Source organism: Caretta caretta, chromosome 3 (assembly GCF_965140235.1).
Source record: "Caretta caretta isolate rCarCar2 chromosome 3, rCarCar1.hap1, whole genome shotgun sequence".
Taxonomy (NCBI): Eukaryota; Metazoa; Chordata; order Testudines; family Cheloniidae; genus Caretta; species Caretta caretta.
In genome coordinates, this window is record NC_134208.1 from 34890616 (window position 1) to 34962704 (window position 72089).

The following is a 72089-nucleotide window of genomic DNA, read 5'->3' on the forward strand; positions in this document are numbered from 1 at the left end:
GACAAAGTCACGAAGTTCAGCCACCAGGTTTGCCTGACATTATCGGGGATACTGTTCCTAATGGCTTGTAGTCCATCTTTGTGTGGAATGTTGGTGTAGAGGGCTTCTACATCCATAGTGGCCAGGATGGTGTTTTCTGGAAGATCACCAATGGTTTGTAGTTTCCTCAAGAAGTCAGTGGTGTCTCAAACATAGCTAGGAGTGCTGGTGGCATAGGGCCTGAGGAGAGAGTTCATGGCAGACCTGGTGGCTGAACTTTGTGACTTTGTCCTCACCCACACAACAAAAACACTAACCCAGGAACCTATCCTTGCAACAAAGCCTATTGCCAACTGTGTCTACATATCTATTCAAGGGACACCATCACAGGAACTAATCACATCAGCCACACCATAAGAGGCTCGTTCACCTGCACATCTACCAATGTGATATATGCCATCATGTGCCAACAGTGCCTCTCTGCCTTGTACATTGGCCAAACCGGACAATCTCTACACAAAATCAGACACAAATCAGACATCAAGAATTATAACATTCAAAAACCAGTCAGACAACACTTCAACCTCCCTGGTCACTTAATTTCAGACCTAAAAGTTGCAATTCTCCAACAAAAAAACTTCAAAAACAGACTCCAACAAGAAACTGCAGAATTGGGATTAATTTGCAAACTGGACATCATTAAATTAGGCTTGAATAAAGACTGGGAGTGGATGGGTCATTACGTAAAGTAAAAATTATTTCCCCATACTAATTTTTCCCCACTACTGTTACTCACACCTTCTTGTCAACTGTTTGAAATGGGCCAACCTGATTATCACTACAAAGTTTTTTTTTTCTCCTGCTGATAATAGCCCACCTTAATTAATTGGTCTCGTTACAGTTGGTATGGCAACACCCATTTTTTCATGTTCTCTGTGTGTATATATATCTTGCTACTGTATTTTCCACTGCATGCATCTGATGAAGTGGGTTTTAGCCCACAAAAGCTTGTGCCCAGATAAATTTGTTAGTCTTTAAGGTGCCACAAGTACTCCTCTTTTTTTTTTGCTGATACAGACTAACACGGCTACCACTCTGAAACCTGTATATAATTGATTGTTTTCTATTATGTCTGCATTCCATGCATAGTCAGGCAACATTGACTCAACAGCTGAAGTTCTATCCTGGCATACAGTGGGTTCAATGAAAGACCTGGGATGGATTTGGAGTGGGGGGCAGTCCCTTCTTTGGTTGGAATCTGAAGGAAACTTACACAGGACATTACAGATGCCTGATGGTTTTGGGTGGACATCTGGTCTCAGAATGCACGTGTACCATCCTTAGAACTGCTCATTACTGCTGTTGCCTCTGCCTCCCCTCTTCCTTGTCTGGATATCCAGTCAGACCTCTACATCTTTGCAACTATTCTGGTCATATCCATAACTGTCAACCTGTTGCCTCCCTCCCCTCTATTTATTTCATTCATGATCTAATCAACTTGACGGCCTTTTAAAAAAAATTGATAATTCCTAAACAGATCATAGAAATGAACTGAAAGATAAATTTGAACTAAGTTAAACATAAGCTCATAGAAAGGAGTATCTGAATATTTGGCAACACTGGATTTGGCAGCTCTGGTGAGATCTGTTAGACAAAGGAAGGCCCATCATCCGTTACCTAAAACATGACTAGTGCTGAGTGAATAACTGATATTTTTAGTTTGGTGGCTGAATCAAAAAATAAAATCCTGAAAAATCCACTTTGCTGGAACAAAACAAAACAAACAAACAAAAAATTGTTTCAGGTCAAAAAAACATTTTGTTTGACCTGAAATGCAATCTTTTAAAAAATAAATCTGGCTAAATTTTGAAACAAAATGTTGTCTCAAAATGAAGGGCCAAAATGTTTCATCTGGAAAATGTTGTAACAAATCATTTCAACTAGGGCTGTCAAGTGATTAAAAAAATAATCACGATTAATCACACAATTTAAAAAATTAATTGTGATTAATCATGCTATTAATTGCACTGTTAAACTATAATAGAATACCATTTATTTAAATATTTTTGGATGTTTTCTACATTTTCAAGTATATTGATTTCAATTATAACACAGAATACAAAGTGTACAGTGCTCACTTTATATTTATTTTTGATTACAAGTGTTTGCACTGTAAAAAGACAAAATAGTATTTTTCAATTCACCTAATACAAGTGCTGTAGTGCAATCTCTTTATCATGAAAGTTGAACTTACGAATATAGAATTATGTACAAAAATACTGCATTCAAAAATCAAACAATGTAAAATGTTAGAGCTTGCAAGTCCACTCAGTACTACTTCTTGTTCAGCCAATCGCTCAGACAAACAAGTTTGTTTACATTTGCGGAGATAATGTTGCCCATTTCGTGTTTACAGTGTTACCAGAAAGTGAGAACAGGTGTTCTCATGGCTTTCTCTTGTAGCCGGCATTGCAAGATATTTACGTGCCAGATACGCATGCTTCAACCACCATTCCAGAGGACATGCATCCATGTTGATGATGGGTTCTGCTTGAAAACCATCCAAAGCAGTGCAGAATGACGTGTGTTCGTTTTCATTATCTGAGTCAGATGCCACCAGAAGAAGATTGATTTTCTTTTTTGGTGGTTCGTGTTCTGTAGTTTCTGCATCAGAGTGTTGCTCTTTTAAGACTTCTGAAAGCATGCTCCCTACCACATCCCCCTCAGATTTTGGAAGGCACTTCAGATTCTTAAATCTTGGGTCTAGTGTTGTAGCTATCTTTAGAAATCTCACATTGGTACCCTCTTTGTGTTTTGTCAAATCTGCAGTGCATGTGTTCTTAAAATGAACAACATGTTCTGGGTCATCATCCAAGACTGCTATAACATGAAATACATGGCAGAATGTGGGTAAAACAGAGCAGAGGACATACAGTTCTCTCCCAAGGAGTTAAGTCACAAATTAAATTAACACATTATTTTTTTAATGAGTGTCATCAGCATGGAAGCATGTCCTCTGGAATGGTGGTCAAAGCATGAAGGGGCATAGAAAAGTTTAGCATATCTGGCATGTAAATACCTTGCAATGCTGGCTACAAAAGTGCCATGCAAATGCCTGCTCTCACTTTCTGGTGACATTATAAATAAGAAGAGGGCAGCATTATCCCCTGTAAATGTAAACAAACTTGTTTGTCTTAGCAATTGGCTGAATAAGAAGTAGGACTGAGTGGACTTGTAGCCTCTGAAGTTTTACATTGTTTTGTTTTTGAGTATGGTTATGTAACAAAAGAAATCTACGTTTGTAAATTTCACTTTCAGGACAAAGAGATTGCACTACAGTACTTGTATGAGGTGAATTGAAAAATACTATTTTTTCTGTTTATCATTTTTACAGTGCAAATATTTGTAATCAAAATATACACTTTCATTTCAATTACAACACAGAATACAAGATATATACGAAAATGTAGAAAAACATCCAAAACATTTAATAAATTTCAATTGGTAGTCTCTTCTTTAACAGTGCGATTAAAACTGTGATTAACTGCGATTAATATTTTTAATAGCAATTAATTTTTTGAGGTTATTGTATGAGTTAACTGCAATTAATTGACAGCCCTAATTTCATCTCTTTTGAAAAAAAAATCCTTTTTTATTTTTGGCTGAAACTATTCACCAAATTCATCTCAAACTTCTACTAGTTTCAATCAACCTGAAACCTCAATCAATCTGAAAATTTTCAGCCAGCTCTAACCAAGACAAAGTACTGTATCCTTTTCAAGGAAGTGATACTATTGACAGAGAAAATAATCAGAGCTACATTGTGGATGACCCTGCACCTATGCACGAGTGCATGGGAAAATGGCACAAAAACCTTTCTTCGCTTGTTTCTTTGTGCAGTGGCAAGCCACAGTGTTGCTGGGCACTGTCACTGGTCCCTGAAATCACTAGCTGGGGTGCCCCACAAAAGTACTGAATCAGGATATGTCAAAGCCACATCTTCTTTGCCACAGCCAGCTGAGTTGGCTGTGTACAGTGGAGAGTGCACTGAGGACCCACTTAAGCTGCCATCCTTAGCTTGAAGTAAAGCATTTTGGCAGGAAGCCAAAATTCCTCCTGGAGCTTCTGCAGCAGCATGGATCCCTCTCAAAGAAGAGCCATGACATTAAGATACAGACTAGCCCTTAATATCGGCAAAGCTTTGAAAGTGAAATCACAATACACATACTGAATACTATTAGTACTGAGCCAAATTTTCAAAATGTCTGTTATGTTTGGCATACACACAATCACTGTACAGCCCTTGAAGAGAAAGTGAATTTGGCAAAATGGGGCAAACTTTCAATCATGCTTAGTTTATAAGAACACGTTGTTACCTTTTATGGACTCACCAGTTGGAACTTGGAACTCAAATGGATATTCCATTCTTTATGAATCATTTACACCTATTGGATAGTTTGTATATCTTGCACTTTTCTTTCCCACTGCACCATTGATATTTACCACTGAGTTCAAACTTTCCAGGCCAGTGATGTTGAATCATTCTCATATAACTTTTCTGCTTGTCATTTAGTAATCAGGTGCTTGCATCAGAAAGCAAAAACACCTTTAGAATTAAAATTTTAAGCAAGTTGTATGTAACTTTAAAAAAATGGTGATAATCTGAATTTAGCTTTAAAATGCAGGAACATATGCAAATATTTCTCCAAGCGCCATCCCTGCCTTGAATTTTGCTGGCATCAAATTACAGTGACCAGATTATCATGACTGATACTTCAAATGATGAGCTCCAGAATTCTGTAGTCAGTGACTTTGAAACTGGCATCCCATGCTATTTGCCTCTGAAATGTGGAATGGTTTTCTGTTTCTAAATATTGATTCAAAGTACAGTACTCAGATTTCTTTGGTTTTAAACACTTGGGCCGTAACTACTTTGAAAAGTAGCTAGTGAACAGCACACAAATGTCTGTCATAATAATTGTGCATTCACATCTATTACATCCTCAGATACAAAATCACTAAGGAAAATAATTGGGATGGGGAGGAAGTAAACATTCTTTAAAGACAAGACTTGCCGAAGAGCAGTGTTTCTTTCCCTCTTATCCTTGGTTATCTCTCTTCCATCTCACCCTATCCCATGCTCTCTGGTGGTTTTTCACTGTTATTTGTCTAAATTGGAGTGTCACCTCTTTGGAAAAGGGATTGTATGCAATTTATATGTATTATCAAGTATATAGCACAAATATGGGTGATGTTAAATAAATAAATAATGATCTAGGGTACAATTTTTAAAAACATCCATGGGTATTTCTACACTGCAATCACAGGGTGTGACTGCAGTTTGTTTAGATAGACTCTAGCTAGCTTGGGTTACAGAGCAGTGGAGCTGTGGCAACATGCAAGAAATTACCTAGGGTTCTGGGTGGGCTAGTAAAGCCTGTGTTGAAGCACAAGCTGTTGTGGCTTCACTGGTCCAGTACCCTTGTCAGCTAGATTAAAGCTAGCTTAGGTATGTCTACATGAGTGGCAATTAGGCTGACCAGACAGCAAATGTGAAAAATCAGGACGGGGGAGGGGGGTAATAGGAGCCTATGTAAGAAAAAGACCCCAAAATTGGGACTGTCCCTACAAAATCAGGACATCTGGTCACCCTAGCTGCAGTCATACCCTGTGATTGCAGTGCAGACTTATCCACGGGAACTTAATTCCCAGTTTTTCACGAGTGATTTTAGCACTTAGGAGCCTAAATCTTGTTGACAATCAATGGGACTTTCTGAAGAGTCTGAAGTCATTTAGGTGCTTTTGAAAACTTTACCCCTAGACTGCAAAATCAAGAGCAAGAACATTGTCTCTTTGCATATCTGGAAAGCACCATGTTCACCAATGGCCCTATCAACATGATATTAATACTTTCTTTAAAAAAATACTATAAAAGGGTTTTTATTTTTCACAAAGCCAGCTGTGAATTTAAAGGAAACATGATAAACATGTATCATAATTTTTAGATGACTATTTTTATTGTATTTACCTGAGAGATTGGAAAGACTCTGAAGGAGCTGATCTAGATTATTGGGTAAATAATAGACTCATAGACTTTAAGGTCAGAAGGGACCATTACGATCATCTAGTCTGACTTCCTGCACAACGCAAGCCACAGAATCTCACCCACCCGCTCCTGCAATAAACCTCTCACCTATGTCTGAGCTATTGAAGTCCTCAAATCATAGTTTAAAGACTTCAAGGTGCAGAGACTCCTCCAGCAAGTGACTCGTGCCCCACGTTGCAGGGGAAGGCGAAAAACCCCCAGGGCCTCTGCCAATTTACCCTGGAGGAAAATTCCTTCCCGACCCCAAATATGGAAATCAGCTGAACCCCGAGCATGTGGGCAAGACTCGCGAGCCAGATACCCTGGAAAGAATTCTCTGTAGTAACTCAGATCCCACCCCATCTAACATCCCATCACAGGCCATTGGCCCTATTTACCATGAATAGTTAAAGATCAATTAATTGCCAAAATCATGTTATCCCATCATACAATCTCCTCCATAAACTTATCGAGCTTCATCTTGAAGCCAGATAGGTCCCTTGCCCCCACTGCTTCCCTTGGAAGGCTGTTCCAGAACTTTACTCCTCTGATGGTTAGAAACCTTCGTCTAATTTCAAGTCTAAAACTTCCCGATGGCCAGTTTATATCCATTTGTTCTTGTGTCCACATTGGTACTGAGCTTAAATAATTCCTCTCCCTCTCCGGTATTTATCCCTCTGATATATTTATAGAGAGCCATCATATCTCCCCTCAGCCTTTTTTTGGTTAGGCTAAACAAGCCAAGCTCTTTGAGTCTCCTTTCATAAGACAGGTTTTCCATTCCTCGGATCATCCTAGTAGCCCTTCTCTCTACCTGTTCCAGTTTGAATTCATCCTTTTTAAACATGGGAGACCAGAACTGCACACAGTATTCCAGATGGGATCTCACCAGTGCCTTGTATAAAGGTACTAACACCTCCTTATGTTTACCGGAAATACCTCACCTGATGCATCCCAAGACCACATTAGCTTTTTTCACAGCCATATCACATTGGCGGCTCATAGTCATCCTGTGGTCAACCAATACTCCAGGGTCCTTCTCCTCCTCTGTTACTTCCAATTGATGCGTCCCCAGCTTATAACTAAAATTCTTGTTATTAATCCCTAAATGTGTGACCTTACACTTCTCACATTAAATTTCATCCTATTACTCCAGTTTACAAGGTCATCCAGATCTTCCTGTATGATATCTTGGTCCTTCTCTGAATTAGCAATACCTCCCAGCTTTGTGTCATCCGCAAACTTTATTAGCACACTCCCACTTTTTGTGTTGAGGTTAGTAATAAAAAGATTAAATAAGATTGGTCCCAAAACCGATCGCTGAGGAACTCCACTGGTAACCTCCCTCCAGCCTGCCAGTTCACCTTTCAGTATGATCCGCTGTAGTCTCCCCTTTAACCAATTCCTTATCCACCTTCAATTTTCATATTGATCCCCATCTTTTCCAATTTAACTAATAATTCCCCATGTGGCACCGTATCAAATGCCTTACTAAAATCGAGGTAAATTAGATCCACTGCGTTTCCTTTGTCTAAAAAAATCTGTTACTTTCTCAAAGAAGGATATCAGGTTGGTTTGGCACGATCTGCCTTTTGTAAAACCATGATGTATTTTGTCCCAATTACCATTGACCTCAATGTCCTTAACTCCTTTCTCCTTCAAAATTTTTTACAAGACCTTGCATACTGCAGATGTCCAACTAACATGCCTGTAGTTACCAGGATCACCTGTTTTTCCCTTTCTTAAAAATAGGAACTATGTTAGCAATTCTCCAGTCCTACGGTACAACCCCTGAGTTTACAGATTCATTAAAATTCTTGCTAATGGGCTTGCAATTTCATGTGCCAGTTCCTTTAATACGGATGAACATTATCCGGGCCCCCCGATTTAGTCCCATTAAGCTGTTTGAGTTTGGCTTCTACCTTGGATTTGGTAATATCTACCTCCATATCCTCATTCCCATTTGTCATGCTACCATTATCTCTAAGCTCCTCATTAAAGACTGAGACAAAGTATTTGTTTAGATATTGGGCCATGTCTAGATTATCCTTAACCTGCACTCCATCCTCAGTGTTTAGCAGTCCCACCTCTTCTTTCCTTTTTTTCTTCTTATTTATATGGCTATAGAACCTTTTACTATTGGTTTTAATTCCCTCTGCAAGGTTCAACTCTACATGACTTTTAGCCTTTCTCACTTTATCTCTACATGTTCTGACCTCAATAAGGTAGCTTTCCTTGCTGATCCCTCCCATCTTTCTCTCCTTGTATGCTTCCTGCTTTTTCTTAATCACCTCTCTGAGATGCTTGCTCATCCAGCTTGGTCTACAACTCCTGCCTATGAATTTTTTCCCCTTTCTTGGGATGCAGGCTTCCGATAGCTTCTGCAACTTTGACTTGAATTAATCCCAGGCCTCCTCCGCCTTTAGATCCATAAGTGCTTCAGTCCAATCCAATTCCCTAACCAATTTCCTTAATTTTTTAAAGTCAGTCCTTTTGAAATAAAAAACCCTAGTCACAGATTTATTTTTGTGTATCCTTCCATTCAGTTTGAACTGAATTAGCTCATGATCACTTGAACTAAGGTTGTCCCCTACAACCATTTCTTCTATGAGATCCTCACTACTCACCAAAACCAAATCTCAAATGGCATCCCCTCTTGTTGGCTCAGCAACTACTTGATGAAGGAATCCATCAGCTATCGCATCTAGGAAAATCTGAACCCTATTATTATTACTAGCACTCGTCCTCCAGTCTATATCTGGGAAGTTAAAGTCTCCCATGATCACGCAGTTCCCATTAGTATTTACTTCATTCAAAACATTAAAGAGGTCTCTATCCATATTCAAATTAGATCCTGGCCGTCTATAGCATACCCCAAGCACTATCCCAGGGGAGGATCTAGTAGCTTTCTTCCCCAATGTGATTTTTGCCCAGATAGACTCTGTTTTATCCATTCCATCACTTCTTATTTCTTTACAGTCTATCTCATCATTGATATACAATGCTATGCCACCACCTTTCTGTCTTTCTTAAACAGCACATACCCTTCAATACCTGTACTCCAGTCGTGACTGCTATTCCATCATGTTTTTGCTATCGCTATAATATCTGGTTTCACTTCTGGCACCAGTAGTTCTAGTTCCTCCATTTTGTTACCTAGGCTCCTTGCATTGGTGTACAAACATCTTCATTTTTGCTGTTTGGCCTCACTCACTTTCTTCACGTGATTAGGCACTGACATTCTACCGCCAGTATGACCTATTAGACTGGTATCCACACTGCCCTTCCTCCTTACTTGTTTAAGCACATGACTCCAATGGCCCCTGTTGCTTGTTCTTCATTTTGTTGAATGATTTATTTATGGTATGTTTGTGAATCCAGGCTCTTTGGTGGATGATGTCATCTTTCTCTTGTATTACACATGCAGTACTACTGGGGGAAAGGCAGTGTCTCACATTCTACTACTTCTCTCTGTGCTCCATTTAATTCCTTTCATCTCCACAGTTTATTTACATGGTTCACAAATGCATTTCAGCTGCTACTGTAGACAGAAGGCATCTTAAAAAAAATGTACATTTGCATGACAGTAAATGACAGACATCAATTTTAAGTCCATGTTCAGTCTATGACTTGATATTTCATGGAGAAGACAAACTATTTTATTTGGTATTATTCACTCATCCTATAGCCATATAGGCAACAGATTTCCAGAATTTTTCACGTGTAGTCATTTATGGGGATATGTTATCCCATCAGGTGCTAAATAAAGGCGACAGTATGTGATAAACCATGTTGAATAAAGAAGGTTGAAAAACAGAAGTACTTCCTTTTGTTTGTTTTAAAGTAATAGGCAGCAGGTTTAAAACAAACAAAAGGAAGTATTTCTTCACACAATGCACATTCAGCCTGTGGAACTCGTTGCCAGGGGATGTTGAAGGCCAAAACTATAACTGGTTTCAAAAAAGAATTAAATCAGTGGCAATGATCTAATGTCAATTAGCCAAGATGGTCAGGGACGCAACCTCATGCTCTGGCTGTCCATAAGCTCTGACGACCAGATGCTGGGTCTGGATGACAAGGGATGGATCACTTGGTAATTTGCCAGTTCTTTTCATTTCCTTTGAAGCATCTGGCATTGGCCACTGTCAGAAGACCGGAAACTGAGCAAGATGGACCTTTGGTATGGCCCAGTATGGCCACTATACATTCAGAAACATTTTTTTTATTGAAAAATGTTGTCCCTTTTTTCATGATAAAATTCCAACCCTACTATCAGATATGTGCATTTCACACACCTATAACTCCTATTAAAGACCAACCAGAAGGGAAACACAGCAAGATCTTTAAAGCACATCCTCCTTTCAGGAAGCCTGCTTTCCACTTGTCTGGGTAAGAAAGATGTCACGTGCATTATCCTCCCCCTTAGAACTCACCCCTGCAAGATGCTGGGAACCCTCAGCTCTCACTGACTTCAGTTAGAGAGGTGGGTAGGTGCTCAGTACCTCACAGAATCAGGTCATTACTCTCTCAACAGCAGATACTTAATTTTTAGCCTCCCAACATTTGCCTTACTTCTTCTCTCCTGAGGCTTGATAAAATTCAAATAGGAGCCAACCTTTTTGAATGTTTGCTCCTGCAAGTTATAGTGTTTTCAGGGGCAGCATTTCTGCAGATGGGACTAAACCTCTAGTGCTGCCTTAGATACCATCCACAGGGACTTGGCAGTCTCTTTAATAGTACATGAATCTTTCCGATAAACGGCATTGTTAACCTCAATGCTTCTTTCACATTTATCATGCATGTATATTTTGAGGAAGAAATAATTTATCTCCTTCTGTTGTTTGAGCAAGAATCCCTTTTAAATCCTCCCTGATGCATATCAACTCCAATATCCCAGTTTTCTTACATGTTGAATTCCCGCTGCTATGAATGGAAGATATATACAGAAATAAGAAAATCAGATTCAGGATCCATTAGTAAGATCCAAGAGGAGAATTTCACCCTGTAACAGGAACCAGAATTTTTTCAATTAATAAATCTTTGACCAAACATGAAATACACAACATAGAGTCATAGGGTTTTAATACGATGTCCTAAACAAAAGGCCATTGGGCTAGACAATTAATTTTCCTTTCATATGCTTATTGAGAAAGGAATATTTGAGGTAAGATTTGTGATTTTTTTCTCCTTTCATCTTCACAACTTTATAGACTTTACTCTGATTTTAAAAGGTAGGAATACATTTTAGAGAAAATTGTAAATAGACACCACAGAGGAGAATAGCCTAGCTAAGCTTCAGATCAATGTATAACTTTATCTATGGGAAGCCTGAATCCATTAGTGAACTCAACTAATAGGTCAAGAAAAGTAATAGCCAAATAAATATTTTATTAGCATTTTGTGAAACTTGGTAATGGGTAAAGCCTACTAATCCAACAGAAGTGGGAGTCTTCTTTCGATAGCAGGTCATTACTCAATAGATATTGTCTCCAGTTTCATACCAAGTGATTTTCTCAGGGATAACTGGACAAAGATATTTTTACATTAATTTAATTTGTTACTCTAGGATATGGTGGGCTAAATTCTCTGCTGGTGTAAACTGATATCTCTCCATTGACCAGACTGAGACAAATGGAGCTGCTCCAGTTTACATTAGCAGAAAATCTGGCCCTTTTTTTCTAGAAAAACTCCTTTTTCATCATTCCTATATTGAGGTAGAAATGATTGAATAAGCAAAAAATAGTGAATAATTATTTGATTCTAAAAAAATTGTCAAAACTCGCAACTATGGGGCTTCAATCACCACTGCCTGACTCTCTCTTTGCAGTGGTGTAACTCCATTGAAGTCAGTAGTGTTTCACCAAACTGAGTAACTTGTGATGAATCAAGTCAGATCTAATTTTCCACACTATTTCCTCATCACTCACATCTGAAGACGACATTAATGCTTTTTAAAAAAATTGAAAATGAAATATGTAGCAGACTGAGTTGTATGTTTCCAATAAAATTTACAACGATGAAGATGCTTTGTCTAATAAAATGTCAGAGCATATTTTAAATATTGTTGTGCCTCTCACCCCACAGGATCCATAAGCACTTTACAAATACTGTTGGCCAATGTTGCACTCCTCATTCAGGTAGAATATCCATTGTAGTCAATTGCAGGGTCATTATTCTTGTAGCCCCTCCAGATATAGTGCTCCCATTCACTTTCCCTGTGCTGAGCAGCTGCAGAATTGGAGACTTGACATTGATATTTAAATTATACATGGGGAACATTTCCCACACTGAGAGAAATGCAAAGGCTTTTTTGTGTAGGTTCTTCTAGAACTTTCCCTCTCTAGTTCAGACAATATGGGCTAGATTTACAAAGGAACAGCCTCTCTAGGTGCCGAAGTACAATGTTTAGGTGTCACTGGCATTCACAAAGTCCTTGCCCAGCTGCCGCCTAACTCTTTAGGTGTTTCTGCCCGTAGGAGTGTGGAAGACTTCGTAAACCCTGATGACACTGAGCTGCTCAATGTCTATGTGCCAGTGGGAGTCTCAAATTAGGTGTTCCCCTGCCTATCTTGCCTGAAGGGACCAATGTAGTAAGTATGAACTGTGTACACTTAACTGGTACAAAAAACAGCTAGGGGTAAGCTCTGTGCATTTTGTTACCAGTAATTTGAGTATTCATCAAGGAGGCAAGATCCTTAGATTTGAATCCCTGGTCTGCTTTATTTAGAAATAGGAGATGAATCCAGCTTCCAGGATTGGGCTCTAACCACCAAACTATCGGATATACTAGGTGCATGGGGCTGTCTCTCTCCTGTTGACATTGTTCCATTTTATATAGATACTTGACTATTCACTATGCATCCGATGAAGTGAGTTGTAGCTCACGAAAGCTTATGCTCAAATAAATTGGTTAGTCTCTAAGGTGCCACAAGTACTCCTTTTCTTTTTGCGAATACAGACTAACACGGCTGTTACTCTGAAACCTGTTAAATATTCACTGGGGCAGGGACTTGAACCTGATGCTTCTATATCCCGGGCAACTGTGTTACCCACTAGGCTACAGATTCACTCATACTTTTCTGTCCCAGTGGAAATGTAATGATTTACTCCAAGTGGAACAGCTTCAACAGGAGAGACAGAGAGCCCCCCCACAACCACTACTGAATACCCAATATTCAGTTAGTGGTTAGGGCACTTACCTGGGAAAGCAGGGTTCAAGTCAGGCAAAGCTGGGATTTGAAAACAACTCTCCCATATGGGTGCACTAACCCTTGGGCTATTGGCTATAATGGGATGGGGGTGTTTCTCTCTCTCTCCTTTTTCATGAGAAAGAGCTGGCTTAGGTGCCTAACTCCAGGAGAAGTTTCACAGCTGAGAATCCTGATCATAAGGAAGCACCTCCCTGCAAACTGTCAGTTAGGTGCCTATATACCTTGATAGAGCTGGGCCCTAAACCCTGCCTCTGCATTGCACTCCTGGCTAGCTTAGGCAGCTCCTCACTCAGCTTGCTGGCTTCCGTGAATCCTGTTCTTAGGCACCTAATTTTAGCCATACAATGCATGGGGATCCTGGGCAGCTAACAAGGGCTGTGAATTCCTCTGGGTGGCAGGGCACCTAGGAGACAGGTGTTTCTGTGCATAGGTCTCCTTTCTGAATCTAGCCCTATTATCATAAACTGCACTCTTAGGAAAAGAAATCAATCCATCTGGCCTAGATAAAAAGGAATCATTAAGTATTTTTCCTACTTAAGTATTAACTTAATTTAGTAACATTGATTTAATGTCCTGAAAATGGAATACTCCCTTGATCAGTATATTGTGGTGTAAATGTCAGTGATTAGTGAGATCACAAAGTAGCCATGCTTTAGATACAGGTGGTAAAAGTGGTTGTCTGTATAACAATTTTGAAGTAAATTTAAAAATGCTAAATTTAAAAATGAGATGGCAAAGTAGCCAACAATAATAAAAGTAGCAAAAGCAAAGTAGCAAACAATAATAAAAAAGACAGGAATGTGCAAAGGACTTATTTGTGTTTCTATTCTGTAACTGTGCATGATTTTTATTATTGAATCTGAAAAAAACAACCCAACCCTTATCTAAATAAATTGCACTGATTTGGATGTATATATGTGCATATTACTTTATTAACTTTAGGAAAAATAAATAACTTTAGGAAAAAGTGTCAGTGCGGCCACCAGCAAAAGTTGGTGGCTGCACTCTGAGGCCACCCAAAAATGTGTTGTGAGTCTAGTCTAGTCATTTTTGGCTGATGATGAGCCTGCTAGTGCTGTTAGGAGCACTGGACCAGATCTGATAGCATTCCTGAAATTTATCAGGATCTTGCTTTATGAGTAATGTCATTAACTTCAGTGGAGCTGTGCGTGACATAGGATAGTATTCAGTATGAGTGAGGGGATCAGAGTCTGGTCCATTATACATGTATCATTTTGTTTTATCTGAGGAACTTTCCCAGTGAGTATGACCTTCATTATGATTATCTAGCTTTCATTTAATGCTGGGGTTCTCAAACTTCATTGCACAGTGACCCCCTTCTCACGACAAAAATTACTACACGACCCCAGGATGGGGGACCAAAGCCTGAGCCTGCCGATCCCTGCCACCCCATGTGGGGATGGGGGAGCAAAGCCAAAGTCCCACTGCCCCGGGAGGAGGGAGGCAAAGCTGAAGCTCAAGGGCTTCAGCCCCAGGCAGGGGACCTGTAATCTCAGCCCCACCACACCAAGGCTGAAGCCCTCAGGCTTCGGCCCCAGACAGTAGGGCTTGGGCTTTGGCTTTGGCCCCTGGCCCCAGCAAGGCTAAGTCAACCCTGGCAACCTCATTAAAATGGGTTTGCGACACACTTTGGGGTCCCGACCCCACTTTGAGAACTGACGGCCCGAAGTTTGGCCGGCCGTGGGAGGGGGGTGTTTGGGGCTTCTCCAGGCAGGGGGCTCCAGGTGCAGGGGGTCTTGGGGCTCCAGCTGCTGGGGATGGGGGAGTAAGGGCAGACGGGGTGGAGTCGGGGGCTAGCCTCCCCAAAGGGGGTGCTCCACCTGCTACCCATGCACCCCCGCTCACTTCCTTACCCCTCCACCCACCGCTCGCCTCCACACATACCCATGCTTGCCTCCTCACTCCCCTGTTTGCAGCCAGCCTCCCTCCCTCCTCCTCACCCTGCTGGCTCACTGCTCACCTCCTTACTCCCCCACCAGGCACCCCCAGCTCACTGCTCGCCTCGCTGCTTGCCTCCTCATCCCCCACCTGCCTGCTGCTCATTTCACCGCTCGCCTTCTCACCCCCTCCTCACCGCCGCACCTTGCTCTGTAAGCGTTGTGTGTCCCACCTGTGTCTCTAGAGAAGCGGGGCAGGCAGGAGCAATAGAATCATAGAATCATAGAATATCAGGGTTGGAAGGGACCCCAGAAGGTCATCTAGTCCAACCCCCTGCTCAAAGCAGGACCAATTCCCAGTTAAATCATCCCAGCCAGGGCTTTGTCAAGCCTGACCTTAAAAACCTCTAAGGAAGGAGATTCTACCACCTCCCTAGGTAACGCATTCCAGTGTTTCACCACCCTCTTAGTGAAAAAGTTTTTCCTAATATCCAATCTAAACCTCCCCCACTGCAACTTGAGACCATTACTCCTCGTTCTGTCATCTGCTACAATTGAGAACAGTCTAGAGCCATCCTCTTTGGAACCCCCTTTTAGGTAGTTGAAAGCAGCTATCAAATCCCCCCTCATTCTTCTCTTCTGCAGGCTAAACAATCCCAGCTCCCTCAGCCTCTCCTCATAAGTCATGTGTTCCAGTCCCCTAATCATTTTTGTTGCCCTTCGCTGGACTCTCTCCAATTTATCCACATCCTTCTTGAAGTGTGGGGCCCAAAACTGGACACAGTACTCCAGATGAGGCCTCACCAATGTCGAATAGAGGGGAACGATCACGTCCCTCGATCTGCTCGCTATGCCCCTACTTATACATCCCAAAATGCCATTGGCCTTCTTGGCAACAAGGGCACACTGCTGACTCATATCCAGCTTCTCGTCCACTGTCACCCCTAGGTCCTTTTCCGCAGAACTGCTGTCTAGCCATTCGGTCCCTAGTCTGTAGCTGTGCATTGGGTTCTTCCGTCCTAAGTGCAGGACCCTGCACTTATCCTTATTGAACCTCATCAGATTTCTTTTGGCCCAATCCTCCAATTTGTCTAGGTCTTTCTGTATCCTATCCCTCCCCTCCAGCGTATCTACCACTCCTCCCAGTTTAGTATCATCCGCAAATTTGCTGAGAGTGCAATCCACACCATCCTCCAGATCATTTATGAAGATATTGAACAAAACCGGCCCCAGGACTGACCCTTGGGGTACTCCACTTGATACCGGCTGCCAACTAGACATGGAGCCATTGATCACTACCCGTTGAGCCCTACAATCTAGCCAGCTTTCTACCCACCTTGTAGTGCATTCATTCAGCCCATACTTCCTTAACTTGCTGACAAGAAGACTGTGGGAGACCGTGTCAAAAGCTTTGCTAAAGTCAAGAAACAGGAGGAAGGGGAGTGGCTGATGCTCCCCCGACCCTGCCCAGGAAACTGCCGTGGCTACCAGGAAACCCCCTGGTGGCCACATTTGAAAAATGGTGGACTACACTGTGCCCCCAGTTACACCTGTACAGTCTCTTTGAAGTCATAGGCCTTATTCTCATTTACTCTAGTGTCTGTTTGATAGTGCTCTGGCAGCGTAAAGGAAAACCTTACTTTAATTGAGAATCAGGATCATCGGACTGAATCCCATAGTCCTTATTCTCAATGAAGGGGTAAGAGCAAAAACTGAGTGATCAGAATTATAGGCTGCAATTCACTGAGGCATGTATAGTTTCTATATATGATTCTATGTATGTTATGATTTCAATAAGCTGCCTATGTGTAACTGAAGGTACAATTCATCATTGTGTTCATTAGTTGCGGATTTTGTTGGATGGCATACAAATAATATGTGCAGTGGATGAAAGAGTAATTGTTCTCAGGCTCCAAATTCAGAGATCAAGCAGCTAGTTTCCCCTTAGGGCTCTGGGAGTAGGTGTGTTGTGAGGGGGATGAGGAGGCAGGAGCAGGTCCCACTAGGCAGTGTGGGTGAAACAGGGAGACAGGATTACATCCCCAAGTAGTGGAAGCAACAAGGATGGAGCAGGTAGAAACTAATCCCCTAACACCTCACCCCAAGCAGGGGAAGCAGGTGTTGATTAGTGGAGGAGCTAAGAGTCGATCCCCCTGCACCCATCAAAGGCAATCATGGTTTACAGATAGTAGAGACTTCCTAGAGATTCACTGCAAAATTCCCTGAAGAATCTGTCCACTTAGGGCATGCTCCAAACTGGGGCACAGCAGGGCTTGCCTTGCAATTGTGCTCTGGCTTGTTTCAGGCTGTGCCAGGTCCAGGCACTAGAAATTGGAAAAGGGAGCCTGTCTCTCCTGTGCTTTCCCTCTGCTTAAACCAAGGCAGCATGGAAAAGGAAGCGATCTCATTCAAATGCACCGGGGACAAAAGCCAGACTGAAGGGGGAGGGGTGATGGATTGAGACAAGAAGTTGTGGTGGGGAGTGAGAAATGAGGGCCGGCAGCTGGGCCTGGGACTAGCTAGTGTGGTCTCCAGGCAGGCAGACTAATGAGCCCAGAGGGGATACAGCAGAACCACCTGATTGGTTGAACGGAGCTAAAAGGTGTGCTCTTACTTATGCCCAGTAACACTGACAAACCCGAGCCCCGGAGGTTCCTGCTTCAATGGTGTTTGGACGGAACCACCGCGCTCGGACCCCCCTCCCCCGCCTCCGACTCTTGTATCCTCTCAGCTCCTGTAGCAGCAGCAAGAAGAACAGCAGTGCCATGTCTTCATGTCTATCCCAGGTGTGCCAGAACTACAATCAGGACTGCGAGGCGGCCGTCAACCGCCAGATCAACCTGGAGCTCTACGCCTCCTATGTGTGCCTCAGCATGTCTTTCCATTTTGACTGGGATGATGTGTCTCTAAAGAATTTTGCCAAGTATTTCCTGCACCAGTCCCACAAGGAGCGTGAAGCATGCTGAAAAACTCATGAAGTTGCAGAACCAGAGGGGCGGTCGCATCTTTCTGCAGGACATCAAGAAAGCAGATCATGATGATTGGGAGAATGGGCTGAGAGCAATGGAGTGTGCCTTGCACCTGGAAAAGAATGTGAACCAGTCACTCCTTGATCTTCACAAGCTGGCAACTGGCAAGAATGACCCTCATTTGTGTGATTTCATTGAGATCCAATACCTGGATGATCAGGTGAAGGCCATCAAAGAACTGGGTGACCATGTGACCAACCTGCGCAAGATGGGGGCACCCAAATATGGGATGGTGGAGTACCTCTTTGACAAGCACACCCTGTGGGACAGCGACAGTAAGAACTAAAGCCTCAGCATAGGCCACCCATGGGTTTCAGTAGGTCTCCTAGCTTGCTGCCCAGCAGTGCATGCATCTACTGTTTAGATAATGTCATTCTGTACCAAAAATCACACCTTTGTTTCTTTGTGTTTGTAACACCTTACATCCAATAAAGTGACTTGTTTCAACAACAACAACAAAACACTGAGGAAGCTGCTAGCTAACTGTTCAGTGCTTATGCCCACAGCTGTGATTGGTCCTGTGCCTACCTTGTTCCCAGTCCTTTCCAGTTTGTTCCAGACCTACTCCCATGTTTGGTTCCTGTCTGGTTCCAGCTCTGACTCCTAGTTCCTGAGTCTGGCTCTGACCCTCAGAACTGTTCCTGGTCTCTGACTCTTGCTCCAATGGCTAAACCTGACTGGCTGCTGCTCTGACCACGAGGCATGAGTGTCTGCACCCTAGTGCTGATGGGGAACTGGGAGTACAGGCTGGTACAGGGTAGTTAAGCAGAGGGACAGATTGGAGTGGTTGGGCAAATAAACTGAAGCTGGGAGAAGAGGCAAAAAAAGGACCCTGGTGGCTCCAGTCAGCACTTCTGTCCAGGCTGTTAAATGATCAGTCAGTGGTGCGAGGGACTAAGGCAGGCTCCTTGCCTTCCCTGCCTTCTGGAAGCAGCTGGTACATCTCTGCAGGTCCTAGGCGTAGGGGTGGCCAGGGAAGCTCCACGCACTGCCCCTGCCTGGAGTGCCGGCTCCGCAGCTCCAATTGGCCTGGAACCGCATCCAATGGGAGCTGCGGGAGCAGTGCCTGCAGGCGGGGACAGCACACAGAGCTGCCTAGCTGCCCCTCCGCCTAAGAACTGCAGAGACACCTGGCTGTTTCCGGGGAGCCGCCTGAGGTAAGTGCAGACCAGAGCCTGAACCCCTCACCCCTCCAGCACCTGAACCCCCGTGCCTATCCTGAGCCCCATCCCATACCCAAATTCCCTCCCAGATAAGGATTCTGTGAATATGAGTGTGGAGGGAGAGAGAATGGGCATGTGTGGTGGGGGGAAAGGAGAACTGGGACTGAGACACGAAATCCAGAGGGCTGAGACTAGGACTGTGTGGGTAGAGAGACTGGGCTGGGTTAAGAAGCCTGAGGGGTAGAAACTGGGACTGGGTAGGTGAGGAGAATGGGACTGGAATGAGGAGTGGGGTGGGGAAGAGATAAGACTGGGGACAGTGACAAGTTGGAGGGGACGGAGCAGAAGGGGTCAAGTCTAAGATGGGGGAATAGTCAGAAGAGTCAGGGGTGCCATTTCAGATTGGGGGTGGCAATTTTAACCATGGGTCTAGGGGTTACTTAGGCACCTGAAAACTCTGGGGTTTTGTTTTTGTTGTTGTTTTGCAGATAATAACTTAGAAATTAGATGACAAGAGCACTGTATCTAAATCCTAAAGAAAGAAAGAAAGAAAGAAAGAAAGAAAGAAAGAAAGAAAGAAAGAATATATATATATACTGTATACACACACACACACACACACCAATTAAAACCATATTTTAAGTTTATATGTAAGTTTGGAACAATCAGATGATAATACAGCAAGATATTCCAAATCCCAAGTCTTCAGGTATCTGTTTTGGAGTCTTAACACATGTCAGAAATACAAGTTTGATATTTTGAACACTATCTTTAGAAAAGATAAATAAAAATAAAATAAAATCTGCTTAAAATCTGCTTACTTTCTCTGACAGACACACTCTGTGTTACTGTCATTATCTACTCTATTTTAGTCAATTGTTTTTCACTCCACTGAAAACGTATTTACTTAATTTTAACATAGGTGATTACATTTATTTTCTCTTTTTATTAAGAACAGGAATTTATTTTTCTAAGTATTTTGGCATTTATGTTTACCGATCAAAAGCATGTACATTTGAGTCCATCATTACTATTAGCATTAGACATGGAATTACATTTATTTTCATATGAATTTTAAGTTATTTACAGATATAATTTAAAATACAATTTGAAAATAAGCAACCTTCATCTGTGCAAAGTTATGTGTTTAGCTAATGTTTGTTTGTTTTTTTGAAACTGGCACTGCTAAGGTGAATGCAAGCTAAATTTACATTCTAGAAGGATACTAGTATTTGATTGAACCACTTTAAATAATGAATGACAAAGCACAATCTGATAATAAAAGTAATAATAATTACTCCAGCCAGGACCGGTTAGGCATTTTAGAACTCACTACTCATAGAATTAAATTTAAGCATGAGAGAAATAAAATTATGAAATGCACAGACCAATAAAAAACTAAAATAACAGTACTGGAATCCTTAATGAGCTTTGAAAGAATAAAATTACAGCGAATGTATGTGCATTGCACATTTCAACAGGAAGCACAAAGAAGTAACAACAACAACAATAATATAAGTATGTGTGTGTGAGAGAGTGTGTGTGTTGAAGGGGGCAGTGTGCATGGGAGACAGTGTGTTTCTCAGAGAGATAGAGTGTGTGTTGCAGGGGGGTGAGAGAGACTGTGTGTGTGTGTGTGTGTGTGTGAGAGACAGGGGGTGTGTGTTGAGGGGGACTGTGTGTTTGAGTGAGCATGCCAGCACACTGTCTCCTTAAGTCAAGCACTCAGGAGCCTGAACACTTGTTCAGTACAGCAATAGCTGCAGCTCCCACTCCTGAGCCAGAGGCACCAGCACAGACAGGGTCCCTGTCCCCCCACAGCTCAGTGGAGACCTACTTAGGCACTGCTACCTCTAGCATAAGGCAAGGCCCCCAGGCCAGCTATGGATCAGCTTCCCAAAGAAGGGAAGACTGCTGCAACAGCAGGAGTTGGGCTGCCGGAGAGCAGCAGCTGCTGGCCAGGTGTCCAGCTCTGGGAGGGGTGACTATGGGGTGCGGGGGGGCAAAAGCAAATTTTGGGGTGGCTATAGCCCCCACAAAGCCCCACCAGCACTACCCCGTTCATAAAATTATAATGTGATATGAAACTCGAGGAGGGGACGGACAAGTGCCCCCTTGCACTCCCTAAATGGTGCCCGGAGAAGAGTCTGTTTGCATCAAAGCATACTCCTCTCCAGAGCATGACTCCCCTGTCCAAGATTCCCAAGTCTCGCTGTTCCTCTGCTGTCCACAGGTGTCTCTGAAATCCACTAGCAGAGTGTTGCATCCCTCTCTAGAGCTGGTCCACATAGAGAATGACAACCTACTTCCTCAGTCAGCTACTCCATTAACTCAAGAGGTAGGGTTTTGTGCAGTGGATCAAAATGTTCTGACCCTACTGATGAACCATGTTGGAGTCAATATGATGTCACGTGATGGAGTTTATGCTTTTTCAGCTTCGTCTTTTAAAAATGTAGGAAATTACACACAAAAACTATGTTAAAAGAACATTTAAGGCTGCAAAATCAAACACTTGAAAGTTAGGAGATGTCAGAATTGGGGCTGAATGTGTGTTTGCATTATGATAGTGTTTCATTACATGATCATGTACTATTTTTTCCCACAGGACCCCTGCCTCATTCAAGATGGACCTGCTCTGGGGATGAATCAGGGCTGTGTACCTATTGTCGGTACCAGGAGACGGTGGGCCTAAGCCTGCCAATAGTTAAAGGCCCTCCCCCTTAGCTGGCAGAGAGGGGACCAGTAAATTCAGGTCATAACTGAATGCTGAGGTCCGGGGACAACAGGAACAGGAGTGAGAGTCATAGGGAAAAATCATGGGATTGAAAAGAGTTGCCAAGAAGAGAACCCACAACAGGACCCACTGCTCCTCAAAGGCATCCAAGGAGGCAGTGGACACTGCCCAATCACTTGTGTGTAGTGAAGGAAACTGTGGTCTGTAGGACCGTGCTTCACTTGTTGTAGAAGTGAAACGTGTTCTGTGAATGAGGCAAGGAAGAGAAAGGTTAAGGCAGTTTAATTTTGCCCTGGAGTACTGGATTATATTCCTGTCTCTGCCACAGAGTTCCTGTGTGATATTAGTCAAGTCACTTAAACTTTTCACAGGTGGTGACTTATGGTGTGTTCTTAATTTTGAGTCCCTAACTTGAGACCCTGGAGTCTGACTTGCAGAAGTGCTGAATTCTTACCAATGCAACTGAAGTCAATGGGAGCTGTGCTTTGAACTGTACATAATGCTATATACTCTAAAGTGTCTCAAATGGGGCACCCAAAATTCGTGGATACTTTTGACCGTAATGTCTCTGTGCCTCAGTTCCCCATCCATAAAATGGGGATAATACCCACTCACCTCACAGGTGAGGTGTTACTCAAATAAATTATTGCTTTCAAAGCCCTCAGATACTGTAGTGATGAAAACCACTAAAAAGCCCATAAGGAAATTAATTCTGTCTTCAATGCAGGGTTTTAATATTGTACAATAAATAAGGCGTGGGGCCACATACTGAACAGTGAGGAGAAATCCAAAATATTGAAGTCAAAATATTGAAGCCATTAAGGGAGCACCATCCATTCTGTGCACTGAATTAGGTCCTGTAGAAAAAATATTATGTGATCATGGAATTAAAGACTATATCATAATGCATATGCACAAGGGAGAAAAATTAAGGTTACTTAAGCAGTCTTAGTTTTGGTATGTTCTGACTTTTGAGTGCTTGACTTCACAACTTTAATAATCTTCTATTGATGTAGGGGTTTTGTGCGTAATATATATTAAGAGCTACCTTCCCAAAGCCCCAGGGAATGGCTGGAAAGAGAGCCTGTGGAGCAAGGAAGATAAGGGCTGTTAACTTTGAGTCCACAGCCTTCTTATATGACTTTATCATATGCCTTCAGCATCATTTTATTGTAAATATTTTGTATATTTTATGTAAATAATATATAAAATCACAGGTTGCAGTCTTCGATGTGTCTGAGGGTAGTATACACACTTTTTTTTGCACCCAAACACCATCTCTACTGTAAAAAGAAAAGGAGTACTTGTGGCACCTTAGAGACTAACCAATTTATTTGAGCATAAGCTTTCGTGAGCTACAGCTCACTTCATCGGATAATCCGATGAAGTGAGCGCTTTCGTGAGCTACAGCTCACTTCATCGGATAATCCGATGAAGTGAGCTGTAGCTCACGAAAGCTTATGCTCAAATAAATTGGTTAGTCTCTAAGGTGCCACAAGTACTCCTTTTCTTTTTGTGAATACAGACTAACACGGCTGTTACTCTGAAACCTGTCATCTCTACTGTATTTTCCTAACCACTGTTGTGGTATGTGGGAATATCCTGAATTACCGAATGCTACATAACTTAATTACCCACCTAGCCTGTAAGTGTGATTATTTCTGGCTTACATATGGCAAAACTGAGGCACAGGGAAATTAGGTGTCTTGCCCAACATCACACTACAAATCAATTAGATTTGAATTAGAATTGCAAATAGAGCTCAAGACTCCTGGTTTACAGTTCCCTACTCTATCCAGCAGACAATGTTGTTCTCAATGTAAAAAACACTGCAATACAAAGTATGTTGTATTTTACTCAATTATCTAAGGAGAAAATTAACAAAAGTATTAGGAGGGATATTTTTAAAGGCATGAATGGGAATTAGCTGTCCAACTCTCATTGACTTTCAGTAGAAGCTAGGTGCCTATATACCCTTTGTACCCTTGAAAATCTCTCCGTAGGGGACTTTCAAGTGAGGAGATTTGCACTGTAGTAATATCATCAGGTCAGCAACTTTGTTCTGACCTCTAAAAAGTTTGCGTACTAAAACTCAATAAGCAACCAAAGTGACAGTCAAATATGAAGGTTACATTATTTGTTTTGCAGCACATTTTGATGTGTTTTTATTACACTTGCATACAGACCACAACTGTCAAAATAGTGGGAGCGAGTATATGTAAAGCTGATTTACAGATAACTAGCCCAAAAGCAGACTGTCTTATTTTATATCAATGACTTAAAAATGTATCTGCGGCGCACAGAGGGATGTTACAGAGGGTTAATGGCATGTACACTTAGTGTCACAGAGAAAATAAATATTTATGAGTTTGAAATATATGGATGCTGCATTATTGTGAAGCTTAAGGGCACAATTGTGCTAGTATGACTAAGAGTCACACCTTTTATTCATTTTGCATTTTTGCCAGTTGTAGCAGCTTACAAAGGAGTTCTGTCTCATTCCTTATGCGCCCTCTGAAGTGCATTACATTGTAATAACTGAAAAGACTGATGTTTTCTAGTTTACACACATCTCGGTAGATTTTCAAATAACTCTCGTTTTCCAAGTAACTTCTGAATCACTGGAAAACACTGATTATATGTTAAATATTATAGAGATATCAAATCTCATCTGAAAGGGGTAAGGTACTTTATCCTACCTATGGAAAATAAAAACACTGCCATTTTTAAAAATGGAGAAACTGTTGGGGATTTTTTTTTTTTATTTTATTCTTTAACTCAGAAATGGCTATAGGAATTATGCTCAAACTTTCGTAAAAAGATCACGTTGAGATAGACTCCTAACCGGAAAGCTTTCAGTCCAAAAGGTGAAACCTTCCACAAGTTATAAGTAACTGAATTTGGGAGAAGAAAAGGAGTACTTGTGGCACCTTAGAGACTAACAAATTTATTTGAGCATAAGCTTTCGTGAGCTACAGCTCACTTCATTGGATGCTTATGCTCAAATAAATTGGTTAGTCTCTAAGGTGCCACAAGTACTCCTTTTCTTTTTGCGAATACAGACTAACACGGCTGCTACTCTGAAAGCTGAATTTGGGAGGTTATAATGGAAACTTTTTTGTGCATCAGGATAGTTACTAGAAGTAATCACTTTCCTATGTACACACATACATGCGTGTGAATAATTCTCTGAGTGGTGGTGTTATCTATGTGATATACGGCATGTATTATTGACATGTACCTTTGACTGTGTCTACCTACTGTGACTGTGTCTGCATATGCATCCATCTCTGTTGAGATAACTTCCGACATTCCAAATTTCAAAACAACATCAGTCAGTCACCAAAACCAATTTGCTGGAAGAATCTTTCTTTCTTTCATCCCAAACCCTCTTCCATCAAGTAACACTGACCCAAGGCTCTAATCAGACAATACCTCCAAAACTGACAGTTTTAAGGTCTGATGTCTTATGACCCATCAACTCTAGAAACAAATTTATACAACTGGCTAGGAGAGACTCCTAACTTTCCAGTGGGGCACACACCCCATTTGCTTCTAGCACTAATAGGATCTCATATATATCAAATCTTAAACTCGTAAGATTATGTATAAAAACCCTATTTTAGTAATTCTAGTGGTTTCTAAAATGCATAGAATTTTCTCACTCACAGGCCTGGACAGATGGAATCGGGTTAAGAGTTTTCAAAAGCACTCAGGGTCAGCTTATTTCTCCCATGGGAGACAAAGGAAGATTTACCACTGACATCAATGGAAACAGAGTGTGAAAATCCCATCAATGGTGATTAAAAACCTGGTCTTTACAGGCAGAGGAATATGAAAAATAGTACCAATAACCTCCCAGATTAATGTTTCCTCCCCCCTCCTCCCCACTATGGAAATTCCCTCCCAAAGGTACCATTGGTCTGAGACCCAAGATAGGCAATATTCAGTCCTGGCCCAGAGGTAGATTTTAAGGTCTGATATCCTGTAGACCCACAAGCTAGAAAATTGCAACTTGACCACTGGAACATGGATATTTCTAGCTTTTTAATGAGATACAGGACATTGGTTTCTAGCTCTGGAAGATCCTAACATACTGGACCATAAAATTGTGACACTTTAATATATATATATATAAGCTATTTTATGCTATTTTTAGAGATTTCTATGTTTGCCTTGCTTCTTGGTGCTGTACAGTGGGATTTAGGGTAACTAAGGCTTTATAGGCATAAGAATTCAAAAATTAGTCCTACACTATCCTACAGATAGCAAGTGTGAAAAAATCGGGATGGGGGTGGGAGGTTATGGGGGTCTCAATAAGACAAAGCCTCAAATATCGGGACTCTCCCTGTGAAATTGGGACATCTGGTCACTCTACCCAACACATTGTTTTAAAACTCTGTAAAACAATTATAAATAGCTTTTGTGTAACGTTTGCAGCATGTACAGAATCAATGATGGTGTGGTGCTGTATAAAGGGTTTATTGGCACTGGTCTGGAATGACCAACATGTGCCCATGAATGCCCCCGTCTATTCCAAATGCATACAGATGAAACCTTTATACTAGACCACACTGTCTGATAACCACATGCAGATAATAAACAGCTTATTCATGGGAAGCGTGCTTTTTTTTAAAGGAATCATATCTTAAAATGCTCTCCATACTCTTGGAAAGCTAGGTAGGCATTATTATTTCTTCAGTAAGCAGCCTTAGGAAATAAGACAGCTAACCACAGTGATTTTTTTTTTTTCTGCTCAAGATGTCCTAATGCTCCAGAATATCTAAGGAACTCTTTTACTTGATGAATCAATTGTACAGGTAAGAGTCTGTTCTCAGATTTGGAGGCCTTAACCTGCTCCCATTGGCTTTTCTACTGTTGACTTTATTAATTATTATTTGCATTATCATAGCTACTAGGAGTTCCAGTCATGGAACAGGACCCCATTGTTCTAGGTGTTATACAAAGAGAGAACAACAACAACAACAAAATAGGCACTGATCAAAGAGCTTATGATCCTTTCCTACATGCAGGAAGCTACAACCCCACCATACATCAAGATGTGGATACAACAAAGTTTTCAGGTTTATATTTACATATCCAAGTCAATCTTTGAAGATATACATATTAAACAAAAGTTAACCCAGTACAAGTCTTGTTTGTCCTTTGGTGAATGATGAAATGTGTACATGTAAGACCTTTGGAGGTTGAATTTTAGCAACAGATGGGTTGTGCTATTGTGCATTTTGAATGTTACAATATAACACAATAATTTCTATAAAACCATATTTAATATACAACAAACTCTCACCACATAAACACATTAAAACACCTTATTATAGTTCCAAGAATCAATTACAGGTTTTCATAAAAACATTTTCATATCTAGAATCTTAATACAGAATGATTTATTTCTATGCCAAAATACATTTAGACTGTAAACTGTTTGTAGAAAAAGACAAGAGAATTGGGGTTTGCTGGTATTTAATCTATCTTATTTCTTTCTTTCATGTTCTACTTTGAAACATATCTGAAATGTTTACATAAAACACTTTGTTTTTTATCCGAAGTTCAAACCAAAAAAAAAGAAAAAAAGAAAAAAGAGAGAAAGAGAGAGAGGAAGAAGAAAATTGTCTCTTCACTTCACTGTCTTTTGGATGTGCACAGAACAGCATTCACTGTCTGCACATGCTACCCTGGTCAGGACTGTGTGCCATGTTGGTTTTGAAAGAAAGACACAACATTCCCTTTTAATACAAGTATTGGGTGCTCACAGAATGAAGAATGGAGCCCCACTAATAATTGAATTGCATTTAGCAAATAAAAACTGGGGGAAAAAATCCACATAAAAACACATATGAAGATTGATCACACAATTTTATTAGAGTCTTTTGAACAATTGTATTATGTTGTTCCTTTATTTAAAAACTCTTGCAAAAAAAGACATTGGAGTGGACTGTTTTCAACCCTGAGCATTAACACTGCATATCAAGTACTGTAGTAAAGAAGCTGGTTAAGATTGTAGCACTAGCACAAAGTCACTGATATTAATCCTCTAAATGATCAGGTTTTTACAAAAAAAATACATAGTTTTCAATAAATAATGCTTAATTTTACAACTTTGATACAGCAATGTCATACACTGTTTTGACACATACTAAACTCTGCATGCTATATAGTCTACTAGAAGACAAAACTTTGCCATGCATTTTCCTTTACTAGTGCTAGAAAACACTTTGTCCTCCAGTGCATTGCCTCAAGCAGCCTTATCCTCTTCTTTCTATCTCATAGCAATAGGCCGTGCACTGGCATGCAAAACCTTAAGGAAAGGTTCCCCCCCACCATCACTCAGACTTCTAAACAAAAGTACTTTTCAGCTTTCCCCCCCCAGACCTGGAGTGTCTATGAAAATGAATTTCATGTGGCCTTTGAAAAGGCTTTGAAATTACATATTTTAAAAGTGTCATGCTGAAAAACGGCTCTAAAACATTCAGTTTTCCCCACTGTGGCCATCATGCAACATCTTTGAAATGTTGTAACCATCAAATGTCCCACATTGGAAAAATAGGCCTCCATTTTAAAACAGGCCCCCCTCCCCCCGAAAAAAGTATCACAGCATTTATTTAGAGACTCCAAAACTCCAACATATGTACAAGAGCAAAACCAGATAGAAATTGCAAATGAGCTAACAATGGCATATAACTCTTCTCCCTGGTATACCCAGGAGTTGAGGCAAGTTGGCTTTGGAGATACGCAGGAAGATGGAAACAAAATCAAATTGTGATAAATAGAAGTTCCTGGAATAGTATTTATTATTTGATCAAATTTCTTCAGATGGTAAATCACTGTTGTTTTGATTTTCTGTGAGGTGAATGTTACTATAATGTGATACCATGATAATCAAACCAGTCTTAATTTCTGGAGGTTCACAAATCTTAGTAGCTTGATTTCCTCATGTTCATTCACTCTGCAAGATTTCACTTCACAGAAAATCCAGATATAATAGCTAAGCACAAAAAAGTTTGATTAAATAATAAGCACTGGAACCTCCAATCTCACACTTCCAGGTTGTTTGTTCATCATTGAAAACCACTCACCCCTTCTTGACCATATTGCTTTAGGGGTTTACTTTCATATAGAGAAGTCATTGCTTTGAAACTGCTGTCAATCACAATCTTCTAAGAGTTTTTAAAATATTCCTATCTTTGCACTGGCATAAGTATTGGGTTTCCTAAGAGAAACTCTACCCAATGAAGGTATTACTTTTTATACATGAAACAATACAAGTTTTGTTTCCCTTTTTCGTAAGTCATTCTACACTTTCTGCACATTTGTGCTTTATATTGAATATAAAAATAGGTCTTTAAAACTCTATTTACTTTAAACTCACTAAAAAACTACTTGCTTGTGAAATTCTCTTACAAATTCACTGCATCCATGTAGAGAAGATAAAACTAATTAGGCAGTTAATTGATACAGGTAGTGTGTAAAAAAATAATAAATTTTAAAAATCACAGCCTGAAATTTGGGAAAAAAGAGAAATTGAAGGAATAAAATTGTATAGTTGAAATGTAAGGCATCTCAGTATAGGGAGTTTCTTTCTGGTCATTATCATAAGTGAAGATTAAGGGCAATTTAGAAAGAGAACTACGTTTTTCAAAAAAACAGGAAGAATTGGGACCCAATTCCGCACATCCTTCTTGAAGCAAAAAACTCTCATTAAGCTCAATGAGAATTTTTGTTAAGAAATGCAGGTATAAGCACATACCAGGGCATCAATATGAAGATGTGGCAAGGTTAGAGAGAAAATGAATGAACTATAATGGAGTATCAAATAGCTGAAAACTACATGGCCCTGATTCTTACCTCACAGGAGTTTCACACTAGAATAACTATAGAGTTGCACTTGATTTACACTTGTGTAAGTGAAGAAGCAGGACACACAGATGCAAACCACATTCAGTAGACTCTACCTTTGGGGAAGTTTACCCTGGGTGGATGTGGATGCCTACATTTTAGACCACGAGACATTTAAAAGACATTTTGAATATGTCTTCCTGTTAAATTTGAAAAATATTGTCCTTTTAAAGGAATTAAACAATTTACTGTGAGTTAGTACTTTTACAGTTGAGAGAATAAACAGAAGACAGCAACCAAAAGGGAAAATGTCAATTGAAGTTAACTTTCCAAAAACGTTCATTTTCAAAATCTAAAAAATACCACCACCTTTTTCTAGGTCTGATATTTAAGTGAGATCCTAAGTTGTTTTTTCCAGTTGGAAAAAGCTGAGTTTCTTCTTTTGTGCCCATAAGTCTGCTTACACAAAGAAAAATACTTTACGGAGACCAAATGAAAACAGGGGCAATAAGAAAGTAAATGGGAGACACTAAGCCTGGAACATAAAGATTTCTCCAAGAGGGTAGTCAACAAGAATTCATATGCATACTTAAAAGGAAAAACTGGGAATAGGATTATTCAATTTGACCAGAAACACCCCACACATAAAATATGAGGGTAACCTAGCTGATGTGATCTTTAGTGACTGTAAGACTGCTCTTACTCTCACTAAAATGAGTGGGAGTTCAGGCATTGATTTCAACAAGGAGCAAGTTCTAGCCCTAAAAGTCTCGTGGCTTAATTAGAATATTCATTCATTTTCCTTGGGCAATATGCAAAGTTAAGCTCTCAAATGAATTAAATGTCAAACTTTTTGGGAAAAAAAAATATGTACTGTCCCCCTGTACATTGCATCGTCACTCAAAATATTAATTTTACATGTTCCCTTCCAAAAGCCAAGACTCTTTTGGCAGGGTGTTTTTTTCCTTTGACTAAAGTAGACCTGTTGCTCTTTAAAATCTGCCTGACTGCGCTATACTTGGATATTTCAAATTAGTTATTCTTGATTAATATTTTGTAATGATAATTGTAAAAATTTCCTCCAAAAATTTTTGTGAGCTGAAACATATACCTTATTACAAACTGAATCCAGCTTAGATTTGACCATCATTAATACATAACTCACTGAACATTTGCAAAACACAAATGTTCAATTACACTGCCTATCATTTTAATAAACAAGGATGCATATCAGAAAGAAGGGAGTGGAAGAAATTGTCCACACCCTCTCATGATAGCTTGAAGAATTGCTAAGAGAATTTTGGCTCAGTTTTAAAGGATTGGAATATGATCATCTAATGCTATCACCCTAGCCCATGAACTGGTTTTCAACAGTAGGACAGCTAATGGCTAGAGCACTTTAGTTCTTTTTCTTTCTTTTTTTTCTTTTCTTTTTGCCTTAGAAGAGATAAATGTCATTTGTTTTCAGTCTAATTGCTAAGTAATTATATAGAGAACATACTAATCATTTGAGACCAAAAAAACTTAAAATTCAAGAAATTCTGTTTTATTGAGGACTATCCATTGCCAAGGATATTTTGTGTGTTGTACTTGTTTGTTTTAAAACAGTTTTTTTTTCATAAAGAATTATCACAATGCAAGACATAAATTTAGCTTCCCAGATACTCTACATCTCTTTTCTGATAGCAAGGATTTAGGCCAAACATCTTTTATTTAGACTCATGAGTAAGTTTTTTAAATTATTATTATTATGAGAAAGAGATCAGATTATATGAATCATTTAACTACCAGATTATTTAACTAACCTAAAGTAGCTATCTCACCACTTAAATGCCTAAGAGTTGTCTTTGATTAAACATAACATGCATGCAGGTTTAAATGTTGTGTTTTATTATGCCTTACAAATATGTATGCAGGATTTTCATTTTCAGCAAGTCTGAAAGCCTGTAGCAGTGGTTGCCACCAAAATTACCAGCACAGTGAATTGTCCTTGTAAACAGCTGGATCATTTATTAGTGGATAAAAAGATAAAAGGATCGACCAATGCCTATCAGATAAAAAGTAAACTTCTTGAGAAACACACTTCCACCTTGAGTCTGTTTATTGCCATCAGCAGTTCTTTCAAAGTGTAAAACTGAAATCTGACGGCTCCTAAGGGGGAAAAAAATGCACATTTACAAAGTCTGTTCATCTGCAGCAGCCGCTCACATCCGCACTTCCCACGCCCCAGCTCTCAGACAGGCAAAGGCAACTGCAAAGAAGAGGGAATTGGAGCAGGGATCCCCTGGGTTCTCCAGCTGCCGGCGGGGCGGAGGTTAGCGCCGTGCCACTGCCGAGGAGGGCGGCAGCACGCTCTGGGCAGGGCATCGGTAGCTACGAGCCCGCCCAGGCCGCTCAAAGGGAAGGGCGGCAGAGGCAGAGCTGGCTGGGGGCAGATCGCTCCGGCTCCGCGAGCTGGGGGCCAGCAGCGCCTGTGCGCGCCCGGCTCGGGCGGGGAGGGAAGCCCTGCACAGAAGGGACAGGGCAGAGATCAAAGCTGGCTGCACCTCCGCCCCTGCGGCAAACTGGAGGCCTCAGCCCGCCCCTTCTTGAGCAGGATCCCCCGGCTGCGGCCGGCCTCCCCGGCTTGGAAGCCCCGCACCCGGCCGCTGCTGCCTCCCTGCGACCCGCCTCGCCTGCCCCTGCGGAAGGGATGCACGGGGAGGCGGGAAGCAGCCGCCAGCCCAGCACCGTGCTGCCCCGGCCGGCGTGGGGGGCGGAAAAAGGCGGGGAGGCTCGCGCGCCCCGCCCAGGGGGAGCCAGCCGCTCTCCGGTCCCTCCCCGCCGCTGCACCCCGACTCCTTCGCCCGGTTCCCCCGTTTAAGACTGGCGGGGCTGGGGGAGGGGGAGTGGGGGGTAGGAGAGAAGCTGCTAAAAATGACCAGCGCGCCTGCCGCCGCCAGCCTTCGCTGGCCGCACATGGCCGGACACACCCCCTCCGCGCACGGCCAGCCTGGCCCGCCGCACAGCCCAGCCCACGTGGAAGGGACCCCGGGAGCCAGCGCAGCTCCCTCCCCGAGAGCCTGAGGGAGACTCCCCCAGGCCGAGCAGGGAGCGAGCTAGCACCGGCCCCCGACGCTGCCCTCCGGAGAGCCGAGCCCTGCCACTTGGGGGAGCGAAGCCAGAGCCATCCCCGCCTCCTACGCGCACGGATCGCAGCCTGAAAGGTGTCCTTACCCCGCCGCCCCGGAGATGGGGACAGGGCTAGAATCCCCCCTCGGCAAAGGGCCCCTCCGCTAGCCACACTCAGCTGGGATGCCCCCCCCCCCAACCCTTCGCCGAGGGGAGATGCAGCAACGACAGAAGGCAGGTAAACGGGCAGAGAAGCTAACACTCAAGCGTGCCTGGAATCACGTTCTCCGGGATGCTCCCCGCCATCTTTCTATGGGCTCCTGAGGGCCAGCCACCCCCGGGGTCTCCCCTTCTAGGGTAGGTGGCCGCGGAAAGCTGGATGGGGGAGCGGGGAGGGGGGTAAAAGCAGCGATTTTACACGTTTGTGGAATAAAAAGCTGTCTTAACGTTCTCCCCCCTGGCTACATGCAGACACAGCCGCCTACAGCTCCGCGGGTGGGGCGTGGGCACAGGGCATCGCCAGCGTTACTTCTACAGACACTAATAGCGATTCGAGTTTCTATCAGTTCCAGCTGATTTATTAAAATTGTCAAGATACAGACTTTCAGCATAAAAAAAAGGCAATGATGTTGACAGTGCACAAGTCTGCTTTTGCCATCATTTGCTACAAAATATGCAGATGGTCTGTACTTTAGATTATATTGCACAAAATGAGAAACTTTTTTTAACTATGTGCCTTTTTTTGCTAAAAATCGAGAATCCAGTTTCATACCTTCCATCTGGGGCCCCATCCACATATCACAGCGTATGAGATACATAAAGTCCTACTATAGTACAGTACATATACAATCTTTTAAACTAAGATAACAGCTCTGAGGTCTATATCACCATTTTCAATAAATCTTTACCTACAAATATTGAACAAATCTGAACTATAGCTGTACAAAAAAGTTTCTTTTTTTGTTTTAAACCACAAGGCCTTTAGATGCAAGGATTATTTTTAAAATGTTAATCCTTTTAAAACCAGGACGTAACGTACCAACAAACTTGCATGCTAAAAACAGAAAAGAAAAAAAATAAAAGGGAAGAAGTGCCTGAAAAGTCTTACTGAAAAAACACAGCAAGAATGTTCCCTTTTCACTGTACAAAAATACGCCTGAAAATATATTAATTTTTAAAAAAGACTGAGGTCTGTTATGTATCAAAAATGTTTCAATACCTTTTTGTACTGAGGTCTAGGCTGTCTGGTATTCAATCAAGGAGGTATAAGGGAACAAGTTACAAAAAAAAAGTTGGCAAGTAGAAATCACATTTGTAAAACCATAGACAATTTGATCTGAAAAGTAAACTCTGATCTTAAGTCAGTTCACAGTTTTTTTTTTCTTTTTGTAAGCGTTTGTACAGTCTGCATTTTTTCAAGCTCCCTGCAGCTTTGTTAAGAATCGGATGCATAGAAGACATCAGTTTTCTCCCTCCAAAAAAAGTTGCAATGGTCCCTTTCAGAAAAAAAAAATCAAATCAGAACAGTTCTTTTAAGATCTCTCGCGGGAAAAAAAAATCCACAACCCCCTTGAGTAACAGTTGTGCTGCCAAAAGACTTCTTTGCAGACCATCTTCCAGACTTCAATCACAGACCGACAAGCTTCGAATATCGACTTCTGAATCATTTTTCCCCCAGTCCCCCATGCCTTTTTGTTGTTGTTGCGATCACCAAATTAAAAAAAAAAATCATAACTCCGGGCTCGGTTTGGAACTAACTTTGAGACTTAAAAAAAAAAATAGAAAAAAAGAAAAAGAAAAGAAGACATTTTATTATTTCATTTTTTTACTCCCCCACTTCCATCACATCATCACCAGCATCATCTTTCCTCTCCGATTTCTCCGCTCGGTTGTTCTCACCAGCGACACGCCTTCCCGCGGCTCAGTAAGTGAAGACCAAGTCGGAAAAGTTCGCTTCCAGCCAGTCCCCTGCGATCATTTCGCTCAGCTCCGGGGTGCAGTAATCGGGGAACTCGAAGTGAGAGCCCAAGCTGCCCTCGCTGAACGAATCCAAATCTTTATCCACCAGGGACAGAGACAAGTTCCCCGAAGCGGAGCTCACCCCCAGCTCCGAGGCGGCGTGAGGGTGCTGGGAGAAATTCAAGCTCAGGTCGAACATCAGGTCGTCCGTCTCTTCGCTGCTGGAGGAGGAGGTGGAGATGGACCTGGAAGACGCCGGGGACAGGCTGGGCTGCTGCTGGGTGTTCTGCTTGGTGATGTTCTTGAAGTTGTAGTATAGTCTGTTGCTGCCGCTGCTGCCGTGCGAGGCGGCGCCGCCCCTCACCTCTTCGTACAGGCTGGCCCCCTCGGTGGACTCTGCCGAGGAGCTCAAGGTGGGACTGGCCGGGACTTTGGCTACATTATATCGCCTCTGCTGCTGCTGCTCGTCTTCCTCGTCCTCCTCCTCCTCCGCCTCTTGCTTGATCCTGAGCTGCAGCTCGTCCTCTTCCTCCTCCTCCTCCTCCTCCTCGTCCATGAAGACGCACTTGACGGTTTTGCTGCTCACTTTCAGGGTGCCGTAGACATAGTCCTCCCCGGCGTAGTCCCCGGGGTGGGTGGCTTTAGCCCCGGGCTTGGCGGGAGAGGAGGAGGAGGAGGACTTCAGCTTGCTACATTTCTTACTGGAGCTCTTGGCGCTTTTGCTGCTGCTGCTGGTGGGTGCGTTTTTCTCCGGGCTCTGGCTGGCACTGGGCTTGGCTGATGGGTCCATTTTGGGCTTTTTCCTGGGTCTGTATTTGTAGTCGGGGTAATCGGCCATGTGTTTGAGCCTCAGTCTCTCCGCCTCCCGGATGAAGGGGATCTTCTCGCTGTCCTTCAGCATTTTCCACCGCTTGCCCAGGCGCTTGGAGATCTCCGCGTTGTGCATGTCCGGAGACTGCTCCATGATTTTTCTCCTCTCGATTTTAGACCACACCATGAACGCATTCATCGGTCTCTTAATGTGCCCTGAAGCCGTTTTGCACCAGTCCGGGTCGCTCTCATCCAAAGCGACCGGGCTGCACGCCATAAACTCGCCCTCTTCGGTGTCCATCGCCTCCCTGGGCAGATTGCTTTCAGTCTCTGTACTTTCTGCTTGCTGCACCATGCCGGGCTTGCAGCGATTTCTTTGTGTGTGCCAGCCCTTTCTCTGCCCCGCCACACGAGCCCTCGGGAGTCACAAGGCGAAGCCCCGCGTGCGAGTTGCAAGGTCTCTCCTGCGCCTTTCCTTCCCCGCTCGCACACGGCCGTCTCTGCTCCCCTTGCACCAGGCACCCGCAGGACTGGGACGCTCTGCGGCTCGGCTCTTTCCCCTCCCCCCGGCGGCGGCGGCAGCAGCACCGGCAGCCGCCCGGACCCCGAGCTCTCACTAGATCACACGCCCCCTTCTGCAAAAGTTGCGGCCGGGTCCCCTCCGAACTAGTTATCAGGGTTTCATATGAGTGACATCACTCCCCCAGCCAGCCAATGGTGTAACTCGGGCTCCTCCCACTGGCTCCTCCCCTCTGCCTTTATTGAAGTCCCCCCCATGCGCCACCCGCCCTTCGCACCGCTTTAGTGGGGGAGGTGTGGAATTGGAAGAGGCTGGGCTGGGAGCTTAATCTTAATATACATATATGAAAAATGACTTGCATGGGTCATTTAAGATGGGTTGTATTAATGCTTTCACCATCTCCTCCTGGGCTGGCTATTAGAAAGCACAGCAATTTGTTTTGCTAGAGAGTGTGGGATAGTGGATGTGAATCTGGTGCGATTATTTCCCATTGCCTAGTGCAGTCAGGCTGGGTGAGCTCATGTCCTAGGGACTGAGGTGCATCCTCCGGGCATCTGCTCTCTGTGCTTCCAAGTAACTGACGGTGGCGCTTTAACACTACAAGCTTTTCAAAAGCATGCAGCTAGTTACTTTTTTGCCAGGCAAAGAAATCAGTTTAAAGATAAAGTGCTGATTTCTCATTCTCGTGTTTCCATAGTGTCTATTTTATCCCTTCTTTCTCTTATTCTCTTCCTCCGAACCTCCCCCACAGTCAAGGCATCACCTCTTTACTCATGGTTCTCTATCTGCCAATAGCTGGAGAAACAGTCAACGGTTTTGCTTTTGATCAGTTAAGATCAATGACACCTATTTGAGATGTGTGGATGTTTCGGACTTCAAAATCTGGTGGCTGTGACATTTACAGGCACAAATTGACCCATGGCCACCTCTGGCATTACTCACACCTGTGATCATTTTTTTTAAATCATGAAAAATATAGCATACGTTAAACAATCTAATTGCATAAAAACAGTACTTTGCCTGTCATGAATCATTTATTTTCACTTCCTAATTTCGACTAGACCATAATGCCAATAATTAGCCTTTTTTCCCCCGGGCTAGTAGTAAACCAGATTAAATAGGGCACTGTGTCACATGGTGATTTAAATCCACCCTTAACAAATCAGGGTGCATAGATGGTACTTAAAACATGTTTAAGAGGAGCAAGTTTCTCCCCCCCCCCCCCACCGCCTTTCAATTTCATGGTGCTGTAAGGCTATCTACATGTTAGCTCCAGATGCTGGGGAGATAGGAAGGTCTAAGCACCAGATACTCCCTGTAGGGAAAAAGTAGGAAGGGTGGGAAAGAGGCAGAAACATAGCTCTCCACCCTATACCTCCCCAAGCACTGTCCAGATGCAGAGAGTGGAGGGAAGAGAGAGCATAGGATGGGAAAAGGAGTCTTGCAAATTACTGCCCCCATAACAAAAAGGGGCCATGTGAGAAATGTTGTCTCTGAGGCACAATGCTTCCCAGTCCTCCCCATGACGGTGCCTAATGACCCAGTCTAACCCATAATAATGGTTATTGTTTATCATCTGGGTTGTATGAAGTAAAAAGGAAAATGTGAATGGTATGAGTCAGCCTATCATAAAATATTATGACTTATAGTAATATATTAAAATAGATCTTCCTAACAAGGGGGAGCAGACTCTTTAAAGCCTGGCCTACCTGAGGGATTGCCTATTTCCCTGTGTAATACTGCCACCACTGTGGTCATCAGAGGAGCCTGAGTAGAATTCCCTTCATTATAAAAGGGGGAGAGAGGGTTGCTGGGCATTCTCTGTGAAGGCTTCACAACTCTGGTTTCTCCCCACCTGGTCTGAAGTAGATTGAATTCCGTGTCCATATGGGCACACTGCAAATGTCATCTGTTTGATAGGGGTTTTGGAGAGGGTGAGGGTATGCGTCCCACAATGATGAAGGGGTGGAAAGGAGTCTCTGTAGATGTCTGGCTGGCTGAGTTCCTGTGAAATGACTCCTGGCTGCTGGGATTTTGTTATTAGTGATGTCACGGTGCCTAGAACCTTGGAGAAGTGTCAAAAAGGCTAACAGAATGTTAGAAACTATCAGGAAAGGGATAGAAACTAAGACAGAAAATACCAAAATGCGACTGTATAAATCCATGTGCTCCCATACCTTGAATATGGTGTCCAGTTTTGGTCACCCCATCTCAAAAAAAGATACAGTGGAACTGGAAAGTTGCAAGAAGGGCAACAAAGATGATCAAGAGAGACTACAAAGATTGAGGCTGTTAAGCTTAGAAAAGAGACGAGTAAGGGGGGTTATGACAGAAGGTTATAAAATCATGAACAGTGTGGAAAAAATGGTTAGTGACGTGTTATTTAACTTTTCCCACAATATAAAAACCAGGAGCCACATGATGCAATTAAGAGGCAGCAGATTTAATACAAACGAAGAAATACTTTTTCATGCAGCACACAATTAACCTTTGGAACTCATTGCTGTGGGATATTGTAAAGTCCAAAAGTATAACTGGGTTCCGAAAAAGAACTGGATAAGTTAATGGAGGATAGGACCATCAATGGCTGTTAGCCAAGATCAGGGATGTAACCTCTTGCTTGGGTTGATACTAAATCTCTAACTACCAGAAGACAGAGGTGGATCACTCCAACTGCCCTGTTCTGTACACTCCCTGTGAAACTCTGGTACTGGCCACTGTTGGAGACAGGATCCTGGGCTAGATGGACCATAGGTCTGACACAATATGGCCATTCTTACGTCTGGTCTTATGTTCTTTTTGTTATTTTAAATTTAAATAAATAACGTGAGTAGAGATGGTCGAAAAATGGAATTTCCATTCTGTGGGAAATTCTGAGATTTGGTCATATTCTGAATCAGAGTGAAAAGTTGAAATCTCAGAAATTTTGTGAAATATTTTTTCGACCTTATCAAAACATCTCATTTTGCTAAGGTTCAACTTTTTCATTTCAACTTTATTATTTTGACTTTTATGCTATACCATATAATTATAACATGTATTGTAATTTATAAGAACATAAAAGTTGAAATGATAAAGTCAAAACAGAACATTTTGACCTTATCAAAATGAAATAAAGTTTTGATGAAATTGGCATGTTCCTATGAAAGTTTTTGATTTAATTCTGATGGAAATCTGTTTCAATGGAAAATTTCCAATTAGTTCTAAATGTGATTAAGAAGCCAAACAAAAATATAGGGCCTTTCATGACTGGGGTGCCATCTAGAAAACATCGCAGGATCAGGCCTTTAGCTACCAGAACTTTTAATGTAGTCAAATAGCAATGACACTCCAAAATCAGACAAGAAAAAGTTTTACTACTATCACTAGTGGAGGGAAAAAATAGGCCAGATTACTTCCTTCTTTTTACCACTGTCATTGCAACCTAAAGAAGACTATTCTGGTTGAAACATTTTTCTTGTCTGAGTTTGTCTCCTTTGTAAAGATGAATATAAATACTATAAAGGCTTCCACATAACCCCTCCTCTCTCTTTTTTTTTTTTTTTTTTGAGTGCCTTTGGTGTATTTTGACAACATTTAAAAATCTTTCAAACTGGTCTTTTAATTCTAAGCAGATATACTGCTCTTGCGGGCTTCTTAATGTTGATCTTCTGTCTGATTTTTTTTTTTGGAGGGTGGTGCTGGAGAGATGATGAAGTTTGAAAAACAGGGCTGACGACTAATCGTGACAGGCAAGAAAGTGAGTGTCTTGCAGATTTCAGAGATCTGTTGCTGCACAGGAAAAGGTCTCTGTAGAATGAATAAGGGGCTGGGTCTGCCCTCAGGAGTGCACCTGAGACTAAAAAACCACTACCATAGTGATCTATGTGGAGAAGCAGACCCCCCTATGCAGGGCCGGATTAAGGCAGGGACTTTAGGGGCTGCAGCCCAGTGCATCTGCTCAAGGGGGCCCCCACAAAAATAAATCACAGGCAGTGATCTCTAACTCCGGGTCGCTAAAAGTCCCGCAGTGCAGAGGGGCGCTCGGGCAGGCTGCCTGCATGCCGTGGCCCCACGCTGCTCCCGGAAGTGGCCAGCTGCTATCACGTCTCTGTGGCCCCTGGTGGGGTGCAGGGAGGCAGCTCCGCATGCTGCCCCTGCCCCAAGCACTGTCCCCGCAGCTCCCATTTGCCAGTTCCTGGCCAATGGGAGCTATGGGAGTGGCGCTCACAGGCGTACACAGCACACGGAGACACGCTGCCCTCCTCCCCACCAGGGGCTGCAGAGACATGCTAGCAGCCAGCCACTTCCGGGAGCGGCGTGGGGCCATGGCATGCAGGCAGCCTGCCTGAGCCCTGCTGCGCTGCAGGCCACGAGCCACCTGTGGTTAAGTGCCTCTTGGCCGGAGCCTGCACCTTCCACCCACTCCTGCACCCCAACCCCCTGCCACAGGGCAGAATCCACTCCTGCACCAAACTCCCTCTCAGGAAAGAGACTTGTCTACAGGGGCCCCACAAAATCTAATAGCCCTGGGCCACAGGAGAGTTAATCCGGCCCTGCCCCTATGTACTGCTCTTCTAATGGGATATCTGCCAAAATAAGAATTAAGTTTGACTCACAGATATGTCATGTCTGCTGCTGAAGAAATAGAGCTGGGTTTCTACAACCGTGGGAGGTATGAGTCAACAGTTTTTCTGATACCAAAAGCGCAGTGTGGCATGCTAGATAAAATTTGATGACAGGCTCCCTGCATTTTGTGCATATTCACCACCATCACCACCACTCTGCAAAGTTTTTGCATCTGGTCAACGTTTCATTGGCTGCAGAGCTTGGTGAGGGGATAGTCTGACCATTCTTAAGCATTGGTCCCATATTAAATCAGGTCGGCTGCTGCTGGCTACGTGATCACAACATCACTGAAATTTTACCTGTCTGCCCCTCTGTACAGGCAGACAGGCAGCTGGGCCAGATTTCCGTGAGTGGTGTTGCAACATGGGACAGGGGGTCACAAGATCACTGAAATTTGGCCCAGAGTCCCCTCCATCCAGATGAAGGGGTGGTCAGGCCAAATGGTGTTGCGACCTGCCACACAAGGACTCTGCTCCTGTACTATGGAGTGCAGGGGAGTCTGCTGAGAATTCGATTTCTGGTGGCACTGGCTCATGCACTGAGTGGGTAAGAGAGGGGAGACTCCCTGCTTGAGGGAGACCTGGGACTTCTGTGGGAGGAGTGGGGGAGATGAATGGAGACCAGAATGGGGTCACTGCCAGAGGGAGTGTGAGCAGGGCCAGATTAACCCATAGGCTAATAAGGCTATAGCCTTAGGCCCTCCTATTTTTAGGCTCTACTGTAGGTCCTCCATTCCATATTGAAGTAACAGCTGAGTGATGGTAGTGAGGCCAGCGGAAATTTTTTGTCTCATTAGATATTGCTTTGTACAAATTAATCCATCAAGATTGTGAATTCAATTGATGGTGGTTGTGATTTTGTCTTTATAGGCTAAGGAAGTGTTTGTGGGCCCAAGCAATACTGAACTTTGTACACAGGCGGCCTACACTGGACAACAGAAACCATGTCAAAGAAAGCAGGATGGTAGAAATTGAAGGAGAAAAAAGAAAGATGGCAAAGACAAGATGTAGTTCTGAAAGGTACTCCTCTCCTAACATTTCTTCCTCCTGCTAAATCTGGTGCTGAGGAAGTCCAAGCGAACCAGCCCAAGTGAACCTGCTGCGCCGGCACCTGATGAAAAGGAGCAGCCTCCTGTGACTTCTCTAGCTGCAGTCTCACTGCACTCCTCTGACGACTTTCCCAGTGATAGTAATACAAAAATACCCATCTCCAATGACTCAGGACTTCTCAAGATCTCACTGCATATTGGACTGAGAAGGGCCCACAGAAATGCCAGAATCTAGATGCTGACTTTTCATTGCTGAAGCGAGAGTACATCAATCAGAATCATTATCTGAGTAAATCAATATTTGAATAGATGAAGCCTAACAAACAGATTGGCAAGCGAGAATGGCTCATCTATTCACCTTCTAAGAAGAAAATGTACATTTTATTGCTCCCTGTTTTCTGATACCAAAAAGTGGGGAATGTTTTGCGAAGGCTTCAATGATTGGAAGAACAATACTGCATACATTACCAATTATGCAATGAGTGAGCAGCATACATTGTCAGTTAGCATGCCCTAAAGAAAGTTAGCAGCAGAATTGATACCCACATGGAAAACCAGTTTTTGGAAGCTCGTGCTTATTGGAAGAACGTTCTCAGACATGTAGTTGAAGCCATAGTTTTTCTTGCTGAGCGCGGTCTGCCATTTCATGGCTCAGATGAGATTGTTGGATTGAAACACAATGGCAATTACCATGGTGTTCTAGAGCTAATCGCTAAGTTTGACCCTTTCTTAGCTCAGCACATCAGTGAACACATAAATCATGGAAAAGGCCATACATCATATCTATCAAAGACTATTTGTGATGAATTAATTGCACTGTTGGCAAAGAAGATACTATCAGCCATTGTAGATGAGATCAGAGATGTGGGATATATTTCAGTGTCCATCGACTCAAGACCAGATGTGTCACATGTAGATCAGCTGACTGTCATCTTGCATTATGTGCTACCCAGCGGACCAGTTGAGCATTTCGTGACCTTCATAAACATCACCAGCCACACAGGGGAGAAACTTGCCTCATGCCTACTCGATTTCCTCATGGAAAAGGGGATGTCATGACCAAAACTATAACAATGCAAGTAATTTGAGTGGCAAATATTCAGGGATGCAGGCAAAGATAACAGAGCGCAATGCTTTGGTTGATTACGTTCCATGTGCTGCGCACTCACTCAACCTTGTTGACCAATCTTCCGTGGTCTGTTGTGTTGAAGCAGTTTCTTTTTTTGCATTTGTCCAAGAATTGTACAATCTTTTCTCTGCATCAACCAGTCGTTGGATGATTCTTAGAGAGTCACTGCCAAAGGGATGCCCAGTCTCCACGTCACTCTCAGGGACACGGTGGAGTGCCAGTGTTGGAGCTGTGAATGCAGTTGTTCTGGGGTACCCCAACATCCTTGAAGCACTAGAGAGCATCAAGGATGATGAATCTCAAAAATCAGCAACAAAAAAAGATGCAAAGATCCTGAGTGATGCAATGTGCAGTTTGGAAACTGGTATTTTGTGTGAGGTCTGGAATGATATACTTCAGCCGTTCAGCAGGTGCAGTCTAAGCTTGCAAAGTGTCCAGATTGACCTTTCCACTGCTGTAAACCTAATGAGGAGTCTTGGAAGTGTTCTTCAACAAATGTGGGATAGTTTTGATGAGTGTGAAATTTAGGGGGCTGCAAGGACTGCTAACCATAAGTATAAGTCAGCCAAACACCACAAAAGACAGAAGACATGCTACGATGCAACTGCCCACTCATTCAGTAACAAGGAGGCCTTCAGAGTTAATACCTTCATCACAATCATCGACAAATTGAAGAGTTCATTAGAACATTGGATCGAGGCTTACAAAAATATTGACAAAACCTTTTGTGTACTGACAACTTTGTCACCTAACATTTCAAGTTCTGAAGTCAGTGAAGGTATCAAACATCTATGTCAGAAGTACCCAGACGATCTCCCAGTAGATTTTACTAAAGAATTTCTTCAATGTGTTGAATTCACATCACTCTCAGATATAGAGAGAAAAGATGATGAAAGCAAATCTATTCGGATGTACCGAGTTATCACTGAATCCAATGTGATAGAATCTTTCCCAAATGTTGAAACTGCTTTACGGGTGTATTTGTCGCTAATGATCACTAACTGGAGTGGAGAATGTTCCTTCTCTCTTCTAACAAGCGGCAAAAATGTCCTCCGATCCACCACGACTCAAGAGCATCTCAGTACTTTGTCCCTCTTGAGCTTTGAGAATGAAATCGTCAGATCTTTGAATTATGATGACATCATTCATGACTTTGCCACAGCTAAAGCTTGGGGGAGAAAATTGTTTGTTTGAAGAACTGAGTGTAGTGAGAGTAGAATAAACTTGTTAATTTTACATAAATAAGTAATATGTAAATATGTATGTAGATAAATGTTTGATTACTTCATGTTTTTTCCAATATGTAATTCATACTTAGGCCCTTCCTCCCATTAGCTTTAGACCCCTCATTATCTTAATCTGGCCCTGAGTGTGAGGCGAGGATGGGAATTTGCCCCAATCAAAAAATATCTGAACTGGTGCCACTGGACATTCTTTTGTAGAATTATTACATGGATCTGAAAATTCTGTGTCAGCTTTAAGTAAATTGAAAAAATGCATTTTTATTTAATTAAATATTAAAATGAATAATATAATCAGGGCACTCTTTCATCTGTTGTTTATTTTAATGTTAAATTTAATATAGTTCCTTCTGGCCCCAAACTTTCAGTGTACCATAGATTTTTTCCCAAAGTTGCTTTGTAGAAGTTGTCAGGTGTGAAACTGGAGCGTGTATCTGTAGTGTATGGGGACAACTGCAGATGTTGACACCCTGAAAGTTGTGGGAGATGGTTTAACTCAAAGTTTAGATTCAAACAGGAGGAGGAAAATGGGGTGATACAGTTATAGGGTCAAGGAAGGTTTGTTTTAAGATAAGGGATACAAGGACTTGTTTGGTAACAGAGAGGTGAGGCCGGAGAGTATATCACAAACACATTCTTTATGGGTCTTATCTGGAATAAACATAAGCTTCGTCAGCTGCTTGGGTCTGGTTTTCACTAGGGAAAAAAAGTATTTTCTTACCTGGTGTTAGCTAACACATGGTAACTAGCACGAGGTAAAATCCTATAGAAGACAAGGCAACTGTGTTTTTAACATGAATTAGAAAGTAAGGCTCCTGCAGTGTCTTTACCTCAACCTGGCAATTTATGTGAAAACTACAAACTTCCTTGTCTTCACTAAGATATTACTTCTTGTTAGTTACCACATGTCAGCTAACACAAAGATCAGACCTTTTTCCGAGTCAAGACATACCCTTAGGGTATGTCTACACTACGAAATTAGGTCGAATTTATAGAAGTCGGTTTTTTAGAAATCGGTTTTATATATTCGAGTGTGTGTGTCCCCACAGAAAATGCTCTAAGTGCATTAAGTGCATTAACTCGGCGGAGCGCTTCCACAGTACCGAGGCAAGCGTCGACTTCCGGAGCGTTGCACTGTGGGTAGCTATCCCACAGTTCCCGCAGTCTCCGCTGCCCATTGGAATTCTGGGTTGAGATCCCAATGCCTGATGGGGCTAAAACATTGTCGCGGGTGGTTCTGGGTACATATCGTCAGCCCCCCGTTCCCTCCCTCCCCCCGTGAAAGCAAGGGCAGACAATCATTTCGCGCCTTTTTTCCTGAGTTACCTGTGCAGACGCCATACCATGGCAAGCATGGAGCCCGCTCAGGTAACCGTCACCCTATGTCTCCTGGGTGCTGGCAGACGCGGTACGGCATTGCTACACAGTAGCAGCAACCCCTTGCCTTGTGGCAGCAGACGGTACAGTACGACTGGTAGCCGTCATCGTCATGTCTGAGGTGCTCCTGGTCGCCTCTGTGAGGTTGATCAGGAGCGCCTGGGCAGACATGGGCACAGGGACTAAATTTGGAGTGACTTGACCAGGTCATTCTCTTTAGTCCTGCAGTCAGTCCTATTGAACCGTCTTATGGTGAGCGGGCAGGCGATACGGACTGCTAGCAGTCGTACTGTACCATCTTCTGCCGAGCAGCCATGAGATGTGGATGGCATGCAGTCCTTCTGCACCGTCTGCTGCCAGCCAAAGATGTAAAAGATAGATGGAGTGGATCAAAACAAGAAATAGACCAGATTTGTTTTGTACTCATTTGCTTCCCCCCCTCCCCTGTCTAGGGGACTCATTCTTCTAGATCACACTGCAGTCACTTACAGAGAAGGTGCAGCGAGGTAAATCTAGCCATGTATCAATCAGAGGCCAGGCTAACCTTCTTGTTCCAATAAGGACAATAACTTAGGTGCACCATTTCTTATTGGAACCCTCCGTGAAGTCCTGCCTGAAATACTCCTTGATGTAAAGCCACCCCCTTTGTTGATTTTAGCTCCCTGAAGCCAACCCTGTAAGCGCCCCTCCCAGCGTCAGAGCAATGGCAAACAATCGGGCATCTGAGAGTGCTGTCCAGAGCAGTCACAATGGAGCACTCTGATGGGGCTAAAACATTGTCGCGGGTGGTTCTGGGTACGTGTCGTCAGGCCCCCGTTCCCTCCCTCCCTCCGTGAAAGCAAGGGCAGACAATCATTTCGCGCCTTTTTTCCTGAGTTACCTGTGCAGACGCCATACCACAGCAAGCATGGAGCCCGCTCAGGTAACCGTCACCCTATGTCTCCTGGGTGCTGGCAGACGCGGTACGGCTTTGCTGCACAGTAGCAGCAACCCCTTGCCTTCTGGCAGCAGACGGTGCAATACGATTGGTAGTCGTCCTTGTCGTGTCCGAGGTGCTCCTGGCCACATCGGCTGGGAGCGCCTGGGCAGACATGGGCGCAGGGACTAAATTTGGAGTGACTTGACCAGGTCATTCTCTTTAGTCCTGCAGTCAGTCCTATTGAACCGTCTTATGGTGAGCGGGCAGGCGATACGGACTGCTAGCAGTTGTATTGTACCATCTTCTGCCAGGCAGGCAAGAGATGGGGATGGCTAGCAGTCGTACTGTACCATCTTCTGCCGAGCAGCCATGAGATGTGGATGGCATGCAGTCCTTCTGCACCGTCTGCTGCCAGCCAAAGATGTAAAAGATAGATGGAGTGGGTCAAAACAAGAAATAGACCAGATTTGTTTTGTACTCATTTGCCTCCTCCCCTGTCTAGGGGACTCATTCCTCTAAGTCACACTGCAGTCACTCACAGAGAAGGTGCAGCGAGGTAAATCTAGCCATGTATCAATCAGAGGCCAGGCTAACCTCCTTGTTCCAATAACAACGATAACTTAGGTGCACCATTTCTTATTGGAACCCTCCGTGCAGTCCTGCCTGAAATACTCCTTGATGTACAGGCACCCCCTTTGTTGATTTTAGCTCCCTGAAGCCAACCCTGTAAGCCATGTCGTCAGTCGCCCCTCCCTCCGTCAGAGCAACGGCAGACAATCGTTCCGCGCCTTTTTTCTGTGCAGACGCCATACCAAGGCAAGCATGGAGGCCGCTCAGCTCACTTTGGCAATTAGGAGCACATTAAACACCACACGCATTATCCAGCAGTATATGCAGCACCAGAACATGGCAACGCGATACCGGGCGAGGAGGCGACGTCAGCGCGGTCCCGTGAGTGATCAGGACATGGACACAGATTTCTCTGAAAGCATGAGCCCTGACAATGCATGCATCATGGTGCTAATGGGGCAGGTTCATGCTGTGGAACGCCGATTCTGGGCTCGGGAAACAAGCACAGACTGGTGGGACCGCATAGTGTTGCAGGTCTGGGACGATTCCCAGTGGCTACGAAACTTTCGCATGCGTAAGGGCACTTTTATGGAACTTTGTGACTTGCTTTCCCCTGCCCTGAAGTGCATGAATACCAAGATGAGAGCAGCCCTCACAGTTGAGAAGCGAGTGGCGATAGCCCTGTGGAAGCTTGCAACGCCAGACAGCTACCGGTCAGTTGGGAATCAATTTGGAGTGGGCAAATCTACTGTGGGGGCTGCTGTGATGCAAGTAGCCCACGCAATCAAAGATCTGCTGATATCAAGGGTAGTGACCCTGGGAAATGTGCAGGTCATAGTGGATGGCTTTGCTGCAATGGGATTCCCTAACTGTGGTGGGGCTATAGATGGAACCCATATCCCTATCTTGGCACCGGAGCACCAAGCCACCGAGTACATAAACCGCAAGGGGTACTTTTCGATAGTGCTGCAAGCTCTGGTGGATCACAAGGGACGTTTCACCAACATCAACGTGGGATGGCCGGGAAAGGTGCATGATGCTCGCATCTTCAGGAACTCTGGTCTGTTTCAAAAGCTGCAGGAAGGGACTTTATTCCCAGACCAGAAAATAACTGTTGGGGATGTTGAAATGCCTATATGTATCCTTGGGGACCCAGCCTACCCCTTAATGCCATGGCTCATGAAGCCATACACAGGCAGCCTGGACAGTGGTCAGGAGCTGTTCAACTACAGGCTGAGCAAGTGCAGAATGGTGGTAGAATGTGCATTTGGACGTTTAAAGGCGCGCTGGCGCAGTTTACTGACTCGCTTAGACCTCAGCGAAACCAATATTCCCACTGTTATTACTGCTTGCTGTGTGCTCCACAATATCTGTGAGAGTAAGGGGGAGACATTTATGGCGGGGTGGGAGGTTGAGGCAAATCGCCTAGCTGCTGGTTACGCGCAGCCAGACACCAGGGCGGTTAGAAGAGCACAGGAGGGCGCGGTACGCATCAGAGAAGCTTTGAAAACCAGTTTCATGACTGGCCAGGCTACGGTGTGAAAGTTCTGTTTGTTTCTCCTTGATGAACCCCCCCGCCCCTTGGTTCACTCTACTTCCCTGTAAGCTAACCACCCTCCCCTCCTCCCTTTAATCATTGCTTGCAGAGCCAATAAAGTCATTGCTGCTTCACAGTCATGCATTCGTTATTCATTCATCACACAAATAGGGGGATGACTACCAAGGTATCCCAGGAGGGGTGGTGGAGGAGGGAAGGAAAATGCCACACAGCACTTTAAGCACAGCACTTTAAAAGTTTACAACTTTAAAATTTATTGAATGACAGCCTTCTTCTTTTTTGGGCAATCCTCTGTGGTGGAGTGGCTGGTTGGCCGGAGGCCCCCCCACCGCGTTCTTGGGCGTCTGGGTGTGGAGGCTATGGAACTTGGGGAGGAGGGCGGTTGGTTACAGAGGGGCTGCAGTGGCAGTCTGTGCTCCAGCTGTCTTTGCTGCAGCTCAACCATACACTGGAGCATACTGGTTTGGTCCTGCAGCAGCCTCAGCATTGAATCCTGCCTCCTCTCATCACGCTGCCGCCACCTTTGAGCTTCAGCCCTGTCTTCAGCCCGCCACTTACTCTCTTCAGCCCTCCACCTCTCCTCCTGGTCATTTTGTGCTTTCCTGCACTCTGACATTATTTGCCTCCACGCATTCGTCTGTGCTCTGTCAGTGTGGGAGGACAGCATGAGCTCGGAGAACATTTCATCGCGAGTGCGTTTTTTTTTCTTTCTAAGCTTCACTAGCCTCTGGGAAGGAGAAGATCCTGTGATCATTGAAACACATGCAGCTGGTGGAGAAAAAAAAAGGGACAGCGGTATTTAAAAAGACACATTTTATAAAACAGTCGCTACACTCTTTCAGGGTAAACCTTGCTGTTAACATTACATACATAGCACATGTGCTTTCGTTACAAGGTCGCATTTTGCCTCCTCCCACCGCGTGAACGGATTTTGGTTGAATGCCAGCAAACATACACTGCAATGCTTTGTTCTACAGTGATTCCCGAGTACGTGTTACTGGCCTGGAGTGGTAAAGTGTCCTACCATGAAGGACGAAATAAGGCTGCCCTCCCCAGAAACCTTTTGCAAAGGCAGAACCGCAAATGCCAGGGCAAAGTAATCCTTTCACATGCTTGCTTTTAAACCATGTATAGCATTTTAAAAGGTACACTCACCAGAGGTCCCTTCTCCGCCTGCTGAGTCCAGGAGGCAGCCTTGGGTGGGTTCGGGGGGTACTGGCTCCAGGTCTAGGGTGAGAAACAGTTCCTGGCTGTCGGGAAAACCGGTTTCTCCGCTTGCTTGCTGTGAGCTATCTACAACCTCCTCATCATCATCTTCTTCATCCCCAAAACCTACTTCCGTATTGCCTCCATCTCCATTGAAGGAGTCAAACAACACGGCTGGGGTAGTGGTGGCTGAACCCCCTAAAATGGCATGCAGCTCATCATAGAAGCGGCATGTTTGGGGCTCTGACCCAGAGCGGCTGTTCGCCTCTCTGGTTTTCTGGTAGGCTTGCCTCAGCTCCTTCAGTTTCACGCGGCACTGCTTCGGGTCCCTGTTATGGCCTCTGTCCTTCATGCCCTGGGAGATTTTCAGAAAGGTTTTGGCATTTCGAAAACTGGAACGGAGTTCTGATAGCACGGATTCCTCTCCCCAAACAGCGATCAGATCCCGTACCTCCCGTTCGGTCCATGCTGGAGCTCTTTTGCGATTCTGGGACTCCATCATGGTCACCTGTGCTGATGAGCTCTGCATGGTCACCTGCAGCTTGCCACGCTGGCCAAACAGGAAATGAGATTCAAAAGTTCGCGGTTCTTTTCCTGTCTACCTGGCCAGTGCATCTGAGTTGAGAGTGCTGTCCAGAGCGGTCATAATGGAGCACTCTGGGATAGCTCCCGGAGGCCAATACCATCGAATTGTGTCCACAGTACCCCAAATTCGAGCCGGCAACGTCGATTTAAGCGCTAATCCACTTGTCAGGGGTGGAGTAAGGAAATCTATTTTAAGAGCCCTTTAAGTCGAAATAAAGGGCTTCATTGTGTGGACGGGTACAGGTTTAAATCGATTTAACGCTGCTAAATTCGACCTAAAGTCCTAGTGTAGACCAGGGCTTAGTAGGGTACTGCCTGGTTACATGTGACTTTAAATATATTGTGCAAGTGGATATCTGAGAGGATGAACAAAGGACTACAGAGCCTTCCACCTCCAGATTGCCCGATGGTTTGCTTTTCACAAAACTATTGTTTTGAGAGTAAAAATATGTAGGAGCCTAGAAGTGAGTTAGAAAAATAACTGGATTCATCAAGAGTAAGAGATTAACTGAACTAAACTGAAACAGAGGAATAATTTGATAGATAATTCCAATTCGGTCTGAATCCAAAGAAACTCCATCCTCACCAAACTCTTAACTAAGATATCAAGTTTCAAGTCTACATCAATCGAATAAACTCTTATTGTCTGATTGTAATCCAAAACCCTATTCAGAATTTTTCAAATTAACTCTTGCTTTTGGCGTTCTGTAAATCATAAAACCATTTGGACCCAAAAAGGGACTTTATGAAATTAGAATTATGAGGTTCCACATTCATTATGTCCATGTCAAAATTGCTGCTTGCAAGTAAAAGGATGGTTTTTTTGCAATTGCCAGCTTCTGAAATTTGCCCTGTGCTCTGAAAGTCAAGATGGGTTCTTTCTACCTTATGTATCCTCACCAATACTAGTGAGTCTGTAGGCCAAATGATTCCCTCAGCTACATCTGTGTAACCCCATTGATTGGAGATTATGCTTCTAGCAACACCTGTGCAAATCCAGGGTTGGAAATGGGATTGCACAGGTGCCTCTGAGGGCATAATTTGGCATACAGAATATTTATTACTGGCTGTGATGCATAAGATGGAAGGAATCCAGTGTGACTGTCAGAGCTCTGGATGAGTTTGTGCAGCTGGCAGTTAGAAATGTACTTGCAACTGAGTTCACTGGATAGGAAAATCAGTGAGATAATGAATTTGGAGCCCCACAAGGTCATTTTTACCAAGTGACTTTTTAGGGTAGAAGCATAATTTAGAGGAGGTGTATCTTTTATCAAAAGTGGCTGAAAATTGTACTTGAAAAACTGAAGGGGAGCCCATAAAAGATTACATTACATATATTTGATATCAGAAATGATGTTATTGTTTCTAAACCTCTTTAAATGTAAACTCTTGCCAATGTTTATTTCTATAGAGTGTATGGAATACATAAATACAATAAAAGCAGAATTTTAATGCATAGTCACAAATAGCCAGAAAATTGACCTGTTTGCAAGTTACCTTACATGCAAATAAAATAAAAAACTTAAAGTTTTTTATGTTTAACTATTGTCTTGTGTTTAATGTCAAAACTTAAAACAATACAAAGAAATAAGCAAATTTCAGGATCTTTTATGCATACATTTGTGTGTATATATATACACTGCAGGCCTTATAGGCACTGACATCCTAAACAGTTGAGCAGGTCTCTTAGGAGAAGGTGCTGTTGTATGTTGGACTAATTCTAGGTAATCTCTGCTTAAAACACCAATTTTGCTTCATATTAGTAATTTAACATTGTAAAATGCTCATCAATACCCTGTCATCTCTTAGGGCATACAGGCTTCATTGCATAATATTTCCCAGTCATACATTCTGGTTAAGATGCTTATCTGGAGATTTTTTATGACTCATAAAACTTCTCTATATGAAGTCCATAATGTAAACCACAGATATTATACTGATTTTTGTTATGTCTAGAAAAAAAATCTCCAAGAAGCTTGCTCTGGACTGGACAGCCCAAACAAGACACAAGGTAGTAACTAAAATACACAGATATCTGCACTAGGTATAGATTAAATGCTGATATATTTGTCAGAGGCACAGATATGTAAACATACTCACAGTTGAATCCACCTGGAAAGATTTGTCTTTAAGCTCTTCCGCCTTCCAAAGAGAGCAATAGAGGGCATGAATTGTGTTGCTCTCATTTTCAGTTATAAACGGATAACATTTGAACACATAAAATAGAAACAGACATTATTCACCCCTTCTACATTGCACTGCGGAAGGCTGTGGGGAAGCAAACAGAGGAGTTTCTACAAGCACAGTGCCGCTTCAAGTTGTTGGGGAAGGCTGCTGGAAGCATTGAATAAATGCATCCTCCAGGTGCCCTGGCAATGTTTCCTCTTGGGCGTGTGCTGACCACATTTGGGATAGTGCTGGCTGGCAGGGCAGGGGTTATGGGCAGCTTGTATGCTGTGGTCCCCTCCTCCGGGCAGATTTTCCATGCCTGGCAACTCTGTGCCATGGTCTGTGCTGGCAGAATCTAGATGAATCAAGCCCAACATCTGTACAGTTGCAAGGGAAATTAGTACTTTATTGCTTCATAAAACAGTACACCGCAAAACATTCCTATTAGTTATATGTATATGGAGGAAAGGTTTCATGAAGATCTTTAGAAAAATCTTTAATGACTTATTTATTTTTTAAGTCAATGTAAATCTTTCCGCCACTTTCTCTCTAGTTCTCTCTCTCTCTCAAAAAAAAGTTTCATTGCCTAATTTTGCCATTGAAAAACAAACAGCACCCCTAAAATAACTAAATAATGTCAGCAGTCACAAGCAACCCTAAAATAACAAAAAATGTACACCACTAGAAATCCTATTTATTTTACTCACAAAAGTAGTTCCACTGACTTCACTGGGACTCTTTAAGTGAGTAATGCAAGCATGTTGGGGGCCCTTTGAAGGAAAACATTTTAGAAAACAAACATTTTAGTTTCAAGTTTCTAATGCTTTATTATACTAATATTACCTGGAGTGGTCTGTCAGGTACCAAAGGAAAGTGCAGCAAAAATAAACTTACATATACACACCAAATGCAGGCACGTGCAAAAAAAATATTAGACTACTTCAAAAATCCTTTATTTTGGAGTAAGAATAAAAAGCTTGTATTAATTTCATTTACTAATTTTTATATAATGTGCCAGGAAACTAGGTGCATGCAAATACAAACTATACCAACCATTTCATGAAAGTGAAAAACATACTCATTTTAAAATATTGCTTACCCTAAACCTCTCCTTTTCCCCCACTACACTGAAAGCTATATAGCCATAGGCATGGTACCACCAGGATATTTAAAAACACCAAAGAGTCTTTCGCTGTGAGGTTTTCCTGATGCTATAATCTGTAATGAGGAAAACATCATAACACACCTAACTTCATCAGATCGGGCATTTCATTTTTACTATGTTGTGCAACAGCATGCTGTAAGCACAGAAAACTGATTGTCTTGTATCAACATGGCCTAAATCCAGTTCTTACATATGAGAGACAAGATTACTAATGTTCTTTGTAAATCAGCTGAGATTCAATCTTATTTTCAGTATCTCCACATAAGGAATTGTAAATCAGTCAAAGCAACAAATGAAAGGTGTTCATTATGGCTTAGGATGTATTGTGTTTGGCAAAATGTTCAATCAAAACAGAAAATAATAATTAAGAAAAGGAGCACTTGTGGCACCTTTTCTTTTTGCGGATATAGACTAACACGGCTGCTACTCTGAAACCAATAATAATTAACAACATTGACTATGTATGTCGGCCTTTGTGTCTTTAAGGTGCTGTACAACAACGTTACTCAGTCCTCATCCCAGTGACTTATGTAAGTAAGCATTATCACCATTTTACAGAGGGGGAGTCAGAGACATTGGGCCACATTCTCCTCTGCACCAAGATCCAACAGCACAGGAGAGAGGAGGGAGCTGGATATAGTTTCTTCATTTTCAAGCTGCCCTGGGCCTGACACGATAGGTTTGCCTTGGGGCTACTCTGATTTACAAAAGCAGGCGTATGTCCCTAAGGAACTATATACCAGCTGTGACTTGGTGTAACAGAGCTCTGCTCTACATCCCAACCCTCCCTCGTTACTCCCCATCACATCTCTTTCCCACAATCCCCACCCCGCCTTGCCAGTAGCTTGAAGGGGGGCAGCTGGCATAATAGCCAGCTCCATCAGCCTTGTACCAGACTTCCTCTCCAAGAGAATAATTCTCAGCTTGACAGCTTTGGCCTGATTCTGATTCTTTTGCACCACTCAGATAGCATAAAGGGATCAGGACAGGAGCAGAGAATCTTATTCATAGGCTGCATAACATAATGAATGTGGTAGGACTGGGAATTGAACTCAGAATTTCCCGATTCAGTTTTGTGTTTATACTTCCAGACCACACAGCTGACAGACTATGATAATATTTACACCTAAAAATCCCATTTATAAGGACAATTGGCTCCATTGGATTACTCCTGATTTACACCAGTGTAAAGGAGATCAGAAATGGGGCCAACATTAGTAAGAGAATATGTGAAAAGGGAACTTGGATTTTGCTGGTAAACAGATGGGAAGGCTGGTATAATTTATTCTCTGGATAACCATCTACCTTTATCTGAAAGAAGGAAGAACAACTGATAACAGTTTGTTCAATTTCTGTGTTATTCTGGTAATGTCTTTTAGTGACTGTGTGCATTTCTTATTATTCAGAACCACTTCATGGAAAGATTGGATTTACATTTTATCTAGACACTGCTCTTACCCAAGAATATCTTTTTCATTTCATTGCTGGCTTGAAAATCTATTATTTGCTGTTCAGCATATTGATGTTTTCATTTGCAGCAAGCTAACTGTAGCACCAGAAATAGGGATAAAATCACCAGCTTTGTCAGTTGTGCATTTTCTTGGAATATAGATGAGCCCCACCAGTTTCCCTCAACCCTGAAGTACTGTCCACCCTGCGTTTGGAAGCTGTGGACACAATCCTGCTAAATACAGCATTTTTCCTGAGAGATGCTTAGTATCCTAAAACTCCCACTTGCACTCTGCACCATTCAGAACTGGGCCTGACATTAGCTCCTTTCTACTCTTAAAAAGGTGCTAACATGTTTTTCCTGGTCGGCGCAGAAAGGCTGTAACCACTAAAAAAGTAATTTACAAACCTTTTGAATATGGAACTGTGAATTAGCTGGAAGGGGCCAAATTCAAATCCTGCAGTCTTTATTCAGTCAGATCTCAGCATTTCCCATTTCAAATAGTTTTACATTAATGTGCACTAGGGAACTTTTAGTGAATGCCAGCAAGGTCCACACGGGCCATTTAGTGCACAAGAATGTACACTCCTCTGGTGCAGACTAACACACCATGTAGACAAATCTGGGGAGATGAGAACTTCCTTAACCACATTAATCCGACTGGGGAATTTATCTTCAATCTAATAATGAGACCTTCTTTGGGAAATGGAATTTGTTCATGTGGGAAATTTTTGACATTACTCTGATTCATAGATTTGTGGAGTTTAAAGCCAGAAAGGACCATTAGATCATCTAATCTGACCTCCTGTATGTCACAGGCCATTAAATTGCACCCAGTTACCCCTGTATTGAGCTCAGTAACGTGTGTTTGTTCTATGTTTGTACAGCACTTAGCACAAAAGGCTTCTTGTCCATGACTGAGGCTCCTGGGTGCTATAGGGTTGCCAACTTTCTAATTCCAGACATCTGAACACCCTTATCCCGCCCACTGCCCCGCTCATTCCCTGAGGCCCCGCCCCTGCGCCGCCCCTTCCTGGGGCCCCATCCCCACTCATTTCACACACACCCCTTTATTGCTTGCTCTCACCCACCCTCGCTCGTGTGCTCATTTTCACTGCAAAGCCCAAACAGGCATATTTATTGTTTTGACAGAGGTATTATGCTGATTTCAGGTTTTATTTATTACAAGACACTAGAGCTGGCAGCAAAATAGTCAAAAAGGGTCATTTAAAAAAATGAAATTTCACAAAGGTTTTCATGATTCTTTCCCTCCCCTCTCCCATTTTTCGTAACCAGCTCCACGTTTTTTGTTCACTAAAGTTATTGTAATTTTATGTGTGGAATTAGGACCACACATTATCACAGCTGCAATGGGTCCTTTAAAGGCCCACTTCTGAAGCCCGAATACAAATCCATAGAGCACAACCACAGAAATGCACACTTGTCCATATACCTATATAAATAAATCTGTAGAAACTGACTCCCACACCTACATGCAGATATGCATGTGTATTCATGTGTACACATCTAGCATGCACTAACAATATACTTCTACATTATTTATTATTACAATTGTTACTTAGTCCCGAGAGACCCCAACTAAGATCAGGGCTCCAGGGTGGTAGGTGCTGGACATACACATAAAAAGAGAGAGTCTGCAACAAAGAGTTTATAATGTAGCTAGACAAAGGTGGGGAGAAATGTGTGATACATTGGCTCTTCTGCAATTACTAGACAACAACATTCACTTTTTAAGAAAGAATACATTTCTTTTAGAGTTCCCTTCTCTTTTAAAAACTTGTTATGAAATGAATACACACATAGTTTATGTCACCAAATTTTTTGTGCACAAGCCAGCAAAAGGAATAAAAGTCAAAGAGTTAGGCTGCAAATTTTATTCACACAGCTATATACACATGCAGCAATGCATGCACCTCCCTACACAAAGACACACAGTCTCTTACACACATACAATGCATGCATGCACACACTTGCCTACACATAGACACCCAGCAGGGAAGGGAGGAGGGTGGTCTGGAGGGGAAAAGATGTGGTGGGGGGGGGAAAGAGGCCAAGGACAAGAGGACGGGGAGGGAAAGAGGCCAAGGACAAGAGCAGGGTGAGGCACAAGGCTACAGGTGCATGAGGATGTGGGGGGCACAGGGGTGTATAGGGACATAATGGGAGTGCAGCAGTGTATGGAGAAGAATGGGGAGCAGGGCTGTGGGGGTGAGGGACATGGGGGTGGAGAGGATGGGTGGGATGGGTAGGTGTGGGGGGCAGGGCAGGATGGGATGGGGGGATGGGGGTGAGGGACAGGGAGTGATGCAGTGAGGGGAATGGGGGTGCAGCCTCAAACATACCTCGAACTCCTGGGTACCGGCGATGGGGCGACAGACCGTGGCTCACCGCAGGGCACACACCACAGTTCGAGCCCAGCCACAGCAGGAGCGTGAGGAGGAGAAGAGGGCCGGCAGCAGCGGGTGAGGCGTGTGCCACGACCCCTCAACAGCAGCCTGCTAGCTGCGCTAGTTCATCCCCTGCTCTGACCAGGCCAATGGGAACTGCACCTGCGGGTGGGGGGGCGTAGCAGCATGTGGACCCCCTCCAGACCTCTCCTAAGCCTAGGAGCCGGACATGCCGGCTGCTTCCCGGTCAGCCAGGATCCCTTTTTGACCAGGTATTCCCGTTGAAAACCGGACCCTAAGGTGCTACTGTAGTACAAATGATAATTAATAAGTTCAAAGTTAGTTTCCACTCCAAATTGGAATAGGAAGTTGAAATGTTGAAAATTTTCAAGACCCAAAATATTCTGAAAAGTTTTGAATTGGAAATGTCAAAATGAAAAATGTAGCTATAAACTGAAATGATTCAGTGCCTCAGAGGAACATATTTCATTTTCAATTGACATTTTGTAACAAATAAACATTTCTTGTTTTGAAATGTTGATTCAAAATTAGATTTTTTGTTTAGATTCTCATAATTGGAGAATTGGAAATGTTAATAGAACTCAATCTTTTCCCATACAAAAGTTTGATTTTTTATTATTTTTTATTTATTTTCTATTAAAAACCCCAATAAAAACCCAAAAGATAAATGACTTACAGCTTGAATATGTTTCTGAATATCACACACTTCATGGGATCTCCAGTAGAATATGCAATTATGGCAAGAAAATTTTGATATTGACAAAATCACCTATTCTGATTGGAATTTTATTTGTGCAGAAAATGTAGATCAGCTGTACTAATGATGCACTCTAAACGTCAACATTAACTATTTAATTGCTGATCATTTTAGAGAATGGACAGGGAGGAGGTTGGGAATGAAACTCATGAAGGTTTGGAATTAGGAATTGCTGCAGGAAAGGAAATAGAGAGAAAAGGAGGAAAGGCACAAACAGGAAAGGAGAGAAACATAGAAAGGGTGATAGGGACTAAAGGGAAACTGCAGGAATAGTGGTGAATTTAAACATGAGCATATTATTCCACAGCGATGCTGAATGTTGACAATAAGGTATTGAACAAATAATACATAATGATAATAACTAAACTTTATTTACTACACAAAGGTCAAATTCTATCCTTGATCTTTCTGCCAACCTCCTACTGTCATCAATGATAGACTTGGTGTGGACTGAGGGGACTATGAAGAGACAAACTTATATCCTGCCCCAAGGAATGACGTGCTCACTTTTGAATGAGCTCCTGGTCTGGGGACTTGAGGAAAAATAAATAGAAAGAAAGAAAGAAAATTTGAAGCACAGGAAAAAGTACTGAGCTGCCATAAACTGCCAGTCTGACCCCTGCTCTTAACATGAGGTTTCTTAGTAGTAATAAAAATTAGCTATGTTTCAAAATTCTGAAATGTATGATGGGTCCAACTGCCCTGTCCATTCCCATTTACACAATGTACAGGCATCAGGTACTTTTTCCACAATATTCCACAGCAATGTTCTCTTCTGGTTTAATCTGCTAGTGAAATGCTTAAACAAATAGTTCCAAGAAAAGATGTTTTTAGGGCAACTCTGGTGTCATCCAAGTGCACGAGATAAGGTTAGTGATTACTCTTCTTTTTTATCTGTCACACAAATATATAAAAGGAAATAGTTAAAGCTTCAGTGAAGTTTTTATTCAAATTTACACAAAGACTACTGTGTCAAGGTATTCCTGCTCCATACTAGGCCAGAAGTGGTTAACCCCATACTATGGACTGAGGAGGCCACGCCCCCTCTCTCCTGCTGGGCATGATCCAGCTGGAACCACATTATAAAAGGGAGCAGTTCAGCTCAGTCTGCCCTGACTTGGGAGGAGAAAGGATATATGTTCCAGGCTCCCGCTTGGAACCCCAGACCGCAGAGGCTAGGCACGCCGAGACCCAGGCAAATACCCAGCTGTCCATAAGGGGAAGGAGTCGCTGGGAACTTAGCCTGCTGACTACCCCAGAAGACCTGTGAACTACGGAGCAAGAAGACAGAATAGGAAGTAGCCCAGGGGAACCAGACATTGATCCAGTTGTGGTACTGGGAACAGAGTCAGATTGTTTCAGAAGGATCCCTGCTGATCCAGTGATGGATACTCTCACCTCTGCTAGGCCCTGGGCTTGGACCCGGTGGAATAGGGTGGGCCCAGTCCCCCTACCCGGCCTCTAACCCACCCCTCGATAGCAGCCCACCCCTCTCTGGCTGCTAGGCCGTACTACCTGGTGCAGAAGGGTGGTCCCATTGACTGTGGCCGCTGGGCCCTTCTGCCATGCACGGAACAGCGGTCCCATTGACTGTGGCTGCTGGGCCCTACTGCCCAGTGCAGAAAGGTGGTCCTATTGATTCTGGCTGCTGGGCTCCACTGCCCTGCACGAAAGGGCGGTTCTATTGACTCTGGCCGCTGGGCCCTACTGCCCAGTGCAGAAGGGTGGTCCTGTTGACTCTGGCTGCTGAGCCCCACCGCTCTATGTGGAAGGACGGTCATATTGACTCTGGCTGCTGGGCCTTACTGCCCTAAGCTACAGCGTCACCTCATAGATGTAGGCCACTAGGCCGTGCTGCCCTGAATCTAAGGACAGCCCCTCTTACTCTGATCATTAAGTCATACCGCCCTGAGGAGAAAGGTAGTTATTTGGATGTGGCTGCAGGATCATAACGCCCTGCAACAACAACATAGAATCCTAGGGTTAGAGGGACTGTATGGATCATCTAGTCTAACCCCAAACTAGTTAGACTAAATAGAGTGTTAAAAGGTATCTGTTCTTCATTGAAATAACACATATAAGTGTCTATCACAACAAAGTACAACTCATGTCTCTTTAAAAAAAACCCAACCTTCCTTCTTTCTATACTTCTCAACAATAACAGCACTGAGACGTGCAGCCCTAAAACACAATTTCCTACAGTATGTCACATAGCTGCTGAAATGTAATGATTTTCAGGGCTAGCAGAAAAGAGCAGCTGCCCCCCAGGTTGTGTTCCATAAATGCTCCCCAGCACCCAGGAGGAAGTGGTATAAGTTCAATTCAGTTAAGCTAATTCAAACATTTGCCGCTTTGTAAATGGACCATAAGCACACGCTCACACACACACACACATATTAATATTTGAAGGATTCCAACAAAACAACTACACATACCTAAAAACTCATAAACATTTTAAGATTTCTCTGGTATCACTTATATTTTGAGTAACTGTAACAGGGCCCTACTAACAACGAGTTTGCTTTTAAGCACTGTACCCAAGATACCAGAAATCCCAGTTTATAAATAGATATCATTCCTTGCATGTAGAACGGAAAATTTCATGGAGACTAGAATATTGGAGGGGAAAGAAAATGCTGTTACTAAAGCTTTTTGTAAAGACAAAGCAGCTTTTCCAACCAGTGGGTGCACTTTCTAAAAAAAAATCGTAATTAGAGGCAGCACAATTTCATTAAACGTGAACACATTTATGGATTTTCAGTTTGGATTATTCTTATTTTGTTTCAAAACCTGCCTTCAATTTAAAGCTACAATAGCAAACCTACCATGCCAAAGCCCTCTTTAATACTAATGATTGCTTACTGCCTAAGATTCACAGTTATTCTTCACAACCATCATCAAAATTTACAACTGACTTTATTACTACATCATGTCATAAATCAAAAGGATATGCAGCCAGGCTTATTATAGGAGAGTGTTTGCCCTATATACTGGAGTTAAGTGACTGGCGGCATTTTTATCTTAAAATATGTATTTTAAGGGGTTTAATCTTTGCCTTGTAAACAAGACTGAGATGATTTTCCTCCCAATTTGCTCAACACTTGGCCTGATGTGCTTTTTTACTGACACAAGTATGAAATACAATAGAGAGTTAATGGTGTAAGACACCTACTGTACGCATACAACTAAATACCAGCTTTGATTTGTAAATAGGAATCTGGCACTAGATTAATCCACAATCCCTTGTGGTACTACGAGGGCGGAAAAACAGCGGAAATACTAGGTACTAAAGAGTTCTAATAAGCACAGTACATTTTTGTTAGCAATATCTCAGAAAGGTTTTCAAATTCATAGAAATGGATGGGCAGCAGCTACATTAACCCGATATCAAGTTAATGATCTAGAATCAAAGAGTGCACTTAGGGAAGAAACAGGCCTCATTTACATATCATGAAAGGCCATTCAAGGTCTTGCAAAATTGGATTTGGTGTCTACAATTGGCACTGTAGCCAAATGGCAAATCACAAGAGCTCCAAAGCAGTAATCAAAAGTCAACTTTCATTTATAACTTTTATGTCAAAAATCCACTTTTATAGGGTGCCTGTGTATGAATTTACACAAACCATAAAATCTCGAAAGGAGCCATAAATGTCTAATGGGTAAATAATGAGTGTTATCAGAAAAGTATGCGACCCAAAATAAATATTTGACCGACAGTCATTGTAGTCTGCTGTGTCAACTGTCAGATTTTCATGATACATATTTTTTAGCTACGTTATATTTAAATAATGTTAGCGCTGATACTCAAATGAGAAAATTGAAATTTAAGATTGTCACTCTGTCCTTAACTCACTCTGTTTTGCTCATCTTGTAGCATATATTGTTCATATTAATATGCAGTAATTTCATATATCTGCCCTGCAACATTTAAAGACACTGGGGTAATTTAAAGGTGGATGTCTAAATTAATCACTGTTGAAAGCAGACACAATTCCATTAATTTTGTGCAGTTACACCCTGTCATAAATATAAAGGGAAGGGTAAACCCCTTTGAAATCCCTCCTGGCCAGGGGAAAGCTCCTCTCACCTGTAAAGGGTTAAGAAGCTAAAGGTAACCTCGCTGGCACCTGACCAAAATGACCAATGAGGAGACAAGATACTTTCAAAAGCTGGGAGGAGGGAGAGGAACAAAGGGTCTGTGTCTGTCTGTGTACTGCTTCTTGCCAGGGACAGAACAGGAATGGAGTCTTAGAACTTTTAGTAAGTAATCTAGCTAGGTATGTGTTAGATTATGATTTCTTTAAATGGCTGAGAAAAGCATTGTGCTGAATAGAATAACTATTTCTGTCTGTGTATCTTTTTTGTAACTTAAGGTTTTGCCTAGAGGGGTTCTCTATGTTTTGGAATCTAATTACCCTGTAAGATATCTACCATCCTGATTTTACAGGGGGGATTTCTTTATTTCTATTTACTTCTATTTTTTATTAAAAGTCTTCTTGTAAAAAACTGAATGCTTTTTCATTGTTCTCAGATCCAAGGGTTTGGGTCTGTGGTCACCTATGCAAATTGGTGAGGCTTTTTATCCAACATTTCCCAGGAAAGGGGGGGGTGCAAGTGTTGGGAGGATTGTTCATTGTTCTTAAGATCCAAGGGTCTGGGTCTGTAGTCACCTAGGCAAATTGGCGAGGCTTTTTACCAAACCTTGTCCAGGAAGTGGGGTGCAAGGTTTTGGGAAGTATTTTGGGGGGAAAGACGCGTCCAAACAGCTCTTCCCCAGTAACCAGTATTAGTTTGGTGGTGGTAGCGGCCATTCCAAGGATAACGGGTGTAATATTTTGTACCTTGGGGAAGTTTTGACCTAAGCTGGTAAAGATAAGCTTAGGGGGTTTTTTCATGCAGGTCCCCACATCTGTACCCTAGAGTTCAGAGTGGGGGAGGAACCTTGACACACCCACTTGTGCCAGCAATGAATTTGGCCCATTGTAAGTTAAGGAAGGAATTTCACCCTTTTGAATTTCCTAGCTTTTTTAAAATTTATTCTTCACCACATTTTGAATTTATATGCCCACACTTATTATTTAAAGAGAAAACAAAAGCCTGTTAGCCAGCCAGGAAAGAGAATTTTCAGGTGTCCTACTGCTTGAGCATTAAGGCTACTTAGCTGACAACACTCTGCGGAACTCAGCAAGGGCCCATTGGACCAATGATCTCCTCCCCTACAAATAAAAAGAAAAGGAGTACTCGTGGCACCTTAGAGACTAACACATTTATTTGAGCATAAGCTTTCGTGAGCTACAACTCACTTCATCGGATGCATATGGTATTCAGAAGGAATAAACAGAGGAAGGAAGGAGCATCCCCTCCCACCACACTCAACTACCATCTACATATAGAAAATGTTTGATGGGGTCTGTAACTTCTTGATCATAACATTGGGAGTCCATCATGATCTCTAGTGTTAAAGGGCACAAGATCACCCTCAACCACATAGTCTTTCCATCTTCACAACATAATTCTTCCAGGTCACTGGGTGGGGGCTCGCTCCAGTTTTGCATTGTGTTATTGAAAAGGAACTCCTAGATACTGAACCTGGCCCTTGTTGCTGCCAACTCTGACAGGCAGAAGGGTTACATAAATATAGTTGTATATCTTCTTTTTCATTGTTTGACAAGCTTTAATAAGCACTGTCTTAGGCCTTATCCCTCTCCTCTTCATGGATCCATGGGATTTGAATGGCCATATCAGGAATGAAGAGGGGACACAGAATAGAGAGAAGCAGTGTGTGAGAAGCATGGAACTGTGTACGTGAATTCCTTCTTGAGCAGCTCTGTAACTCTTATGTGCAGAACTGAGCACTCATCTAATTGTTGACATTATATACCATAACCTGGACAGCTCAGCTGCTCTGCAACCAGTATATGTGGCCTTCTGGGGCTTGTGCATCCTACATGTTCACATGTATTTCCTTTTGAATAGGACCTGATCGGCATTTCTAAGTCTAGTAGCTAGATAACCGTTTCCCATACAGATGATACCTTTTTTGCTGTTGGATTGGACTGAATCAACAAAGAGATCACATTGATGCAGGTTCTTTCAAAGCATTCACATTTTTTTCTACACTTATTTTGTCAGCTGCTTGGCAATCTAAATGGAATTACTAACGATTCTCTATTTCTATTTAGTTTAAAATGGAAACTTTCCCTGTAGATTGTTTCCCATACACTTTATTTAGGTGAGTGTATACAACTAAAATATATTCTATATTGTTGTATTAAAGCATAGTTCTGTATAATTGGTATGTTAATTACAAGCACCTGAAACACCTTATAAGGATTCAGGCAGAGTTGCCATATATTTTCAGTAAAATATTTTATTTTTGACGTTGTGTTTCTAACTTAGATTGTTAATTTTAGAATCAGTCCTGTACCTGGCTATACTGTTGTTGTTCCATGCTTGCTGATTAAGTGACTCAGAACAGAAACAGTCATTCCAGACTCCATTTACATTCCAGTGTCGAGACAAATAATAGACAGATCTCATTAAATTTAGGAAGTGAACATCATAGGAGATCTGTTTGCCTTTCATACTGTATAATCCTTGAATTCATTGTTGCATCTATCAAATCAGTTATTAAAATGCCATTAAATGACCTTTTCAAATGCCCTTTTTTTCTCTTAAGGAATAGCATTTAGTACAGCCTAAAAATTTGTTAATGTTTACACAGAGACAAGGTGGGTGAGCTAATATCTTTTTCAAGGAGCAGAAACAACACCACGGGACCACAAACTCTGAATGACGAATAGCTATTGTGCTCAGCTCACCAACCATTCAGCATCTGAAAATTCTTAAGTCAAACTATTTAGCAAATAACAGTTTCAGAAACTCAGAATAGCTTATGAATGGTTCACACACCCTATGAAAAGTCTACATTCAGCTGATATTGGTTCAGAAAATACTATTCGACCAGCTCTCCTTTTTGTTTTTCTTTTTTAAAAAACACACCATCTGCTGAATTTTGAGAGGATGGTTTCCCCCCTATTTTAGATCACTCTATGTGATTTCTAGGTGGGTGGGTCTATCTGAAATTTACTGAGCAGGGGACAGATGAGTGCCTACCCAAAAACAGAAGGTGAAATCCTAGCCCCATTGAAATCAATGGCAAAACTCCCATTGAGTTCAGGAAAGCCAGGGTTTCAGCCAGAAACTCCAGTCGCTTAACTAAAACAACCTTTTTTTTATTTTAAGCATTAATACTAGGGATGGACCAACCTTTTTGGGAAAAATGAAAGCTCCCGCCCTTCTGAATTTTTCCCCATTTCTGGAACCATAACCATTTGGCCTAGATTCACCTGTGTCCTCTAGCTGCTTTGTGCTACTCCAGTAGGGTGATCAGATGTCCCGATTTTATAGGGACAGTCCCGATTTTGGGATCTTTTTCTTATATAGGCTCCTATTACCCCCCACCCCCTGTCCTGATTTTTCACACTTGCTGTCTGGACACCTTATGCTCCAATGAGGCTAAGCAGCTGCAAACTTAACTTACCCTGAAGCAGTGCAGAGCATATCAATGACTGATCCTTTCCTTTTGCAGAGGTTCTGAAGTGTTTGGAATCTTATTTTTTCATTTATAATTTATTCTCACAGTGTTTCTTGCTGCAATCTGGAGTGGAAGTGCGAGCGACCAATTCCCAATCATGCTCCAGCTATGCTTCTGGCACTGACCTGGAAAAGTCACTTCAGCTCTCTGTATTTCTGCTTCTGCTACCCCATTGTCTCTCCTAGCTGTTTAACTTGTAAGATCTCTGGGAGAGGGACTTCCTCTTGCCATGTGTTTGTAAAGTGTATGCCACAATGGAAGTCTCTAGGTCCTACTGTAATATAAATCATAAATACTGCTAAAAGGAAAAGATCTTATAAGGTTTTCTGGGCAACTGTGGAGATTCAGGAGGTTTGGATAAACCTTCAGATGCTTATCTGAACTGAACCCAAACTCTGAAATGGGGAGGCTTTTCTATCACTGATTCATAATTAGAGTTGGTCAGATTTTTTTCCCCAGCAAGAAATCAAAAACTGAAAAATTTCAGCTGAAAATCAACCCCCCAAAATTTTGACTGGGAAATGCCATCCTGGTGCCCCATTGGAATTGGAATTCAGGTGTTTCATGTCCCCACTCTCCTTTATGGGCTGAGCTGCGTCCCTGAACCGACTATATGTCCCATGATCTTCCCCTCTTGTTGAGTGGTTCTGGTGCATCAGGAGAGTTCTTGGTCATGGAGCATTGCATGAAATATAGTTCAGTTCAGTTTATGGGTATTTAGCTTTTCAATACGATGCTGACATTTTCTGAAGAAACAGTCTTTTGTGAAAAGTTTTAGTCAAAAAATTAATTTTCCATCAAAAAAAGTTTTGATGGAAATTTTCTGACCAGCATTGTAATAATATTGTCCCAATATTCAAATGGTCAAGGAGGATTTGGACTTCTGGACTTATTTCCTTTTTGTGAAAGAAATGAGTGGGCAGACATAGGCGCATGATATTCGTTACCAATCTATTTTTATTATCACATGCACATACTCTTTGAACAGGGATGGACATAAAATCATAGAATCAGTAAAGCTTTCCCTTCACTGGCTTGGGACCATTTTCAGAACTCCAGCAAAAACACATTTGATGTCTTCTTTTGCCCAACAGCACATTCTGGGCCAGATCCTCAGCTAACGTAAGTTGCCATAGCTCCACTGCCTGAGAGGCTTCAACACAACTGCATTAGTTTACACTGTCTGAGAATCTGGCACTCTTCTCTGTCCAAATTGTCCAGAACACTATTTCCAATCCTATGGTCCAAATTCAAAGCTGTGCCTAAGGGAGTCTCAGATGGTGTCCCTTTGTGCCTTTCAGCCTGCTATGCATGTAGATTACACTGATTTACTCCCCCTCAGACTCACAGCCACTTACAGACATAGACGTAAAAGCCTTTATGCGTCACTTGTGACTCTGGCCTTGTGTGGCTGTGTGTGTTACTGTATTTGAAACATCAAAATGCCTTTGTTAGATTATGTTCCTCAGCTGTGCTGTGCCTTTCAGGCCAAGCCCTCTGTGGGAGTGAACAGTGCCGGTGCCAGACCACTGGGAGCCCTAAGCAAGAATATCCCTCCCCCACCAAAAAAACCCAGGCATTTTCTTATAAGAAAAAGTGAATAGGAAGCCTCCTTGAGCTGCTCAGAGCCCTAAGCAATTGCTTAGTCTGTGTATGGCGGACAGCACCAACTCTGGGAGTGAGTAAGGATACTCATCGCCACTGGGGAAAGTCTGGGGGAATTTGTTTCAGGGAGGCAGAATTCCTCCTGATGCTTCCTGGCATGAAAGGGGTTGTGCCCAATGCTGCATCCCTTTCTGGGGTGGGGAAGAGTATTTCCACCTGATCTGTTGGATGATGCATGGGAGAGATCATCTCTCCTCATCCCTTTGAGGTATTTTGTGCCCTAGGAGCTGTACAAAGAGTAATCTGTGTGGTCCTTGTATAGCATTTTTCCGATGAGTGAGAGAATGAGGAGAGGGAAAACCACCAGGGAAACGTGTGTGGTACATACCAACAGGGAGGAAAGCAAAAAGGACCCAAATAAATAAATAAATAAAATAAAATAAAACAGCAAAGGAAGGAAAAGAATTGGAGGGAGAGAGGGAGATAGAATACGGACAGGAAAAAAAAAGTCAAGACAGTGGCAATTGTGCTGAAATATGACGCCTTTCATCTCATGAGATCCCCATAAATTTGACACATTCTCATGATATTTCACCCACATCCTGACCAAAGCTTAGGTTCCTTCTGGTTTGGGATCTGATCAGGAATTAAGACCATATGGCTGGATAGGGATTCAGAGCTTCAAATTTGAAACCCCTTGAAATACAAAGGGATCCAGACACACTTTTGGCTCATTCCTAATAACACCAGCACAGCTGTGCTCAGGGACCTCTCACAACAAAAGACAAATGCCAGATTGTTTGATCCAGATCTCTTTTAAGTTGGTACTGAAATGGGGTGGCCAATCTTATTTGCACATGTGACCTAAAGACATTATATACAAAGGAGGTACCATACAAAATACAGTTCCTGACTTTCAGATATTAGACGTTGGACTTATTTTTAAAATATGCCAAAATACCATAATGTGCGCTTTAATTATTATTGAAAATATTATTTATTATTTTAGGGAGCTGCTTGTAGATTTTAGAAAAAATATAAGTATTTGCAAACACTAACATTCTTTTTATTTTTAGGAATGCATATATATATATATATATATATTCACATAAGATATTTAAGATATATATATACTAAAATCATTTGTTTCCAAGCTTAGAATTTGTATTCCAAAGGCAGTTGAGAAGGAATTTTTGCATTCAGGTTATACATTCTGGAAATTAAGGGTTCATAATAGGGAAATGCTGAGAAACCCTTATTTATAGCAGTCCCAGCAGATGCTGCAATAATGAACACTGGCCTTTAAGCTGTCCTCATTCTGGTATTCAAATCATTCATACCAATTTTAATTATGAGCCATGTAATGCAGTGTAATGTGCAGCTTCTCTGCCACACAATCATAACATACATTTTTCATATACATATGTCTTTTCTTGTACTAGGGCTCTGTAATTGAAAACACTTTATCAGCTCGAGAGTTAATGACATTAGTGGGGCGGGGGGTTAGGTGCACAACTCCCAGTGATAATGGGAGTTTTACTGTGCTGAAAATGTATTACTAAATGTCTACTAAAGATAAGAACAAAATATATTTGTGGCATGAACTTCAGATAATATTTTACCTGTTCTTTGAGAAGGTAAGCAAAACAAACACTTCACATTTGCCATAGCCAAGTCAGTAGTCATTTACAAAGGGAGGAGGGAAAAAAGAACAACCTTGACTTACTCTGCTTACACTGATAGAGCTAAATGGTAGAGACAAGGTAGGTGAGATAATGTCTTTTATTGGGCCAACTTCTGTTGGTGACAGACCCACCTTGTCTGTTTAATATTCTGAGACCAATGTGGCTACAACAACGCTGCATAGGGCTAAATTATGCTATCTAGACAGAGCCAAGAGCAAAGGATGAGACAAAGCCATAGCTTCCAGGGGAACGATTGTGAGTAAGGGGTCTGTGGTAGTGCAGCTTCCTCCTTCATATGTTCTCAGCCTGCAGTCAGCCGGTGTGGAGGAAGTGGCACCATGATCCTAGCTCCTCCCTGTCCCCTTCATGGTAATGTGTGTCCTCAGAGGCACATGAAGGGAGCAGTGCCTGCATCTCCTCTATTGCAGGGCCTGTGACTCTGAAAATCTACTTGCAGGCTTAATATGCCCTTCAAGTATTTTCTCTGGTCCATAGTTCTGTGAAAAGCATGTTCCATCTAGGTACTGAATGACCTCCATCATCACAGTCTTGGAACAACCTTATTTGAAATGTACTAACACGGAAAATGGCACCGAGTAACTGGCATGGGGACATGAAACATACCTATTAATGTAAGGCCGCGTCTGAAATAAGGTTCTCTCAAATTCACAGAAAGTACCTGATATGTTTTCTCTGGAATTATAAAATTGTCAAAAGGATCCCAATGTGGGGATTTATGTATGGAAGGATGGTTAGCTTTAAGGTGACATTTGCTTCTCTAAATCTTTCTATACAACAGTGAGACAATAGACCCCTGTTAAAGATCCAATGTATTAAATGCCTAATAGGTAGAAAAAAGAGAAAATATATTACAATGGCATATTTGGAGCATGCTAAAAAGGAGCTTGGTTCTAGGTCAACCACTGGACAAATCCTGAAGTGCTTAGTCAGGCTAAGTTCCATTGGTGGCTACGCAGCTCAGATTCCTGTTACCCTCACACCTGAGCACACTGAACAAGAGAGGTGACAAGATTTGTCACTAATCTTTCACTGATGGAGACACTAGGCCTGATTTATCATTTCCTGAGGCTCCTTTATGACACCTAGGCTGGTGCCTAGGCCACATGGTAGGCATGAGTCCATCCCAGACAATACCCCTGCAAAGGGGACTCCTATGCTCAATCACAGAACTGTCTCCAGGAGCTCTGTGCCAAATACTGGGTGCACAGGCATTCTGGGGTAGGGGTGAGACCAAATGGGAGGAGTATGTCAGGGAGGGGAGGAGGTGTGGCCAGGACACACCTGCACCCTAACAATTCTGTGCCCCTGCTAAGCTTCATAGGAGCTAATGAAGCAGGAGTGCAAATGTGGGAAGCACTCAGGCTGCTCTGGCCTGTGCTGGGAAGTGAAATGCCCCTGCAGCTCCTGAATGAGTGATATAAACTGCCTCCCATCCTGCCCGCATTGGCACCTGCCAATGTCTCTGCTAGCTAGGTTTCTTGCTGTCACTTCCCAGCATGTTATCCATAAAGAGCCCTCACCTGCATTCAGTTTAGTCAACCTCCAGGGCTTGGCATAAATAAGATTTGGCTGCTCAAACATCTGGCTGACTACTCATATGGTGAGGATAAGAGGTACATTTTTGTGCAGACAGGTATGGATCATTTAACATAAGAACATAAGAATGGCCATGCTGGGTCACACCAAAGGTCCATCTAGCCCAGTATCCTGTCTTCCGACAGTGGCCAATGCCAGGCGCCCCATTGGGAATGAACAGCATAGGTAACCATCAAGTGATCCATCCCCTATCACCCATTCCTAGCTTCTGGAAAACAGAGGCTAGGGACATCCTCCCTGCCCATCCTGGCTAATAGTCAGTGATGGACCTATCTTCCATGAACATATCTAGTTCTTTTTAGAACCCTGTTATAATCATGGCCTTCACAACATCCTCTGGCAAGGAATTCCACAGGTGGACTGTGTGTTGTGTGAAAAAATACTTCCTTTTGTTTGTTTTAAACCTGCTGCCTATTAATTTCATTGGGTTATCCCTAGTTCTTGTATTCTGAGAAGCAGTAAATAACACTTCCTTATTTACTTTCTCCACACCCGGCATGATTTTATAGACATTTGGTGACACATTTGGATGTTCTGTGTGTTTGTTTTATTTTAAAAGTGTCCAGGTGATGCAGCAATGGATGCAAACATTTATGTATACATAAATAAAATAACTCCCTGCACCACCACTTAAATCCGGAGTCCAGAATTCTATTCCATGCTTGTGATATTTAGCTGGTTGGCAACATTTAGTCACTTTCTGGACTAGCATTTCCCTCTCTTTGGTCATGAAACTTATTTTCTTTCGCTGCCCTGTGAAGATCCTGGGTGTGTCTGTTTTTCCATTGCCCAACACAGAACAGGAACACTGTGAATAGAGAAAGCTGAAGCAGCTTCAAGCTCTGTACGATGGAACTGTCCAGACTTTGAGACCTTTAGCCGAAAACTTGTGCACTTTGGACTAAGGTTGTGTCCTGGGGAGTAAATAATTCTCTCCATCGGGCCTGGAAGTCCACGTGGAGAGCAGCCAGCTGATACTCAAAGAGGCAAATCCACTGTCCTGCCCTACACATTCCCA

The 72089-nt window shown here is 42.7% G+C and overlaps 1 protein-coding gene and 1 pseudogene across 1 annotated transcript; one reads left to right on the forward strand and one right to left on the reverse strand.

The window, feature by feature from the left end:
* Nucleotides 1-17938: 17938 nt before the first annotated feature.
* Nucleotides 17939-18606, forward strand: LOC125634537 (ferritin heavy chain-like; annotated as a pseudogene).
* Nucleotides 18607-27957: 9351 nt separating this feature from the next.
* On the reverse strand, nt 27958-36491 carry SOX11 (SRY-box transcription factor 11). Its single transcript, XM_048845437.2, has one exon. It carries the CDS (start codon nt 36189-36191, stop codon nt 34989-34991), a length of 1203 nt encoding a protein of 400 aa, XP_048701394.2. The 5' UTR covers nt 36192-36491; the 3' UTR covers nt 27958-34988.
* Between the last annotated feature and the right edge of the window lie 35598 nt (nt 36492-72089).

Excerpts from the sequence above, each read along its gene's own strand:
- SOX11 (XM_048845437.2), bottom strand. The coding sequence starts at position 36,191 with ATGGTGCAGCAAGCAGAAAGTACAGAGACTGAAAGCAATCTGCCCAGG.